The sequence below is a fragment of the Lynx canadensis genome, chromosome C1 (assembly GCF_007474595.2).
Source record: "Lynx canadensis isolate LIC74 chromosome C1, mLynCan4.pri.v2, whole genome shotgun sequence".
NCBI classification, from domain to species: domain Eukaryota; kingdom Metazoa; phylum Chordata; class Mammalia; order Carnivora; family Felidae; genus Lynx; species Lynx canadensis.
The window spans coordinates 103,139,302-103,211,390 of NC_044310.1; the positions used below are offsets into that span (position 1 = coordinate 103,139,302).

At 37.8% G+C, this 72,089-nt stretch overlaps 2 protein-coding genes and 1 pseudogene across 2 annotated transcripts; all 3 read left to right on the forward strand.

Annotated features, from left to right (window-relative positions):
* The first annotated feature begins 5,314 nt into the window (after window positions 1–5,314).
* LOC115519782 lies at window positions 5,315–15,519 on the forward strand (annotated as a pseudogene).
* Window positions 15,520–35,525: 20,006 nt separating this feature from the next.
* Window positions 35,526–36,455, forward strand: LOC115520866 (olfactory receptor 5V1-like). The gene has a single exon (XM_030325602.1). The coding sequence runs from the start codon at window positions 35,526–35,528 to the stop codon at window positions 36,453–36,455; it is 930 nt and encodes a 309-aa protein (XP_030181462.1).
* Window positions 36,456–63,604: 27,149 nt separating this feature from the next.
* Window positions 63,605–64,564, forward strand: LOC115519784 (olfactory receptor 5V1-like). The gene has a single exon (XM_030323665.1). It carries the CDS (start codon window positions 63,605–63,607, stop codon window positions 64,562–64,564), a length of 960 nt encoding a protein of 319 aa, XP_030179525.1.
* The last annotated feature ends 7,525 nt before the right edge of the window (window positions 64,565–72,089 follow it).

Consider the following 72,089-nt stretch of genomic DNA (forward strand, 5'->3'; position numbering starts at 1 on the left):
GAAGGGCTCTTTATTACCTTTGAGTGGGGGGTGAAATTCAAGCTCCCCACCTTGTCTTTAGTGATACTGTAGGGAATAGGGTTGCACCTTTATAGGTTGCAACCAGACAGTTTGCAATTCTATTCTTCCCACTTTGCCTTTGATAATAGGTGTGGGGTTGAGCTATAGTTTTTTTTTTTTTCTGTAATGTTTAGCTAAAGTAGAACAATTATTATTTAAACATGTTCTGCCTTCATATGCTGCACTTTTTCTGGTCCTTAGACTGGAGAGAGCAAGTTTTTGTTTTGTTTTGTTTTTGTCTGTACCCATTAGTATTTCTGGGTTGCCAGCACTTAGTCTCACATACATGTAAAACAAAATTAGAACCCAGAGAATTTACTGTCACACATTTCCTCAGGTCTCAAGATTCCTAGCCAGTTTGCCTTCTTCTCTCCACCTTTTAAAGTTTTTTTGTGTTTTCTAATATAAATGTTCAGGTATGTATATACAGTGGAATATTATTCAGCCATAAAAAAAGTCTTCCCATTTGCAACAACATGGATGGATATAGACAGTACAATGCTAAGTGAAATAAGCCAGTCAGAGAAAGACAAATACCATATGATTTCACTCATATGTGGAATTTAAGAAAGAAAACAGCCAACTACAACAACAAAAAAGAGACAAGCCAAAAACAGACTCTTAACTATACAGAACAATTAGATGGTTACCAGAGGGGGTGGGTGGGTGGGGGAATGGGTGAAATAAGTGAAGGGGATTAAGAGTATACTTATCCTGATGAGCACTGAGTAATATATGGAACTATATTGTACACCTGAAATGAATATAACACTGTATGCTAACTACACTGGAATTAAAGTAAAATAAAGTAAAATAAAATAGAATACATGCACAGAAAAATGTCCATGGCTTTCAGCTCTACTTAATGGAAGGCATAGGGGAAAATTATTTATGCTTCATCTTTTGAAGCAAAATCCCTGTATGTTTCATTCTGAAGGAGATATTCTTTCTTATGACTATAGAATTATTCATTAACATTTTTCAGCACCTTGAATATGTTATCCCACTGCCTTTCTGCCTTTATAGTTTCTGGTGAAAAGTCAGCTATTAATCTTACTCATGATCCCTTGTATGTGATACATTATTTTCTTTTGCCACTTTTAAGATTTTCTCTTTGTTGAAGGCATACAGATGGACAACAGACATATGGAAAGATGCTCAATATCACTAATGCAAATCAAAACCATAAGAGATATCACTTTACACCTGTCAGAATGACTAGTGTCAAAAATACAAGAAATAGCAAGTGTTGGCAAGAACGTGGAGGAAAAGGAACCCTCATACACTGTTGGTGGGAATGTAAATTGGTCCAGCCATTGTAGAAAACAGTATGGATGTTCCTCAAAAAATTAAACATAGAAATACCAGATGATTCAATAATTCCACTACTGAATATTTCCCCAAGGAGAACAAAAACAAAGATATATGCACCTCTATGTTTATTGCAGCATTATTTACAATAGCCAAGATATTACTCATTTATAGACAAATGGATAAGGAAGATGTTATATGTGTACACACACACACACACACACACACTGGAATATTATGCAGTCATAAAAAAGGATGGGATCTTGCCTTTTTGCAACAACATGGATGTACCCAGAGGGTATTATACTAAGTGAAATAAGTCAGACTGAGAAAAACAATACCATATGATTTCACTCATATGTGGAATCTAAAAAAGTGAATAAACAAACAAAAAGTAGAATCAGACCTATAAATACAGAGAACAAACTGATAATTGACAGAGGGGTAGGGGGTGGGGGATGGGCAAAATGAGTGAAGAAGAGTGGGAGATACAGGCTTTCAGTTATGAAATGATTAAGTCATGGGAATAAAAGGCAAAACATAAAGAATATAGTCAATAATATTGTAATAATATTGTCTCGTGACAGATTATAGCTATGCTTAATGGTGAGCATAGCATAATGTATAAACTTGTCAAATCACTATGCTGCATACCTGAAACTAATGTAACATTGTGTTTCAACTATACTCAAAACAATCTAAAGATTTTTCTCTTTGTCTTTGTTTTTCAACAGTTTTACAATGATGTATCTAGGTATGAATGTTTTTCAGTTTATTTTCATTAGAGTTTATTGAGCTTCTTATATGTGTATGTATTAGTTTCCCAATGCTGCTGTAGCAAATTACCACAAAGATAGTGGCTTAAAACAACTCTGGAAGTCATGGTCTGAGATGTGTTTCACTGGGCCAGCACCAAAGTGTTAACAGGGCTGCATTTTTTCTAGAGGCTGCATTTTTCCCTTTCTTTTTCTAGCTTTGAGACTGACTGTATTTCTTGGTACCTTTCGCCATCACTAGAATCAGCAACTGATTCTCACATCTTTGTCACACTGCATCCCTGTGGTCTTTCTACCTCTATCTTATAAGGATCCTTGTGATTACCTTAACTCCACACAGATAATTCAGGATAAGCTTCTCACCTCAAGATCCTTAACTACATCTTCAAAATCCTTTTTGCCACATAAGTTAATCTATTAATAGTTCTCAGTGATTATGGACACGTACATCTTTGGAGAGCCATCATTCTGTCTATCAGAGTATAGAATAAAATTGTTTATCAAATTTGGAAAATTTTAAGAAATTATTTCTTCTTTAAATATTTTTACTTTCTTTTCTATATTCTATCCTTTTGGTAATCTAATTCTGCAAATATGGGTATTTTTATAATGTTACACAGTTCTCTGAGCTCTGTTCATTTTTCTCTTTCTTGATTCTTATGGTTCCTCAGACTGCATTATCTCTATTGACCTATCTCCAAGTTTTTTCATTCTTTCTTCTCTCTGATTTTTTAATAAATCCTGTGAATTTTCATTTCAGTTATTGTATTTTTCAACTCTATAAATTCTATTTGGTGATTTTTGTAATTTGTGTCTGTTTATTAATATACTCTATTTGGTGAAACATAGTTTTCATACTTTAATTATTTAACCATAGTTGCCATTAGTTCTTTGAAACTATTTGTAATAGCCACTTTAAAGTGTCTGTTTATTTAATCTAACATCTGGGACCCCTCAGAGATCTTTTCAGTTGAATGCATTTTTTCCTATGTACGAGCCATACTTTCCTATTTCTTTGTATATCTTGTGTTTTATTGTAGTTGTTAAAAACTGGACATTTTAGGGTTGAAGATATTGTAGCAACTTTGGAATAAGATTCTCCATCCATCCCCCAATTTCACTGTATTGCTTTTCTTTTCCTGTTTGCTGTTCCTTGTTTCATGATTTTCCTGGATCAGTTCTGTATATGTTACATTTCTTGAAGGGCTCAGCTACTGAGTTCTCAGATTCCATTTTAAAAGTTTTTGTTTTTATTTGCAAGCCTAGGTTCCTAAGTCAGCTTAGTTTAGTGGTCAGCCAATGATTGGTCAGACTGTTTCCTTAAATGGTCCAGGAAGTCTTCTACCTTTTACCAAAAACTTGTGTGTGAAGGCATATCTTCGAATCTAAGGTCGTTTGCAAGTCAGCTGTAGCTTTCGCTTTTTGCTTGCAAAGGGCTACAAGGTCACCCAAATGTAAGTTACTAAGCCCTCTGTGGTTTTTCCTGTCCTTGCACATGTCCCTGTACATGCGTGTGCAGTCTTCTAGATCCTCAGGAATCTTAGAGCTTTTCAAAGTTCCCTGTGGTTATATAGTTTCTTTTCTCTAAATTTCCCATTTAAACTTTGGGTGAAATTTTTTGTTAAGGGCTGAATTGTGCCCCTTGCCAACCAATCCATTTGTTGACATCTTAACCACTTGAGAGTGTGACTTTATTTGGAGATAGGGTCTGTAAGGATGTAATTCGGTTAAAATCAGAGCATTAGGGTGGGGTCTAACCCAGTATGGATGGTATGCTTATAATAAAAGGAAATTGGACACAGAAATGCATGGAAGGAAGACAATGTGAAGACACAGAGAAAAGATGACCATCTCTAAGCCAAGGAGAGAGGTTTCAGATGAAACCAACCCTACCAACACCTTGATTTCAGACTTCTGGCCTCCAGAGTTATGAGTGAATACATTTTTCTTTCTTTAAGCCATCTAGTCTGTGGTACTTTGTTATGGTAGTCAGTCCTAGAAAGCTAATACACTCCTCTTTTCCCCAGCATAATTCATAGCTTCAACTGACTGCAATGTTAACATTTCCAGCTGATGGCTATTGTTTTCCATAACTCCTGTAAATAGAACTTTTTCCATGGAGTTGAGCTTCAAGTTAGATTAAATATTGATAATGCCCTATGAATGGGGCTTTTCCAGGGAGCTTCTGAAAATATTGTCAAAATATTGACAGTTCTCAGGGTATAGGACATTTCACAAAGCTCCAAATACATTAATTGCCTCCACTCCTCTTGACAGCACCACCCTGGGCAGTGGGTGGGTGGGAATAGTTCCAAGTTAAAATGTCACAGACCCCATTGTCCTTATGAAGTTCAGTAGTTTTCCTTGAATAAATGCTTTCTGGTTTAATTCATGCTTTTGGTTAATTTCCAAAGTCCTAACATGGTTGAGTTCTATTGTTTTGTCAGTATTTTTGTTGCTTTTGTAGGAGGAGGGTTCACTGAAGTCCTAATGCTGCCACTCTGAAAGTCTTGCCCTTCACCTTGTTTTTGAAAGGTATTTTTGCTGGATATAGGATTACAGGTTTACAGGTTCTTGTTCTTCTTTCAGAACTTTAAAGATGTTGCTCTATAGTCTGCTGGCTTCCACTGCTCTAATGAAAAGGCTGCTGTCATTTTTGTCCATTTTTCTGCATGCAATGTCTTTTTTTTACTAGTTGCTTTTAAAGTTTTCTCTTTACCACTGGTTTTAAGTAATTTGATTATGACTTTCTTAGTGTGGTTTTCTTTTGGTGCTTTCTGTTTGGGGTTTGTTGAGTTACTTGAAACTTTGGGCTATATATTTTATCAAATTTGGGAAATTTTGGCCAGAATTTTTCTACATGTTTTTGTCCCCTCCTCCTTCTGGGACTCCAGTTACAAGCATATTAAATTCTTGGTGTTGCCCCAAATCTCATTGATGTTTTGTTTACTTTTTTCAGTCTTTTTTCTCTCGTTTCATTTTGGATAGTTTCTGTTGCTATGCCTTCAAGTTCAGTGATTTTTTTTCTGTGTCTAATCTGCTGTCAATCCCATCCAGTGTTCAATGTTATGTATATATTGGTTTTGGTTGTCAAATGGTCCTTTTTAAAATATTTTCCTTTGTAGTTCTTAACTAGCTGGGCATTTCACGACATCTCTATTCATATCATGAGAGTGGCAGCCATCATCATTGTAGCCCACCTATTGGGCAGTCCCCAGGATCTTTTCAATGGTTCCAGCGTGTTCTCTGGCTACAGATCAGTGTCACATCTGTTGGGCAATGTTGACAATCCCATCAAAAGTGATATTTCCACTGTGCTTAATGTTTTTCTGCTTTTTTCTGTTTTTTTTTTTTTTTGTCAGTTCCTTGAGGGCTTTGACAGGTTGGGAGCAGAAGGTACCACTTCAATCCGGGCTTGTCTATTCTGAATGGGCAGTTTCACTGTAATCCTCAGACTTTTCCAATTACCAGTTGCCTTGGGCAATCTCATCACCAACCTTTTTTGGAGACAGACAGAGGGAGCCAATCTTTAGGGCCAGGGCAGTGGTGGCACCAGCCTCCCATCGGTGCACCTTAGGTAAACGACTTTGAATTCATTTGGGTTGAACTTAGGCAGCATGGAGGAGGCAGCTGGTGTTGGATAAACTTGGATTTTGGGACAACTGAAGGCAAAGTTGCACCATTGCCTGCCCCAAGCGGAAAGTTATAAATTTTAATTTTTTAATTTTATTAAATTTTAATTTTTAAATATATCAAATACATACATTTTTTCCTTGTCTCTCCTTATCATGTGCATGGTTTCCTCTGCCTTCTTGAAAATAACACTGCTTATAATAGCTGTTTTAATGTCCTTGTCTGATAAGTCTATTACTGTGTAATTTCTGAGTCTATTTTCAGTTATTGATTTTTTCCTTAAAAAAATTATTTTTATTTGAGAAAGGTGGTGGGGGGAGAGAGAGAGAGAATCCCAAGCAGGCTCCATGCTCAGCATGGAGGCTGATGTGGGGCTTAATCCTACAATCCTGGGATCATGACCTGAGCCAAAACCAAGAGTCCAATATGCAACTGACCGAGACACCCAGGCACCCCTAATTTTTTCTTCTTAATATAAGTTGAGTGTCCTGACCTTGTATGTCTGATACTTTTGATGCCTGATGTTGTAAATTTTACATAGGTGATTGAAGACTTTTTTAGTGCAGTTGACCTTTGAACAACATGGGTTCGAACTGTGCAGGCCCACTTATACACAGATTTTGTTTTGGATACAATACAGTACTGTAAATGTATTTTCTCTTTCTTACGATTTTTAATAAGTCTTTTTTCTAGTTACTTTACTATGAGAATATATAATACATATAACATGCAAAATACGTGATGTTATGTTATTATGAAGGCTTCCAGCCAACAGTAGTTAAGTTTTGGGGGAGTCAAATGTTATATGTGGATTTTCAAATATATGGGAGGTTAGCACCCAACCCCCACATTGTTGGAGGGTCAGCTGTATTACGTTAAGTGTTTTTGAAATTTGTGCTTAGACATAGTTGCTTAGAAATAATTTGATCCTTTTAATACTAGCTATTAATTTTTGTAAGCTGGGTTCAGAATACCTTCTTGTCTAGTGCTAGTTTTGTCTCTTTACTAAAGTGGTACCCATCTGATGACTCTGTGTGTGATAAAAGTTATTTATATTCTGAGTGGTGAGAACACAAACCAAAAATCCAAGTTTATCCTAGCCCTCTGTGAGCTCTGGATCTTATTCTACCTGATCGTCTCTAATGATCTTTCCTTTGGCTGTCATGTGCTAATGAACATTCTGCTAAAGAGTTTAGGGGAATCTTCTGTGGCTCTCTAGATTTCTCTATATGTGTGCATCTCTTTCCTCTTCAAGACTTTGCCACATAAATGCTAGGTACCTTGGTCTCCTTGAACTCTGAATTTTATCTCATTAATGCATGGAATCACCGAGCTCTACTTTTGTGCTCTTTCCTTGTGCTGTGGCGTGGAAACTTTCTGAATGAAGGGAACTAAGGCATTCACAGGGTTTGCCTCATTTGTTTCCCTTCTCTCAGTGTTCTCCATCCCATACTACCTGCTGTTCAATATCTGAAACCTTTTTTTCTTTAATTTTGCCCAGTTGATAAGACAGAAGGGCAAATCTGGTTATAGTATTGTGTCATGGCTGGAAGCAGAAGTACAAAAATCTGTTTCTTAAAATGCACAGTTGACACCTGGGCTGATATTAGGGAGTACAAGAGGGCTAGGAACTTATTTTGTTACTATTTAGATTAAATGAGAATTTAAAGACAAAGGGCACAAAAATAAAAAGGATTATAAGAAACTCCTATGAATAGTTACATGCCAACAAACTGGATAACACAGAAGAAATGTGTAAATTCCTGGGAACATATGATATACGAAGAATAAATCATGAAAAAATAAAAAAATCTGAATAGACCAATTACTACTAAGAAGATTAAATCACCAATAAAAAACCTCCCGAGAAACAAAAGTCTAGGAACAGACAGCTTCACTGGTGAATTCTACCAAACGTTCATAGAATAATTAATACCATCCTTCTTAAACCCTTCCAAAAAATAGAAAGGGGGGAATAGTTTCACATTCATTTTACAAGACCAGCATTACCTAATACCAAAACCAGAAAATGACACCTTAAGAAAAGGAAATTATAGGCCAATACCTTTATTTTTTTTTTTTCAACGTTTATTTATTTTTGGGACAGAGAAAGACAGAGCATGAACAGGGGAGGGGCAGAGAGAGAGGGAGACACAGAATCGGAAACAGGCTCCAGGCTCTGAGCCATCAGCCCAGAGCCCGACGCGGGGCTCGAACTCACGGACCGCGAGATCGTGACCTGGCTGAAGTCGGACGCTTAACCGACTGCGCCACCCAGGCGCCCCTAGGCCAATACCTTTAATAAGCATAGATGCAAAAATCTTCAACCAAATATTAGCAAACTGAATTCAACAACACATCAAAAGGATCATATACTGTAATCAAGTGGAATTTATTTCAGGGATGTAAGGATGGTTCAATATCCATAGGTCAATTGATGTGGTACAACACATTAACAAAATGAAGAACAAAAATCATATGATCATCCCAATAGATGCAAAAAAAAAAACCACTTGACAAAATTCAATATTCATTTATGGCAAAAATTCTCAACAAAGTGGGTATAGAGGGGATGTACCTTAGCATAATAAAGGCCATATATGACAAATTCACAGATAACATCATACTTAATGCTGTAAAGCATCAGGAACAAGACACGAATGCCTACTCCACTTCTATCCATCAAAACTTTGGAAGTCCTAGACAGTAATTAGGCAAAAAAGAGAAATAAAAGCCATCCAGATTGGTAAGGAAGATGCAAAGCGGTCACTATTTGCAAATGACATGATATTATGTGTAAGAAACCCTAACAATTCCACCAAAAACCTGTTGGAACTAATAAACAAATTCTGTAAAGTTACAAAATAAAAATCAGTATACAAAAATCTGTTGCATTTCTATACACTATTAATGAACTATCAGAAAGAGAAATTAAAAAAACTATCCTGTTTATAACTGCATCAAAAAGAATGAAAATACTTAGGGATCAATTTAACCAAGAAAGTGAAAGAACTGTACTCTGAAAATTATAAGACATTGATGAAAAAAATTAAAGAAGACACAAGTAAATGGAAAGATATTCCATGCTCATGAACTGGAAGAATGAATAATTTATAATGGCCATACTACCCACATCAATCTATAGATTCAATGCATCCCTATCAAAATTCCAATGGCATTTTCACAGAAATATATATATATACATGCACACAATGGAGCAATATTCAGACATAAAAAAGAAGGAAATATTGCCATTCGCAACAATGTGGATGGTTTTTGATGCTAAGTGAAGTCAGGCAAAGAAAAACAAGTACTATATGATCTCACTTATATGTGGAATCTAAAATAAGACAAAAACAAAACAATTCAGAGATACAGGGAACAGATTGTTGGTGGCAAGTGGGGTGGGTGGGTGAAATGAGTAAATGGAGTCAAAAGGTACAAACTTTCAATTATAAAATATATAAGTCCTGGGGATAATGTACAGCATGTTGACTATAGTTAATAATGTTGTATTGTATATTTCAAAGTTTCTAACAGCATAGAACTTAAAAGTTCACATCACAAGAAAAAAATTGTTAACTATATATGGTGACAGATGTGAAATAGACTTACTGTGGTGATTATTTTGCAATATATACAAATATCAAGTCATAACGTCATACACCTGAAACTAATATAATGTTATATGTCAATTATATCTCAACAAAAAATGAGAATTTAAGTATCAACTTTCAATCCAAATACAACATTCAGAAGTTAACACAGTAGGGAGTGTAGTTAAAACTCAAATTTGGGTCTGTGAACATACGTATATGATAAAGAGTAGGTTCTGAGCACCCCAACTGAGAAACCATAACAACTTACCACAAATTTAGCAGCTTAAAACAACACAAATTTATTATCTCACAGTTCTGTAGGTCACAAATCTGGGTACCACATGACTTGGCCGGTTCCTTGACTTAGTGTCTTAAAAGACTGATATCAAGATGTCAACAGGGCTGTGTTCTTTTCTCAAGATTCTGCAGGAGAATCCCTTTCTAGGCTTATTCTGATCATTGGCAGAATTCAATATGGTTTTAGAATGTAATCCCAGTTTCCTTTCCGGGTGTCCATCCAGAGGTCATTCTCATGCAGGCTGCCTCTACCCCCTAGTTTGTATTCCCTATTTTCATAGGTAGATTGGATCCCTCAAGCTTTGAGTCTCTCTGACTCTCCCCTCTGCCTCCCCTTTCCTGCTACATCTCGTTTCACTCTAGCTGGAGAAATTTGTCTGCTTTTAAGGGCTCAAGTGATTAGATTTGGCTGACCCAGATAATCCAGGATAATCTCCCTATATTATAGCCCATAGTCTTAAATTCATTTGCAAAGTCTATTTGGCCATGTAGCATAACATATTCACAGGATCCAAGGATTAGGTCATAGTCATCTGGGGTGGGGGGACGCATCATTTGGCTTACCATATCAGTGTATTGGCTAAAACCCTCATCCTATCCTTGACCTTTATACTCCAAGAAGACCTTTATACTCCAGAGAAATAAATAATTGTACCCCTGGGAGATCTCTGACATTCTCACCCTTGTTGTTATTCAGTTTCATCTTGGAGAAGACAGAAATAAGCAGATACCAAATATCATCACAAAATCTCAAAGCTGGAATCACTTATTCCAGCCCTCTAATTTTACAGATGAGAAAAATTAATGTTCAGAGACGGGAAGATGCTTTGACTAGTTAGTGGTAGAGCTGAATATTGATTCTGGAGCTACAGATCTTTGCCAATATGTGGTTTCATTAATTATATGACTATGCATTTACCTATCTTTTCTAAGCTTCAGTTTGTTCATCTGAAAAATGGGAATAATAATGATCTTTACTTCTCAAAGATGTTGTAAGAATTAAAGGAGGGGCGCCTGGGTGGCCGAGTTGGTTGAACGTCTGACTTCAGCTCAGGTCATGATCTCACATTTTGTGAGTTTGAGCTCCACGTGGGGCTCTGTGCTGACTGACAGCTCAGAGCCTGGAGCCTGCTTCTGATTCTGTGTCTCCCTCTCTCTCTGCCCCTCCCCTGCATGCACTCTGCCTCTCTGTCTCTCTCTCAAAAGTAAATAAACTTTAAAAAAAAAGAATTAAAGGGAATTAGTGTGTGTAAAGTACATAGTACAGTAACTGTACCTGGCACTTAGTAAATACAAGAAATGTGAGCTATCATTACTGTTGTTGTTGTTAATATTATTATTTTATGAATCAAGGCTGCATCAACATATAGGCACTTTCTCTTGACTGAATTGATTCGATAACTGAGTAATTTAGTTGAAGCAATTGTGAATGTGAGACTTTTTATGTTCTATCACTGCTTTTTCAATATGGTTCTTTCTTTCTGCTTGAGTGACTTAAAAATTTAGATAGGTGAGAAAAATCTATACTACCCAAACTGAACCTTTATTTTAAGGTGCTAAAGCAATATGATCACATCCATTCTCTATTTTAGTAAACTTGGTCATGAATGCACTCATAAAGCAAATGCTTTCTGAGTGTCAGTTATAGGCCAGGAGATATTATAGAGGTGAATAAAACCGTCATGATCCTTGTGGTGCCTGGCTTGCTCAGTGGGTAGAGCACAACTCTTGATCTTGGTGTTGTAGGTTCGAGCCACATGCATATGGAAATTACTTAAAAATAAAATCTTAAAAAAATGTATTTAAAACAGACATGATCCTTGCTTACTCAGGGCTTATTGACTGGGGAGAAACTGACATTCAGTGAGTAAATAAATATGTAAATGAAGGTCACTATAAATTCTTTGAAGGAAAATAATAGGATGATATAAGAAATTTTTAAAAACCTATACTAGATTGGAGGTCAGAAGGATTCTCTGAAGAGTGACATTTTAGCTGAGGCCCAAAGAAAGAGAAGGAATCAGCCATGTAGAGAGTGTTCATGTGGTCGGCCTTGGAGACAGAAATAAATAACACAGATTTGGAGGAGAGGAAGAGGGAGAAGGAGAGAAGGAGTGAAGGGGAAAGTTTGGCTGAAAAGTTAGATACAGGCAGGTGATAAGGGAAGGGATGGCCTCAAGATGAATCCCAGGTTTCTGACTGGAAGTTGGGGAATATTGTTAGAAGGAGTTTAGAGGCATTAGGTCTAATTTTATCAACCACTTGTCATGTTGCGTGTAGCTTCACATGATATTTGGCTTTTTAATTTCCAATTTCAGAAGAAATATTGTATAAAAAAGCGTGATAATCAAATCTACCTGCCTCCCTCAAAGGATTCTTGTGAATATCTGTTCAGAAATGTGGTTATAAAAAAAGAAAAAAATGAAAAGAGAAAAGAAAGCAGATACAATCATGAGTATTTGTTTTATGGGAGAGAAATAGGTGAATTTAATTACACATCAGTTGCTTAGAAGTGGAGCTGGTAGAGATGGTGAAATTAAAAGATTAGAGAAGGGAAGTCAATAACTAGAAAACAGCATTTTATTTTTGATGCAAACAGTGTGTCATTTGAGTCAATCTGGAGAAAGATAAGGGGAAATAACATTTTTAAAGGGGAACTTGAAATGGATGCATTGGCATAATGGAGAGACAGTATGTAGCTCACTGCTCTGTTATTTATTACTTATTTTAACCTCAACCAAAACTCTATAATCCAGACATTATCCCATCTTAAACATGAACAAACTGAGGCTTATAGTAGCTAAGTAAGTTGTTCCAGGTTAACAAGTGACAAAGCTGTGATTTAAACCCACGTCTGTCAAACTCCTAAACCCAACTACTGACACCCGAGGCTGACAAACTTGTTCATAAAGGGCCTGAAACAAGTTTAGGTTTTGTGAGCCATATGGTCTATTTCTCAACTACTCAATTTTGCCATTGTAGCACAAAAGCAGCCATAGATGATACATAAATGAGTGGATGTGGCTGTAAGCCAATAAAATTATACTTATAGAAGTAAGTTGGTGGGCTGGATTTGGCTGCTGACCACCGGCTCACGTTAAGGAAAAGAGATGGCTTAACAGTTTCTGTGGAAAATGGTGATGCCAGAGCACACAAAGCCTCATTTAAAGACAATCCACAAAGAAAATTATTTCAGATGCAAATTAATGAACTTCCAAGTTTCTTAGAATTCGCAATGGTTATGTCACAGCCTAGCAAACATTTGTTGTTCATGGTAAAGCAGAATGGGAAGACACTAATTAAAATTCTAAAATCATCCAGAAATATCTTACCCAACAGTTCCAAATTTGTCTTTCTCCCAACCTTTTACTGGAGCTACTTACTGACTAGGAAATTGAACAGTGTACAGTGACTTTTTCCTTTGTGTTCCCTTTATCAATTTTTTTGGGGGGGCAGTAAGAACTAGCCACAGGAAAAAAGGTAAAAAGAGCAGACAGAGGGAGGGTGGTCACAGATTTGAGTATATTGGATTAAATCACTTCTGAGGCTTCTAGATTAGTGGTCTGTCCTAATTAGCCCCCGACAATCCTAAGTTTCACACAGGAAGTGAGATGTTCAATGTATGTATTTTCTATTGGCACCGTAAAAAATGACCACAAACTTAGTGGTTTAAATGCTTGCTTATTATCTCACAGTTCTGTGGGTCAGAAGTCCAGGCACAGCCTGGCTCCCATGGGTCCTCTGTCTCACAGAAGTCCAGGCAAAGTACGAGGAGGACTCAAGCTGAAATCAAGGTGTCAGCTGAGCTGGGTTCTTATTTAGAGATTTCGGGGAAGATTCCCCTTCCATGTTTATTCAAGTTATTAGCAAAATTTAGTTTCTCATGATTTGAGGACCAATGTTACCTCTTCCTTAACATGTTCCCCACTTCATCTTCAAGCCACTGATGACACCTGGAATCCTATTTGTGATTTGAACTTCTGACTTCATTTTCTGCTATGCTTTTAAGGGTTTGTGTGGTTAGATTAGGCCCACCTGAAAAATCTCCATATATTAAAGTCATGTGACTAACAACCTTAATCATATCTACAAATCCTTTCTGCCACATAATATAATGTATCCATGTGAGTTACACTGGGAGGCAAAGGTCATGGAGACTATTTCACATGTAGTAAGTTAGAATTTGTTATTGCAGCTACTTTCCAGGAAAGAGGGAGGTTGGGAGGAAAAGTATTTGTGTTCTAATTTAACTCGTCAGCTGTTGTTTTTCAATGTCAGTGCTGAAGACTGAATTTCCTTCCTTCCTTCTTTCCTTCCTCCCTTCCTTCCTTCCCTCCTTTCTTCTTTCCTTCCTTCCTCCTTCCCTCCCTCCCTCCCTCCCTCCCTTTCTTTCTTCCTTCCTTCCTTTTAACAAAAGTTTTACAGGATACATATAAATTAAAGAGAGAGATAATGGACCTACAGACTGGTAAGGAGCCTAACAGGCTAATAGTTACTAGTGATTGGCATGACAAGTAAACACAGGGCAAAAGATCACAGCAGAGAGGGGGAATGCAAATATTTCAGTGTCAGAGTATTGAGCTACACTATCTAGAAGAGATGTAATCTCATCCACCAAACAAAGGATGAGTAAAAGTTATTAGCTTTGGGGCACCTGGGTGGCTCAGTCAGTTGAGTGTCCAACTCTTGATTTCAGCTCAGGTCATGATCTCATTGGTCATGGGATGGAGCCCTAAATAGGGCTCCACTGCAGCACAGAGCCTGCCTCTCTCTGCCTCTCACTCTTTCTCTCCCTCAATAAAAAAATAAACACTTTTTTCAAAAGTTAGTTAGCTCTTCCAATGTTTGTCATTGTATTTCATTGTCTTTTTGATTTCTTTCCTAATTGTCATTTCAATTGAGTAAGAACTGAAAGAAACAGAAAATCGAACTGTGGTCACTGTAATTATCATTCCAGGATATCCCAACCATCCTGAATTACAAGGGCTATTTGTCTTGATCTTCTTGATCATTCATCTGATGACTCTTCTGGGAAATGCTTTCACATTCACCGTGATCAAAATCAGTCATTTCCTCCAGATTCCACTGTATTCTTAGCAACTTGAGTTTCTTGGACATCTGCTACTTGTCCATCACCATTCTGGTCATGCTAGTGAACTTATTCCAAGAGAAGAAGACCATGTCGTATGAGTGCTGCCTTTCCCAGATGTTCCTGTGACCTGTGCTGGGGAAATCTTGTGGCTGCTATGACTTATGAACACCATGTAGCCATTTGCTACCTTCTGCACTATCTGTTTCTCATGATCTAACAGTCTGTGTGCATTGGTTGACTGGAGCTTGGCTGGGTGGGCTAGAGAATTCTGTGACATACTCAGTGCTGGCAGTCACATTCATTCTGTGTGGGTTCAACCAGATCAGCTGCTTTCTCTGTGATATCCCGCTGCTCCTGGAGCTCTTCTCAGACACTTCTCTTGATGAGTTTGTGCTCCATCATGTTGCCAGCACCACCACTGGCTTGAGCCCTTGCCTGTTTACTGCAATGTCTTACATACTTATCTCTGCCATCTTTAGGATTCCTTGAGGACAAAAACAAGGCCTTCTCTATCTGTGCATCCCACTTCACTGTGGTGGTAGTCTTCTTTGGGATAGCTGACTTCAACTATGACAGCCCAATGTAGGCTACAGCCCAATGTATGGACACCCTGGTCTCTGTGCTTTTCTGTGTTGTAACCCCCTTGTTGAACTACATCATCTACAGCCTATGAAACAAGGAGGTCAAGGGTGCCCTGAGGAAGCTGGCTGGAGAAGGTAGATTCTGTAGTAATAGTAGTAATATTCTGTAGTAATATCAGATTAATATTTTTCATCTGCAGAGTCCTTATTCTTTCTTTCTTTCTTTCTTTCTTTCTTTCTTTCTTTCATCTTTCTTTTTTTCCTGTTGATAACTTTTACTTGTATAACCTTTTAGTATTTTATTAAAATACCATGTTTATTAATTTTTAAACCATTTAAAAATTATATGTATTTAAGGTGTACAAGATGATAATTTGATAGACATATACATAGTGAAATAGTTACTATAGTCAAGCTAGTTAACACATCTCCACACATAGTTATCCATTTTTATGTGTGTATGATAAGACCACCTGAAATTCACTGTTAGCATATCTCTAGTATTCAATACCCACAATTCCTAACAAAAATCTAGTACTGAAATTCACTTGCACATGTCCCAAAAGAGATAAGAACCAATCTTCTCATTGTATGCTGGGAAAAGATGATTACCATAACTTTAATGAATACATGAGAGAATTAATTGTTTTCATTTCTAACAGTTTCTGTTTAAGCTGTTGCCCTTGAATTCTGTTTGTACTCTGAGGTATCTCAAAACAGCCACTCAGAGAGAGATTACATGGTTATTCCCAAATGGTCAGTCCACAAGCATTTATAAATGTCCATTCTAGAAAAATGAATTCATTGAGAGATCTAAGGAAGATTTTTGACTCTCATATTAAGCAATGAGTATACTCAAGGTAGGTCCTGCAATGGCAGGCCTCCATCATGATGGATGGTAATTGATAGCCTGTTTTACCAGAGAATATCCTTTCCAGTCTGGGAGAGAACCAGAGTAGGGAACAGGAAGCCCTGCCACAAAGTCAGAAATCCAAAGCTTTTGGTGAAAGACAGTGGTAAGTAGTTTATTTACTATCACAGTTGAGAAAAACTCTGCCCAGTGTCAGGATATACTTACTTCTTAAGAGCATACTATAAAATATTGTACATATTTTCATTACTACTTTTATGACCTTTATGTAATGACATATGTGTAATATTATTTTTACGTTGATTAATGTCTGCAATAGTAATAATGAAACCAGAATTGAAATGACCTGAGAAATTATCAACTTAACAGCCTGAGAAGTGCCTACATTCTTTAAGTAAGGTAACATGAGGGGAAAATTTGTTCATGGTAAATAATATATGATGCATAGTATTACTCTTACTCTAATTTTGACAAGCAAGACAGAAAGAAATAATTTTTAGGCAGAAAGCATATTTCCTATGTATCCATTATCATATGATATTAAGGATGCACAAAATATTTTTTTAAATAAAATATAATTAAATTTGTATAATTCATATTTGGAAACTTTTTTGTTCACTATGCTAGCAGTTCTCATATTTATATTACAATACAATGTGTGGAGGGTGTCTTGCAAGCAATTTATTAACTATCATAAATCCCTGAAGTTTATGAGTCATAGTGACTGGTCCTGCCCATACTCAAGAAAAGGGGATGATAGTAGACCCATACACCAAGAGTTGGGTTTTGGGGGATCATCTTAGAATTCTGCCTACCATAAATGGTGACCATCTTCCATATTTCCTTTTACTTATGCCTTCCTATAAATGAGTAACCTTTTCATTTGTATCCTGTGTATTGTTACTAACAATCATAGGACTTTTGGACAGAGCTGTGCAGATAGAAAGGATGCTGAGATTGTTTGTAAACTGACTTTTTAAAATGGTCAATATTGGGGCGCCTGGGTGGCGCAGTCAGTTAAGCGTCCGACTTCAGCCAGGTCACGATCTCGCGGTCCGTGAGTTCGAGCCCCGCGTCGGGCTCTGGGCTGATGGCTCAGAACCTGGAGCCTGTTTCCGATTCTGTGTCTCCCTCTCTCTCTGCCCCTCGCCCGTTCATGCTCTGTCTCCCTCTGTCCCAAAAATAAATAAACATTGAAAAAAAAATTTAAAATGGTCAATATTATATGACATAAACAAAAGGCTAGGATACACACCAAACTGTTCACAGTGGTGCCAGGCAGAATGTAGCATGAAGGTGAAGATATTTCACTTTCATTTGACATGACTTCGATTCCAGTAAAGTTTTTGGTAAGCATATGCTTTTTTTGAAATTTAAGATCCCACAAAATTTTTGGGGCGCCTGGGTGGCGCAGTCGGTTAAGCGTCCGACTTCAGCCAGGTCACGATCTCGCGGTCCGTGAGTTCGAGCCCCGCGTCGGGCTCTGGGCTGATGGCTCGGAGCCTGGAGCCTGTTTCCGATTCTGTGTCTCCCTCTCTCTCTGCCCCTCCCCCGTTCATGCTCTGTCTCTCTCTGTCCCAAAAATAAATAAAAAACGTTGAAAAAAAAATTAAAAAAAATAATAAAAAAAAATAAAATCCCACAAAATTTTTAATTTTAAAAATATTAGACCTCCTTGTACATTTCTTTGTAACTCCCCATGAATCTATACATATTTCAAAATAAAAAGTCTTTAAAATGTAAAAGGTAAATATTAAATAAAATTTGGACCTATGTATCTATCTATCCATCTATCTATGTATCTATCTCTAACATACAATTAGACCAGGAAGGCTTTCACTCATGTGGAATGTCACCATCCCAGAGTATGTTCATAAATGTTAAATGGGGATTTTCCCAAGGTACGTAAAAACTAAGGCTACATTGATATATTAAGAGTGATCCAGCACTCTCAACAATAGCCAAATTATGGAAAGAGCCTAAATGTCCATCAACTGATGAATGGATAAAGAAATTGTGGTTTATATACACAATGGAATACTACGTGGCAATAAGAAAAAATGAAATATGGCCTTTTGTAGCAACGTGGATGGAACTGGAGAGTGTGATGCTAAGTGAAATAAGCCATACAGAGAAAGACAGATACCATATGGTTTCACTCTTATGTGGATCCTGAGAAACTTAACAGGAACCCATGGGGGAGGGGAAGGAAAAAAAAAAAAAAAAAAAGGACGTTAGAGTGGGAGAGAGCCAAAGCATAAGAGACTGTTAAAAACTGAGAACAAACTGAGGGTTGATGGGGGGTGGGAGGGAGGGGAGGGTGGGTGATGGGTATTGAGTAGGGCACCTTTTGGGATGAGCACTGGGTGTTGAATGGAAACCAATTTGTCAATAAATTCCATATAAAAAAAAAAAAAAAAAAAGAGTGATCCAGTCATAGGAATATGAAAATTTCAAGGTCTTAATAATGCCATATTTTCAGGTATGCAACAACATTGGCAGAACTATGTAATACTGGGTCTGAAAGGAACTGTACAAGCAACTCAAATGATCTTCACTTGAGACTTGAATCAATTCTCTGCAAGAGACGTAGCAATCTAGACTGCTTGAATATCTCCCACGATGAGGTTTCATTATTCCCCATGTGTTATAAAATTCTTGCATATATAGTCTAAATACAGTTACTAAAACAAAAAGTTGCAAGGCTAAATAAAGTAAAGGTAGAATAGAGACCAGACCAATTAAGCACAAAGGGTGAGGAGATTTCAATTCAACATGAATTTGACAATTTGGCCAAGCGGATTACCAAGAAATACTTGAAACGAAGCAAGCAGAGAGATTTGTGAGCAAATATCACATCACTCGTATATTAGTATGGGGGAGTATTGCTCAGTGGTCAAAACAGACTACCAGGATAACCTTTTGAGCTTCTGTTTTCTCACTGAGAACAGAGCTAGTAATAGTACTTGCACTTCCAAGTTGTTTTGAGAATTCTTGGGGCAATCATGAAGAGTGCCTGGTTCATAGGACATGTTCAACTAGCACGTTGAACACAGTGGGAGGCATAGCGATGATATTAACAATATGTACAAGAGGATAATTTTCTTATCACAGTGCCCTACTTTGAGGTGGTCTTGATTAGATGATCTCAAATTTGGTAGGAAAGTTTCCAAAGCTGTACAGATGAGAATAGGGCCATCTTTTCATTATCACCATAGTTTGAGATGAAAGGGGTTTCCATCCAACTCACCTGATGTAAATACACATAACTGGCATACACATTAAAGTTTGAGAAGCATTTGCCTATTTAATGACTTCTGAATATTTCATCTGGTCTTACATGCCCGTATGATGGGGAAGGGTACAAACAGAAATCTGGGCAAATCAAAAATAGCTTATATTTCATAGCAATAAATTAACTTTGCCACAATCATCTCAAATATTCTGGACTTTCTTTTATAAAAATTATCCTGAGTACTCTTACTAATCTGTGTGTGTGTGTGTGTGTGTGTGTGTGGTGTGAATTTACTGGGCAATGTGAAAATTATATTTAAAAATTTTAATTATTGCTTTGCATTACTGGAAATATAAATAGATGTTTTCCTTATGTGCTCTAAGGGTTTTCACAATCACACTAATTACCATGGTTTATATTGTACTCATTTTGTTTCCTTGAAGGAAATAAACCCCTAAGGTTGGTCAGCAAAACATTTCATAAGTGCTAACTGTTCTTACCTAATGTGTGTCTCTACTCATTATTTAGTTTGGAAAATCCTAGTTGGATTCAGGCATGTTGCTTCCTTCCAAAGTTAACTCATTGAGTTTTGTTTTATTTTTTGATTAGATGGGTTGTACTGAACTTATTCTAACCTTTAAAGAAAAACATACCTCTTTTAAGCTAAATTCAGCAAGATTTTTTTCAAGTTGGCCATTTTTGTTTTTACAGCCAGTCTATAAAACCTCATCCTCAATCTCTTTTTCTTACAAAGTATATCCTCACTTAAAAGTGGAGAGAAAGGTCATTATCATAAAGCAGAGGGTTTGAGATTGAGATTCCCTATTCATATGCAATAGCATGTAAATTCCAAGAGGCAAGTGTCCAGAGTATCCCATAAACTGTAGTGTATAAGTGGTGCTTGTTAATGGTGGGTTTTGATGAGGAGGAGGATGATACACCACTGTTACCACATATAAACTGCATGAGCATGAGGAATATAGAAATGAAACAGATGTCACTCCTCACTCCATCCTCCTGGCCTAGACTAGCCAGTTGGACCAAGAAAAAAAAATTTATTATGGTTCTGATTCTACTGCGTGTGTGTGTGTGTGTGTGTATGTGCGTGTGTGTGTGTGTAATGCCCCATCAATATGTTCCTCAGGAATGGACTTCAAACCATATTTTAAAACATTTAAAATATGCAGTATATACAGCTTCAGGGACCATATTGTTTAAGTCCCTAAACATTAAAAATTCACCTTTACAATTTAGTTATACACAGATCATACCTCAATTTCTCTTTGTGGGGCCACTTCTCATGAAGGATTTCATTTCTTCCTATGAATAAATCTAATTATTTACCTATAAGAGAGTGTTTACCTCTACATTTTTAATATTGTGAACTAAGAGAATGCATGTCATTGATTTTTAATGAAGAGAAATCCATCTATGCAGTTGATAGAGAAAATAAAGAATAGTACACATGTATTACATAAAGGTTTTCTAAGAGGACACACAGATGGAAAGGCCAACCCTAATGTTGCTTTACTGTGAAGCAATGCCCACAGCTAACCTAGAGAGGGTGATGAGTATAGGTAAACCTCTGTCTTGGATACATCTTTCACCATACTCCCCGTGAACTGTGGGGATTAAGAGTGTCCCATCTAGACTTCTCTTCTCACTCCATCTATTCTCTTTCATTGATTTCATGTACACCTATGTATTCAACAGCCACTTTCAAAACAATGATTCCCAAATCCATGTGTAGACAGGTCTACCCTGTCTCCTGAGGACAAATCTTTCTTTCAAGTGCCTGTTGGGTATTTCCACGTGGAGATCCCACAGGTACCTAACACTCAACATTACTCACATCTTAATCCACTATCTCCTCTCCCCATACCTGCTGTACCTCATTCATTTCATGTTTTATTTAATAATCCCTGTCTGCCCAAACTGATTCAGTGCCTTCACCATGACCTCACCACCCATCATATTCAAAGTGCTCCAAACACAGCTCCTTCTCTGTGTACTATTGCTTCATGGATTTTCTCCAACCTTCCAAACCCCTATGCTTCTGTCACAGACCATTTCATTTTGATCTGGTTTTAGTTCTCAGACTACTCTCTTTGACTGAACAACGGTGTTTTAACTGAAGGCACATAGACTATGAAGGACTCTGGAGGTGGGTTTCACAATTGTATGACTCCATCGAAATGACATGGACATTTCTGTGCGTAGGTACATATTTATCTTCTAGATCTATAGATTTTTATGCTTTTCAAAGCTGAATATTTTCTAAAACCTAGGCCATTACCTTCCAGATGTTGCCTGCTTCCAGTCTGCCCTAACTAGAATGTGGTCTATGGGCCGTTGTTAATACTCTGCAATCATTCCTACCCATTCTCACACCAAAGCCTGGCTTCCAGATGGCCCAGACATCTAGACTCCATGCTGCTCCATAAGGGAAAAGATATTTTCTGAGACACTGTTGGAGGACTGCTCAGGTTTTTTTCCCTAAGGAGTTTGCTCAGAGGGTAGATCTGATACAGCCTCTACATGCCAGTCCTGTTCCCTAAAGGCAGGTGATTCCCCTACACATTCTCTGGGTTAACTAATGAGGTTGTGCTCGAAGTGAAAACCACTAGGTTGCTTAGAATTAATGGAGGAGTTTGTTAGCAACCAGACAAGGTTGACCTACCAGCTCCCCACAGCTAACAGGAATCTCCAGGGTTTGGGGATACAACTGCAGGTGAAGGGCTCTCAGCAGAGTTCAGAACCTTGCAACCTTCCTTCCTCTAGTAGCAACACAGTTCTCAGGAAGGTTCACTAGTGTTCTAGAGACCTCTGGGTCCTTTCTCCTATAAACATAAGGACAGCACAAGTACTCTGAGTTTGGTTGGCCTTGGCTGGACAGACCCATGTCTATTTTACTTGAAATTTCTGCCACCAACACGATCTGGGATACCAATCTGCCATCTTTTTGCTTATGGGACAGTGTACTCACACATGGCACCTCCCCCAACAACACACACACACACACACACACACACACAAGTGAGTATGACCTCCAAATTAATTATTGTGAGGAGAGTGAATTATGCTTGTATATGCCTGAAGGGGCAAGACTGTAGGCAGGAAAACAATTTGAAGGCAGTTACAATAGTCTAGGTAAAAGTGATAAGGTACTGAACTATAATTGTGGTAGAGAAAAAGTAAAAAAGATAAGAAAATGGAAAAAAAATATTTAGGAAGTTTTAGTGATTGGTTGGACCTGGCTGTGACCAATACTGAAATGAAAATTGCATGTAAAATACCTCCTGATTTTATCTTTTCCATATTTTATTTTTAAAAAGTGAATACTTCACGTATAGTAAAATGCACAAGTCTTAAGTGTGCAGGCTGATGAATTTATATATATATATGCACCCATGCAACCACTATCCAAATCAAAATATAGGCCGTTTTCCTCATTTTAGAAAATTCCTTCATACTCTTTTCTCATCAATGTCATCCAGAGGTAACTACTATGAATGTTCACTTTGTGGAGAGATTAGTTTTGCCTATTTTTCCACTTCCTTTAAATGGAAAATACAGCACAAATTCTTGTATGTCTGTCTTTTTTCATTAAAGAAAAGTGTTATAGATTCATCAGTGTTTATACGTGTGTCAGTATTTAAAATAACTGTGTAGTATTCCATTGTATAAATACACCACACTTTTATAACCATTCTCTTATTGATAGGCATACTATTTATTTCCAGTTTGTACTACTAGTAAAGAAATTGGTTTTGAACAAGTCATTTTATGATCATATATACCCACTTTTCTTGGGGGTATACCTAGGAGTAGATTTTCTGGGTCATAGAATAATGTATATTTGAAAAAACTTACAAATCATTTAAAAAAGTGGTTGTATAGCCTTCCACTTTCAACTCAGAGATTTAGAGATCCAAGAAAAGTATTGCTTTCAGCATCACCACAATAACAGTAAAGCTGGACATAATGAAAATGAATGACTTTTCATGAACCCATTAGGGAATTGAGGTTTCAAGGCAAACACTAAATGGAAAACTGGGGAGATATAGTCTCTTACAGAGGAAATAGGATACATGCATTTTTATTTAACCTGGAGCAGAAGCCATCAGATACCATATAAGCTGATAAGATTCAGCTTCTTTGTGAATTTATTTTTTAAATGTTTATTTATTTATTTTGGGAGAGAGAGAGAGTGCAAGGGAGCATGAGTGGGAGAGGGGCAGGGAGAGAGGGAGAGAGCAAATCCCAAGCAGGCTCCATGCTGTCAGCACAGAGCCTGATGCAGGGCTTGATCTCATGAACTGTGAATGAGATCATGACTTGGGCTGAAACCAAGAGCTGGACACTCAACTGACTGAACTACCCAGGGGCCCCAAGATTCAGCTTCTTTGTGAATTTAGTGAATGTTAAACACTAAATGTGGGCTAGTATGTGAGTGTGAAGTTCCTGGGGGCCATAGACAAGAGGTTTTCAACATCTTGCTTTTCCTCCATGAACTCCACTATATACTCACAGTGAAGGCCAGGAAGTGTTCTGAGAAAATTTCAAACCTAACAGGGATATCTGGGAGAAGACTGTAGGAGGAATAGCCGTTGCTGTCAAAACTTCTTCCAAACTCATTTACCACATTTTTCCTACAGAAGTAAAACTAATCTGTAGGGTAGAGGCAACAACAACAAAAAAACCTGTCACCTTAAGACACTGTGGAAAAACACTGCAGCTGGAGAAGGCACAGAGACAAAAAGCTTCCCCCTCAGGTAAGTGCAGGAGTATGTGTTAGGCCCTGCTGGGGACAGGCAGAATCACATGTGAAGGCCACATCCCCAAGATCCAGGTTCACAGTACCCAAAACTAAGACTTAACCAGAACATCAGAGAATACTTCTCTTCTGTTTCCCACAAGCCCACTAAAAAATAATAAATAAAACTAATAGTTGAATACAGCTGGATAATCTTCATGAAAGAGATTATCTCTGGGGTTGGTGTAAAAAAAGAACCCAAAACCAAGCAGGGGTAAAAATTGAGAAAAATAAAAACTCTGGTAAACTTGCCTAAGCCCTAAGCTCAAGATATCACTAGAGAAATTTGAAACCTGCAGTGCACTGAGGGTAACAATAGCAATAACAAACCAAATTAGCCTAGCTCCTCACTAGATTAATTCAAACTTCTACACTAAAGGCCTAGCAGAAGGGTGGACATGCTCATCTCCAAGCACCACTACCCCCCCCCCCCCACCCCACACAAATGTACTTCAGTCTCTACTATTCTGTACAACATTTCCAGTTTCCACAAAAAGTTATGAGGTATACAAAAGGGTAAGAAAAAACACAGCCTGAGAGGACAGAGCAAACATCAGAACCAGACTCAGATATGACAGAGATATTAAAACTATCAGACAAGGAATTTAAAACTACTATGATTAATCGGTTAAAGGATTCAATGGAAAAGGTAGACAACATGCAGGATCAGACAGGTAATTTCAGCAGAGAGATGGAAACAATAAGAAAAGATCAAATGGAAATGACAGAGAGGGAAAAAACAGTGACAGAGATAAAGGATGCCTTCTATGGGCTCATCAACTGAAAAAAACAATCAGTGAACTTGACAGTGTGATAAAGAAATGACTCGGGGAGCCTGGGTGGCTCAGTCAGTTAAGCGTCTGACTTCAGCCCAGGTCATGATCTCATGGTTCGTGAGTTTGAGCCCCATGTCAGGCTCTGTGCTGACAGCTCAGAGCCTGGAGTCTGCTTCAGATTCTGTGTCTCCCTCTCTGTCTGCCCCTCCCCAGCTCATGACTCTTGATTTGGGCGCATGTAATGATTTCAGTGTCATGGGATTGAGCCCTGTGTTGGGCTCCACACTGAGTGTGGAGCCTGCTTAAGACTCTTTCTCTCTCTCCCTCTGTCCCTCTCCCCAGTTGTGCTGTCTCTAAAATAAAAAAAATAAGTAAATAATAAAATCTTTTTTTTTATTTTTTTATTTAAAAAATTTTAATGTTTATTTATTTTTGAGAGAAAGAGAGAGCGTGAGCAGGGGAGGGGCAGAGAGAGAGGGAGACACAGGATCTGAAGCAGGCTCCAGGCCCTGAGCTGTCAGCACAGAGCCCCACGCGGGGCTCAAACTCATGGACCATGAGATCGTTACCTGAGCTGAAGTCGGATGCTCAACTGACTGAGCCACCCAGGCGCCCCAATAATAAAATCTTTAAAATAAGTAAAGTTATACTAACTCTTGAAATATGGAAGTATAAGTTACCCAACTTTATTTTTGTTCTTCAAGATTATCTTGACTATTCTAGATCCTTTGAATTTCCATATATATTTTAGAATCAGGTTGAAATCTTCTCAAAACGGATTACTGAAAATTTTATTTGGACTGTATTTAGTCTGTAGGATAACTTTTTCTGTAATTTGTCTCAGCAATATTTTGTACTTGGACAATGAAGAGATCCTATACACTTGTTGATAATTAAAGCTATTGCAAATGGTATTGTTTTAAATTACATGTCCAGTGTTTGTTGATTACAGAAATACAAATGACATTTGTATATTGACTTTTCTTCCTGAGACGCTTAAAATATTTCTTGGTTAATTCCTTTTGATTTTATACAGACAAAATTATGACATCTGTAAATAAAGGCAGGTGGACATCTTTATTTCAATTAGTTATGCCTTTTATTGTTCTTCTCTTATTGCATTGGTTAGAACCTCTAGTATAATTTTGAGTAGAAATGATAAAAGTGGACATCCTTGTTTTGTTTTATATATTATGTAGAATATGTCATTTTGTTTTATATATTATGTAGAATATGTCATAATTAAGTATGATATGTGTACAGTTTTTGCAGATAAACTTTAGCAGATTAAAGAAGTCCTCATTTATTCTGTTTGTTGGATTCTTTTATTATAAATGGGTGATGAATTTTGTGAAATATATTTTGCCAAATGTGAACATTGAGATGTTCACAGTTTTTCTCTTTTATTTTATTAATATGAGGATGGCAAAGTGGAAAACCAGTTATATTCCTGGGGTAAACCATAACTGTTCATAGTGTTGGATTTGGCTCTATAATATTTTGTTCAGAATTTGTGTGGCTATGTTCATGAAAGATATTAGCCTGTAATTTTCTTTTATTATAAGGAACTTATCACATTTTGGTGTCAGGATTACACTGTTATCATAAACCAATTTGGGGGTGCCTGGGTGGCTGAGTTAGTTAAGTGTCAGACTCTTGGTTTCAGCTCAGGTCATGATCTCAGGGTCGTTGAGATTGAGCCCCATGTTGGGCTCCATAATAAGTGTGGAGCCTGCTTCAGATTCATTCTTTTCCCCTTTCTGCCCCTCTCCCATGCATACATGCATGTTCTCTCTCTCTCAAAAACAAACAAACAAACAAACAAATAAAGAAATAAAGTTGGAAAGTATTCCTTCTTCTTCTATTCTCTGGAGCGTTTTTGTAATATTGTACTTTTTCTTCATAAAATGTTTGGTAGAATTCACCATGAAACCATCTGGGCCTGGAATCTTCTTTTTGGAGAGGTTTCAAATTATAGATTAAATGTCTTTTAATAGATATAATATTATTTAAATTTTATATTTCTTATGTCAATTACTTTGCATATTTTAAAGAGTTGTGTTTTTCAAGAAATTTGTCTATTTTAAGTTGTCAAATTTAATGTAATAAAGTCATTACCACTATTTTATTATTTAATAATGTTTGTAGGATCTGTAGTGGTATCCCCTTTTTCATTCCTGATTTTTGTAATTTGTATTTTCTCTTCTTTTTCTTTGATTAGTCTTCCTTGAGATGTATCATTTTATTAGCAAAGAACCAAATTTTGGCTTCATTGATTTCCAGTTAGAGTCTGTTTTCTATTTTATTAATTTCAGGTCTTTATCTTTTAAATATTTTGGGGGATTTAATTCTATATTCTATGTCTAACTAATGAGTTAATAATACTTCTATTCAATAGGGGTGAAAGCCTAGATCATTATTTTAAACACTTCTTATTTATCTATCTATCTATCTATTTATTTATTTATTTATTTATTTAATTTTTAAATTTATATCCAAGTTAGTTAGCATATAGTGCAACAATGATTTCAGGAGTAGATTCCTTAAGCCCCTTACCCATTTAGCCCATCCCCCCTCCCACAATCCCTCTAGCAATCCTCTGTTTATTCTCCATATTTAAAAGTCTTTTATGGCTTGTCCTCCTCCCTGTTTTTATATTATTTTTGCTTCTCTTCTCTTACATTCAACTGTTTTGTATCTTAAATTCCTCATATGAGTGAAGCCATATGATATTTGTCTTTCTCTGACTAATTTCATGTAACATAATACCCTCTAGTTCCATCCACCTAGTTACAAATGGCAAGATTTCATTCTTTTTGATTGCTGAGTAATACTCCATTGTATATATACACCACATCTTCTTTTTTTATTTTTTTGTTTTTTTTATTTTTTAATTTTTAAAAATTTACATCCAAACTAGTTAGCATATAGTTAAACACTTCTAATAAGGTATTAAAAACTATAAATTTCCCTCTAAGCATTGCATTAGCTGCTCCACCAATTTTTTGATTAGCTATATTTTCATTGTCATTACATTCAAAATATTTTCTACTTTTGTTACGACTTTTTTGATCCATAAGTTTCTAGAAATGTTTGCTCAATTTCAAAATATTTGGGGATTTTTCAGAATTCTTTTTGTTATTAATTTCCAATTCAATTCCATCATGGTCAGGAAACACTCCATATCATCAATCTTTTTAATTGTATTGAAACTTGCCCAGCATATGGTATACTTCAGTGAATGTTCCATGTGCATTCACTAGAATGTTTATTCTGAAATTATTGGATATAATGTTCTATAAATGTCAGTTGTGTCAAGGTGATTGTGTTGTTTAAATATCTATTTTACTGAATTTTTTGTCTACTTATTCTATAACTTTTAGCGAGAGAGGAATATTTAAGTCTTTAATTATGACTGTGAACTTGTCCAACTCTTTTGTCAATATTTTGAAATTATGTTACTAGATGCTTTTATACATTTACAGTTGTTATGTCTTCTTGATGAGTGGATCTTTTTATTATTATAAAATATTCCTTTTTACTTTAGGCAACCTATCTTAATGATATATTTGTTACCATCCTTTTACTTTGAACATATCCAAGATCTTATATGTAAAGTACTATATATATATATATATATATATATATATATATATATACAAGTATACTTTATCACACAGGGGATATAGTTGGTTTATTTTAAAATCCAGTCTGACAGGGGCGATTGGGTGGCTCAGTCAGTTGAGTGGCCGATGGCTCAGGTCATGATCTGATAGTTTGTGACTTCAAGTCCCACACTGGGCTTGCTGCTCTCAGTGCAGACCCTTCTGTAGATCCTCTGTCCCCCTCTCTCTGCCCCTCTCCTGCTTGTACTCTTTTAAAAATAAATTTTAAAAACATTTAAAAAATCCAGTCTGACAATCTGTTTTTTTTTATTGGAATGCTTAGTCCCTTTATTATTTTCTGGTAATACCAGTATGATTGAATTCAAAGTCTAGTATTTTACTACCTTTTTTCTATTTGTCCCTTCTAATCCTTTGTGCCTTCTTTTGAACTGAGTTTATATTTTTATTTTATTTCATCTCCTCTGTCAGTTTTTGGATATATTTTGTATTATTTTTTAGTGCTTACTGTATGTATTTTATTATACATTGTTTACTTAATACAGTCTATTTTGAATTAATACTTTATAACAATATATAATGCAAGAACATTACAAAATATTTTACCACTTTTTCACCCACCCTTAGTGTTGCTGTTGTTATATATTTCATTTCTACTTATGTTACAAGCTCTCTAATGCATGCTATTTTTTCTCTAAGTGGTAAGAGTCTTTTTAAATTATTTTTATTTTTACATTATTTATTTTTGAGACAGAGAGAGAGAAAAGAGAGGGAGAGGCAGAGGCAGAGCGTGAGCAGGGGAGGGGCAGAGAGAGAGGGAGACATAGAATCTGAAGTAGGCTCCAGGCTCTGAGCTGTCAGCACAGAGACCAAGGCAGGCCTCAAACTCACAGACCACAAGATCATGACCTGAGCTGGTCAGACACTTAATTGACTGAGCCACCCAGGAGGCCCTTTAACTTATTTTTTAAAATGTTACATTTGCCCACTTATATTTTTGGTTTGAGTACATTTTTTTATTATTCCATTACAGACATGAGCTTTTTTATTTCAATTCCTATTTTAGACGTGAAAATATTAAGCAAAGAGAATAAGTAGATTACCCAAAGTCTCATGCTTTAAGCATTACAGAGATGAGTTTTGTTCCAAAAAAATCTAACTCCAGAGCTCACAACTTAACCAGTGTAGTAGGCTATCTGTCATTAATGAATGCATTTGAAACAAGCTTCTGGGCTCTAGTTTGCAAAGGACTTTTCTATAGCCTTGAGTGGTGCCCTAGAAACCTGTTTGCATAATCATATTGCTAGAAATTTTACTAAAGTAAAACATTTTCACATTAAAAAAAAAAAAAAAAGAAAGCCCCCAGGGGTGCCTGGGTGGCTCAGTCAGTTGAGGTCTGGCTCTTGATTTTGGCTCAGGTCATGATCTCACAGTTTGTGGGTTCGAGCTCCGGATCTGTGCCGACAGCGCAAAGCCTGCCTAGTATTCTGTCTCTCCCTTTCTCTCTGTTCCTCTCCCACTCACTGTGTCTCTTTCTCTCCCTCTCAAAATAAATTAACATTTTAAATAAATAATAAAATAAAATAAAATAAAAAGAAAACCCCCAAAATGGTATGTTTTAGGATTTGGCAAATCTGGATCTTCCTTCTGAAGCCATGTGAAATAATCTGAACTTCATTTGATAGAGAATGTAGGCCAATAAAGGATCTTAAGATAGAGAGGGGCTAAATATATTTTAGGGCTTAGAGACATCCCTGCTTTCAATAGGATAGCATCCAAGGAAATGATTTCCAGTTTAATGTGGATTGAACAGAATTGTAGGGAGGCTGCCCTTTAGGATACAGAGCAAGATTGCTGATTAAGTAATCTGATAAATCCTTCTACCCCTTAATAGTTTGAAGAATCAGGTTTGGGAATACATTTAAAAGCCAATCAAGTAATATATATCAGTGGGTTCTAACAGGCTAGCTTTTGCTGTAATAGATAACCTATATGAGAGAAATAAAAATAAGCTAGGTTTTATCTTTATTTTGTAACTAATGAGGATTATTTATTATATAAAAAGCCAATGTAGAGTAAGATGTTAAAATTCCCAATGTGTAGGGGTGCCTGGGTGGCTCGGTCAGTTAAGCGTCCGACCTCGTCTCAGGTCGTGATCTCACTGCTTGTGGGTTTGAGCCCCACGTCAGGCTCTGTGCTGACAGCTCAGAGCCTGGAGCCTGGTTCAGATTCTGTCTCTGTCTCTCTGCCCCTCCCCGACTTGAGCGCGCGCACGCACGCGCGCTCTCTCTCTCAAATATAAATAAACATGAAAAAAAAAAAAAAAACAACCCTAAATTCCCAATGTGTAAAGTTTTCCACTCTAAAGAGTAAAATAGACTGTTAGGCACAATGGGCTGATATTCATAGGTTAAGAGAGAGATACATGGAAGAATAATTGAGTATAATTAGGCAAAATGGGAAAGAATTAGACTAGATTTTCTCTCAGGAAATATGAATTCCATAACCACCTAGAAGAATAGATTTATGTATTCATTCAACAAATATTCACTGAGCACAAGCTGTACGCCAGGTTCTCTCTCTTAGGTATTAGGGGTAGAGAATGACCAAAGCTGCCCCTGGCCTCATAGAGCTTATACTACAAACAGAAGCGAATAGATCAATACTTTCATGTCAAGTGTAGCGTAAGTGCCACAGAAAGAAGTAAATAAAGCAGGGTAAGGAGGTAAAAAGTGATGGGACTGTTATTTTAAATAGAAGAGTCAGAGAAAGCATCCCTGAGGAGGTAACAGTTCACGAAAAACCTCAATGAAAATAGAAACTGGGACATGCAGATATCTGGGGGAAAGTATTTCTGGCAGAGGTAATAGCCAGTATAAGCCCTTGAGATCGGAAGGTCTTTGGTGTGGTTAAAAACAGAAAGCAGTCCTGCGTAGCTCAGGCTAAGTGAGCAAAAGGGAAGAACCGTGGAAAGTAATGTCAGAAAGGCAGTCAGAGGTCAGGTCCCATATGGTTTATGATCTTTAGATTTCATTCTAAGTGAGATGGAAAAGCTTTGGAGTGTTTTGAGTTTAGGAATGGCATGATTTAGCTTACATTGTAAAAACACGCTCCAGCCGCTGCTGTGTGGAGACAGATTAAATGGGAACGGGGATGGGAAGAAAGTGAAGGTCTGCTGCTGTAGTTGAGGCAAATGAGAAAATGGTAGCTTGGATGGGGGTGTCAGTAGCGACTGCAGTGAAAAGTGATCATATTTGTAAAATTTGGAAGGCAGAGTCAAAGAAAGTATTTTATCTTGAAAAGTTTTTGTATGTATTAAAAATAATAGCTGTGATAACTACAGTTGATTGAACAACTGTCACATACAAGGCACACTACTCATATTATCTCAGCTACTTCTTCCAAAAACTCTGGTATAGACACTATTAACATGAGAATGCAGCCAGCAAACTGGGAAACAGAGTCAGCTAATTTAGCCACCATCTACAGCTGGTAAGAAGCACGATTTGAATCCACATCTATCTGGCTCAAGATATCTCACCTCCAAGAATGAAAAAGGTGCAGAAATATAGTTCAACGGCTGTGAAACTATCAGATGGATAAGTTAACAGAAAGCTAGTAATTGTATCAATTATTTTTTCAGAAAGCATGCAATGTTTGAGGATTAATCTTGGTTTAATAAAGTTTACTTCAATAAGGTAATAAGATACCTTTAATAAGGTAACATACCTAAGTATATATGATTACTTAAACATTTTCACATCTTTTAAGCCCTGAAAAGATAATAATCCAACTGACTAAAAAAAACAGTATATTTAAAAACACAGAGACTTAAACATTTACTCTGAAGAGATAATCAGATATGCTCATATATATTTTTCTATGAAAAAGCCCATTCCAGTATTTATAATAGTAAAGAAATGGAAGCATCTGAATGTTTAATCAAAGGAGAGATATTAAATTTATTTTGTTTGATGAAATGCAATGCATACCTGGGAAATTGGGCTTTCACTATTTTTGACTATTTTTAAAATAGTGGAAAAATAGACACAATAATCATCATTTTAGCCATTTGGAAGTGTACAATTCAGTGACACTAAATATATTCACAGTGTGTATAGCCATCACTTCTATCTACACCCCAAACTTTTTCATTGTCTTCAGTGTAAACCCTGAGCCCTTAACAATAACTCTCCCCAATTCCACCCTCCTTTCAGCCTCTGGTAATCTTTACCTTCTGTCTCTATGAATTTGCCTGTTCTAGGCACATGATATAACTGAAATCATACAATATTTGTCTGTGTCTGGCTTAGCATAATGTTAGCATAGTGTTTTCAAGATCCATTCATGTTGTAGTGTATATCAAGATTTTGTTTCTTTTTATGGCTGAATAGACCATTGTATACATATACCACATTTTTTGTTTATCCTGTCATCGGTTGATGGACACTTAGGTTGTTTTTGGCTATGGTGAATAATGATGCTATGAACACTGGTATACAAATATCTGTTCGAATCTCTGCTTTCAATTCTTTTAGATACATATTAAGGAGTAGAATTGTTGAGTCATATGGTAGTTCTATGTCTAACTTTTTGAGGAACTGGCAAACTGTTTCCCACAGTAGATGCACCATTTTACATTCCCATTAGCAATGCATGAGGGTTCCAATTTCTTCATACAATCACTAACATATATTATTTTCCATTTTCTTTTTTTTTTTTTTCAACGTTTTTTATTTATATTTGGGACAGAGAGAGACAGAGCATGAACGGGGGAGGGGCAGAGAGAGAGGGAGACACAGAATCGGAAACAGGCTCCAGGCTCTGAGCCATCAGCCCAGAGCCCGACGCGGGGCTCGAACTCACGGACCGCGAGATCGTGACCTGGCTGAAGTCGGACGCTTAACCGACTGCGCCACCCAGGCGCCCCTCCATTTTCTTCATTATAACCGTCCTGATAGGTGACCTCATGCTTTTGATTTGCATTTCCCTAAAACTAATGATATCAAACATCTTTTCATGTTCTTATTGGCCGTTTGTATTTTGTCTTTGGAGAAATGTCTATTCAAGTCCTTTGCTCATTTTTAAATTGAGTTCTTCTTTTGATTATGGTTAGATTATAGGAGTTCTTTATATATTTTTGATGTTAGTCCCTTATCAGGTATATGATTTGCAAATATTTTCTCTTATTTTATAGGTTGTCTTTTTTACTTTCTTGATAGTGTACTTTGATGACACTTTCTTAATGTTGATGAAGTACACTTTATGTATTTTTTTCTTTTGTTGCCCATACTTTTGGTGTCATATCCATAAAATAGTTGCCAAATCCCATGGCATAAGGATTTTCCCCAATTTTTCTCCTAAGGGTTTTACAGTTTTAGCTGCTAAGTTTAGGTCTTTGATCCATTTTGAGTTAATTTTGTGCACTTCATTCTTTTGCATGTGGATTTTCCTAGAGCTGTTTTCCTAGAGCTGTTTTCCTCATTGAATGGTCTCGGCACCTTTGTTGAAAATCATTAGCTATATATGTGAGAATTTCTTTCTGGACTCTCCATTCTATTTTGTTGGTTTGTATGTCAGTCCTTGTGCCAGTGCCATACTGTTTTAATTACTGTAGCATTGTAGTAAGTTTTGAAATAAGGAAATGTGGGCCCTCCAGATTTATTCTTTTTTTTTTTTCAAAATTGTTTTGGTTATTCAGGGCTCCTTGCAATAAATATGAATTTGAAAACTGATTTTTTTCTTTTTTTCTGTGAGAAAATGATACTGAAATTTTGATAGAGATTGCACTGAACCTGTACATCACTTTGGGTAGTATTAACATCTTAACAATGTTAAGTCTTTTTATCCATGAACATAGGTACCTTTTCAATTAGATATGTATTCTTTAATTTCTTTTACCAATGTTTCAAAGTTTTCATTGTATACACCTTTCATTTCCTCAGTAAGATTTATTGTAAGCACTTGATTCTCTTAGATATTATTGTAAATGGAATTGATTTAACTTCCTTTTTGGATTGTCCATTGCTAGTGTATGGGAACATAACTGATTTGTGTGTGTGTGACTTTGTTGAATTTGTTTATGAGCTATAATAGTGTTCTTGTGAACTCTGGTATTTTCTATATATAGGATTATGTCATCTGTGAATGTTAACTTCTTCCTTTCTAATTTGGGAAATTTTGCTCCTAATATTTTATTTTATTTTAATTCCAGTATAGTTAACATACAGTGTTCTCATAGTTTCAAGTTTCAAGTTGTATGGATTCAACAATTCCATACATCATCCAGTGCTCATCACAAGTGCTCCTAATATTTTAAAGGTATAAATAGAGATTAAGATTTACATAACTGCCAACAACAAAAACAAAAACAAACCCACAACACTACATTTGTGAACACCGAAAGGTAGCACTGGCTTTGATTCTGCAGGTGATTAAATTCTTGTTTGTATCTTTCTACATTTAAAAGTTTTTTTGCAATAAAACTTTATTTCTTAGAAAAAATTGAGATGCTTACCAACAAGGGCAATGTAGGAGGTAGATACTACTAAGACAATGAGACATGAGGCCACACTAATTCAGAGGTTAGTGGTTTATTGTTGGGTTTAACCAAGTCTACATTTATTTTGATCCACCAGTAGTCATGCAAATCCATGGGAGGTCCATGGGCCTGAGCTGGCTAAATCTGCTGTTTGAGAAGTTGTAATCTCTCTGAAGACACCCCTGCACCTCTCCCTTCACAATCCAGATCGTTCTATATCCAACATCATTTGACATGGGTCTGTAAGTTTATGTTTGGGGGTGTTTTGCATGCATTTTCATTATGGCTTCTTTTTTTCTCATTGTTTTGTAGCTATGACACCACTTGAAATGAACAATCAGACAGATGTCACTGAATTCATCTTCTTGGGATTTTCCAACCACCCCAAACTACAGGGCTTGTTTTTCCTGGTTTTCTTGCTCATTTACCTGACAACACTCCTGGGGAACATGCTCATTATAACAGCCACTAGAATCAGTCCTGCTCTCCACACTCCAATGTATTATTTCCTCAGCAACCTGAGTTTCTTGGACATCTGTTATACATCCACCACCATCCCCGTCATGCTGGTGAACTTCTTCCGGGAGAAGAAGACCATCTCATATGAGGGTTGCCTCTCCCAGATTTTCTTCCTCGTCACATGTGCTGGCACTGAGGGTGTCTTATTGGCCGCTATGGCTTATGATCGCTATGTAGCCATTTGCCACCCTCTTCAATATCCCGTCCTCATGCATGTGAAGGTCTGTATTTTTTTGGTGACTGGGTCCTGGCTGTGTGGGCTAGTGAATTCTGTGACACACACAGTGCTGGCAGCCACACTGACTCTCTGTGGGCCCAACCAAATCAGCCACTTTCTCTGTGACATTCCTCTGCTCCTGAAGCTCTCCTGTTCAGACACCTCTCTCAATGAGTCTGTGCTTCATGTGGCCAGTGCCACCATTGGCCTGAGCCCCTGTCTGTTTACTGGAGTGTCCTACATACTCATCATTTCTTCCATTCTTAGGATTCCCTCTGCTCAGGGCAGGAGCAAGGCCTTCTCTACCTGCGCATCCCACCTCACTGTGGTGGTGGTCTTTTATGGAACAGCCAACTTTAACTATGACAGAACCAACATAGGCTACAACCTGGACACGGATATCCTGGTCTCTGTGCTCTTCTGTGTCATAACCCCCATGTTGAACCCCATCATATACAGCCTGAGAAACAAGGAGGTCAAGGGTGCTCTGAGGAAGCTAGCTAGGTAATGTGGGTTCTCGAATGAGATCAGCAATTAAAGTTTTCATTTTGGGAAATTGCTTACACAATAGAAACATGGACCTTCTAGCTGCAGTTACAACAATGCTCTCTTTCTATATATGATCTTCTGATAATTGTAATGCCCATTCCACCCGGACAAACAGCTATACCTGTGCCAAGCATTTCACACACCATGATCTCAAATGTCCTGTGTTCTCTAAGCCACTGATATCTGAGAACATTTTCATAATCCACCACCCTCACCCTCACACACACACACACACACACACACAATACCCAGTACCAACATATTAAAAAAAAAGCTCATTCCCCATATTCTCCCAATTTAGCAGCACTAGACAACCACTAATCTGCTTTCTGTATCTATGGATATCCCTATTCTGGATGTTTCATATAAATAAAATCATAAAATAAATATGTGCTTTGTGTGTCTGGCTTCTTGGGATGTTTCCAAGTCTCATACATATTGTAGTATCTATTGTTACTTCATTTCTTTTTTTTTTTTTATATATGAAATTTATTGACAAATTGGTTTCCATACAACACCCAGTGCTCATCCCAAAAGGTGCCCTCCTCAATACCCATCACCCACCCTCCCCTCCCTCCCACCCCCCATCAACCCTCAGTTTGTTCTCAGTTTTTAAGAGTCTCTTATGCTTTGGCTCTCTCCCACTCTAACCTCTTTTTTTTTTTTTTCCTTCCCCTCCCCCATGGGTTCCTATTAAGTTTCTCAGGATCCACATAAGAGTGAAACCATGTGGTATCTGTCTTTCTCTGTATGCCTTATTTCACTTAGCATTACACTCTCCAGTTCCATCCACGTTGCTACAAAAGGCCATATTTCATTTTTTCTCATTGCCACATAGTACTCCATTGTGTATATATACCACAATTTCTTTATCCATTCATCAGTTGATGGACATTTAGGCTCTTTCCATAATTTGGCTATTGTTGAGAGTGCTGCTATGAACATTGGGGTACAAGTGCCCCTATGCATCAGTACTCCTGTATCCCTTGGATAAATTCCTAGCAGTGCTATTGCTGGGTCATAGGGTAGGTCTATTTTTAATTTTCTGAGGAACCTCCACACTGCTTTCCAGAGCGGCTGCACCAATTTGCATTCCCACCAACAGTGCAAGAGGGTTCCCGTTTCTCCACATCCTCTCCAGCATCTATAGTCTCCTGATTTGTTCATTTTGGCCACTCTGGCGTGAGGTGATACCTGAGTGTGGTTTTGATTTGTATTTCCCTGATAAGGAGCGACGCTGAACATCTTTTCATGTGCCTGTTGGCCATCTGGATGTCTTCTTTAGAGAAGTGTCTATTCATGTTTTCTGCCCATTTCTTCACTGGGTTATTTGTTTTTCGGGTGTGGAGTTTGGTGAGCTCTTTATAGATTTTAGATACTAGCCCTTTGTCCGATATGTCATTTGCAAATATCTTTTCCCATTCCGTTGGTTGCCTTTTAGTTTTGTTGGTTGTTTCCTTTGCTGTGCAGAAGCTTTTTATCTTCATAAGGTCCCAGTAATTCACTTTTGCTTTTAATTCCCTTGCCTTTGGGGATGTGTCGAGTAAGAGATTGCTACGGCTGAGGTCAGAGAGGTCTTTTCCTGCTTTCTCCTCTAAGGTTTTGATGGTTTCCTGTCTCACATTTAGGTCCTTTATCCATTTTGAGTTTATTTTTGTAAATGGTGTGAGAAAGTGGTCTAGTTTCAACCTTCTGCATGTTGCTGTCCAGTTCTCCCAGCACCATTTGTTAAAGAGGCTGTCTTTTTTCCATTGGATGTTCTTTCCTGCTTTGTCAAAGATGAGTTGGCCATACGTTTGTGGGTCTAGTTCTGGGGTTTCTATTCTATTCCATTGGTCTGTGTGTCTGTTTTTGTGCCAATACCATGCTGTCTTGATGATGACAGCTTTGTAGTAGAGGCTAAAGTCTGGGATTGTGATGCCTCCTGCTTTGGTCTTCTTCTTCAAAATTCCTTTGGCTATTCGGGGCCTTTTGTGGTTCCATATGAATTTTAGGATTGCTTGTTCTAATTTCGAGAAGAATGCTGGTGCAATTTTGATTGGGATTGCATTGAATGTGTAGATAGCTTTGGGTAGTATTGACATTTTGACAATATTTATTTTTCCAATCCATGAGCAGGGAATGTCTTTCCATTTCTTTAAATCTTCTTCAATTACCTTCATAAGCTTTCTATAGTTTTCAGCATACAGATCCTTTACATCTTTGGTTAGATTTATTCCTAGGTATTTTATGCTTCTTGGTGCAATTGTGAATGGGATCAGTTTCTTTATTTGTCTTTCTGTTGCTTCATTGTTAGTGTATAAGAATGCAACTGATTTCTGTACATTGATTTTGTATCCTGCAACTTTGCTGAATTCATGTATCAGTTCTAGCAGACTTTTGGTGGAGTCTATCGGATTTTCCATGTATAATATCATGTCATCTGCAAAAAGCGAAAGCTTGACTTCATCTTTGCCAATTTTTATGCCTTTGATTTCCTTTTGTTGTCTGATTGCTGATGCTAGAACTTCCAGCACTATGTTAAACAACAGCGGTGAGAGTGGGCATCCCTGTCGTGTTCCTGATCTCAGAGAAAAAGCTCTCAGTTTTTCCCCGTTGAGGATGATGTTAGCTGTGGGCTTTTCATAAATGGCTTTTATGATCTTTAAGTATGTTCCTTCTATCCCGACTTTCTCAAGGGTTTTTATTAAGAAAGGGTGCTGGATTTTGTCAAAGGCCTTTTCTGCATCGATTGACAGGATCATATGGTTCTTCTCTTTTTTTTTGTTAATGTGATGTATCACGTTGATTGATTTGCGAATGTTGAACCAGCCCTGCATCCCAGGAATGAATCCCACTTGATCATGGTGAATAATTCTTTTTATATGCTGTTGAATTCGATTTGCTAGTATCTTATTGAGAATTTTTGCATCCATATTCATCAGGGATATTGGCCTGTAGTTCTCTTTTTTTACTGGGTCTCTGTCTGGTTTAGGAATCAAAGTAATACTGGCTTCATAGAATGAGTCTGGAAGTTTTCCTTCCCTTTCTATTTCTTGGAATAGCTTGAGAAGGATAGGTATTATCTCTGCTTTAAATGTCTGGTAGAACTCCCCTGGGAAGCCATCTGGTCCTGGACTCTTATTTGTTGGGAGATTTTTGATAACCGATTCAATTTCTTCGCTGGTTATGGGTCTGTTCAAGCTTTCTATTTCCTCCTGATTGAGTTTTGGAAGAGTGTGGGTGTTCAGGAATGTGTCCATTTCTTCCAGGTTGTCCAATTTGTTGGTATATAATTTTTCATAGTATTCCCTGATAATTGTTTGTATCTCTGAGGGATTGGTTGTAATAATTCCATTTTCATTCATGATTTTATCTATTTGGGTCATCTCCCTTTTCTTTTTGAGAAGCCTGGCTAGAGGTTTGTCAATTTTGTTTATTTTTTCAAAAAACCAACTCTTGGTTTCGTTGATCTGCTCTACAGTTTTTTTAGATTCTATATTGTTTATTTCTGCTCTGATCTTTATTATTTCTCTTCTTCTGCTGGGTTTAGGCTGCCTTTGCTGTTCTGCTTCTAGTTCCTTTAGGTGTGCTGTTAGATTTTGTATTTGGGATTTTTCTTGTTTCTTGAGATAGGCCTGGATTGCAATGTATTTTCCTCTCAGGACTGCCTTCGCTGCGTCCCAAAGCGTTTGGATTGTTGTATTTTCATTTTCGTTTGTTTCCATATATTTTTTAATTTCTTCTCTAATTGCCTGGTTGACCCACTCATTCGTTAGTAGGGTGTTCTTTAACCTCCATGCTTTTGGAGGTTTTCCAGACTTTTTCCTGTGGTTGATTTCAAGCTTCATAGCATTGTGGTCTGAAAGTATGCATGGTATAATTTCAATTCTTGTAAACTTATGAAGGGCTGTTTTGTGACCCAGTATATGATCTATCTTGGAGAATGTTCCATGTGCACTTGAGAAGAAAGTATATTCTGTTGCTTTGGGATGCAGAGTTCTAAATATATCTGTCAAGTCCATCTGATCCAATGTCTCATTCAGGGCCCTTGTTTCTTTATTGACCGTGTGTCTAGATGATCTATCCATTTCTGTAAGTGGGGTGTTAAAGTCCCCAGCAATTACCACATTCTTATCAATAAGGTTGCTTCTGTTTATGAGTAATTGTTTTATATATTTGGGGGCTCCGGTATTCGGCGCATAGACATTTATAATTGTTAGCTCTTCCTGATGGATAGACCCTGTAACTATTATATAATGTCCTTCTTCATCTCTTGTTACAGCCTTTAATTTAAAGTCTAGTTTGTCTGATATAAGTATGGCTACTCCAGCTTTCTTTTGACTTCCAGTGACATGTTAAATAGTTCTCCATCCCCTCACTCTGAATCTAAAGGTGTCCTCAGGTCTAAAATGAGTCTCTTGTAGACAGCAAATAGATGGGTCTTGTTTTTTTATCCATTCTGATACCCTATGTCTTTTGGTTGGCACATTTAATCCATTTACATTCAGTGTTATTATAGAAAGATACGGGTTTAGAGTCATTGTGATGTCTGTATGTTTTATGCTTGTAGTGATGTCTCTGGTACTTTGTCTCACAGGGTCCCCCTTAGGATCTCTTGTAGGGCTGGTTTAGTGGTGACGAATTCCTTCAGTTTTTGTTTGTTTGGGAAGACCTTTATCTCTCCTTCTATTCTAAATGACAGACTTGCTGGATAAAGGATTCTCGGCTGCATATTTTTGCTGTCTAGCACCCTGAAAATCTCGTGCCAATTCTTTCTGGCCTGCCAAGTTTCAAAAGAGAGATCAGTCACGAGTCTTATAGGTCTCCCTTTATATGTGAGGGCACGTTTACCCCTTGCTGCTTTCAGAATTTTCTCTTTATCCTTGTATTTTGCCAGTTTCACTATGATATGTCGTGCAGAAGATCGATTCAAGTTACGTCTGAAGGGAGTTCTCTGTGCCTCTTGGATTTCAATGCCTTCTTCCTTCCCCAGTTCAGGGAAGTTCTCAGCTATGATTTCTTCAAGTACCCCTTCAGCACCTTTCCCTCTCTCTTCCTCCTCTGGGATACCAATTATGCGTATATTATTTCTTTTTAGTGTATCACTTAGTTCTCTAATTTTCCCTTCATACTCCTGGATTTTTTTATCTCTCTTTTTCTCAGCTTCCTCTTTTTCCATAACTTTATCTTCTAGTTCACCTATTCTCTCCTCTGCCTCTTCCATCCGAGCCGTGGTGGTTTGCATTTTGTTTTGCATTTCCTTTAAAGCGTTTTTCAGCTCCTCGTGACTGTTCCTTAGTCCCTTGATCTCTGTAGCAAGAGATTCTCTGCTGTCCTGTATGCTGTTTTCCAGCCCAGCGATTAATTTTATGACTATTATTCTAAATTCACTTTCTGTTATATTATTTAAATCCTTTTTGATCAGCTCATTAGCTGTTGTTATTTCCTGGAGATTCTTCTGAGGGGAATTCTTCCGCTTGGTCATTTTGGATAGTCCCTGGTGTGGTGAGGGCCTGCAGGGCACTTCCCCTGTGCTGTGGTGTATAACTGGAGTTGGTGGGTGGGGCCGCAGTCAGTCCTGATGTCTGCCCCCAGCCCACCGCTGGGGCCACAGTCAGACTGGTGTGTGCCTTCTCTTCCCCTCTCCTAGGGGCGGGATTCACTGTGGGGTGGCGTGGCCCGTCTGGGCTACTTGCACACTGCCAGGCTTGTGATGCTGGGGATCCGGCGTATTAGCTGGGGTGGGAAGGCAAGGTGCACGGCGGCAGTGGGGGGGGGGGGGCAGGCTTAGCTCGCTTCTCCTTAGGTGATCCACTTCAGGAGGGGCCCTGTGGCAGCCGGAGGGAGTCAGATCCGCTGCCGGAGGTTTGGCTCCGCAGAAGCACAGAGTTGGGTGTTTGCGCGGAGCGAGCAATTTCCCTGGCCGGAACCGGTTCCCTTTGGGATTTTGGCTGGGGGATGGGCGGGGGAGATGGCGCTGGCGAGCGCCTTTGTTCCCCGCCAAACTGAGCTCTGTCGTCCGGGGGCTCCGCAGCTCACCCTCCCTTTGTCCTCCAGCCTTCCCGCTTTCCGAGCAGAGCTGTTAACTTATGACCTCCCAGACGCTAAGTCGCGCTTGCTGTCGGAACACAGTCCGTCAGGCCCCTCCGCTTTTGCAAGCCGGACTCGGGGGCTCTGCTTGGCCGCCGAGCCGCCCCTCCGCCCCGGCTCCCTCCCGCCAGTCCGTGGAGCGCGCACCGCCTCGCCGCCCTTCCTACCCTCTTCCGTGGGCCTCTAGTCGGCACTTGGGTCCGGTGACTCCGTTCTGCTAATCCTCTGGCGGTTTTCTGGGTTATTTAGGCAGGTGTAGGTGGAATCTAAGTGATCAGCAGGACGCGCGGTGAGCCCAGCGTCCTCCTACGCCGCCATCTTCCCCTCAAAAAAAAACTACTTCATTTCTTCTTATTGCTAAATGATTTCTGTTTTATGGATATGCCACATTTTACTTATCCATTCATCATTTGACAGACATCTTGGTTGTTTCCACTGTTTGGCTGTTATGAATACTGCTGCTATGAACATACATTTTTATTTATAATGAGTTTACATCTAAGAGTGGAATTGTGGATCATATGGTAGCTTTATGTTTACCATTGTGAAGAACTGTCAAGTTGTTTTCAAAACAGTGGTGCCATTTTACATTGCTAAGGGCAGTGTATGAGGATTCTAATTTCTCTACTTCCTCACCAACATGTTATTATAGGTTCTTTTTAGTATACCCATCCTAGTATGTGGGAAATACTAAATCACTGTGATTTTGGTTTGCATTTCCCTGAGGACTAATGATTCTAAAGTCTTTAATAAGTACCACTTCTGTATTTCTCCTTCATATATGGAAAAACTCATGTCACTAGAGAAGTGTTTGAGCTTTAGACACTTAACTCTTGACATTGTCTAATGTTTTTATCCCAATTTTGGTGAAGTAAAATACTGCAAAATTTCCAAACTTACATCCTTCTTCCCACTGTGACCTACAGAGCTGTTTGATGGCTCTGCCTTTTTCTCCTTTAAAACACTGTATCAATAATGTAATCATCAGGTCATGAGCACTGGCAAGGCCAGAAATCTGGGGACATGAAGACATAAGGATGCTGGTGGGGGAAGAAGGAAGCACCGTGTCCAGGAGAGCAGCCCTAACTAGGAGAAGCTTAGTGCCAACAGAGTAGGTTTTATAGCTCTAATACACCATCCACTTGCACAGCATAAACTGTCATGGAGTCCAAGTGTAAGGGGAAAACTCCTCATGCTGCATAGAATCCAACCAAATAAGCCCACACCCACACTTACTTGCCTCTCTTCTTCCTGATGATAATGAGAAGAAGCCAATCTCATAGGCTTCTACCACCCTCAACTTCTTAATAGAAGCAATCTAGTACTGAACTTTACTCATCAATGTCCCTAAAGAGAAAGGACGCTGAACTCCTCATTGCATGCTGGGAAAAGATGATTGCCATGACTTTAATGAACCCAAGAGAGAATTAATTGTTCATCACCTCTGTGCCTTCTATTCAGTCTGCTGCCCTTGAGTTGTGGTTGCACTCTGAGGAATCCCAGAACAGCTGCTTAGAGATTACATGAGTATTCCCAAAAGATTGGTCCACAGGCACTTATAAATGTCCACTCTAGAAAAATGAATTCATTGAGAGATCAAAGAATTTTTGACTCTTGCATTAGGCATTGAGTATGCTCAAGGCATCTCCTGGAATGGCATGTCCTCACCACTAGGCATGGCAGTCAACAGTCTGTTTTACAAAAGAGCATCCTTTCCATTCCAGGATGGAACTAAAGTAAGGAGCAGGAAGTCCTGCTGACAAAGCCAGAAATCCAAGGCTTTCTGTGAGAGTCAGTGGTAAGTAGTTTATTTACCATCACAAATGAGAAAAACTGTGTCCTATGTCAGGATATATCTACCTATTAAGGGCATATTATGAAATATTATGCATATTTTCATTATCATTTTGAAGACATTATGTAATGACATTTTTAATATTTTTCCATGTGTATGTCAATTTCTATAATAGTGCTTATATCAAGAACCAGAGTATAATTACCTTAGCAATTATCTACTCCCAAACCTGAGGGGGTGCCTGAATTCCTTAACAAAATAATATGACTGAAAATTTAGTTTATAGTAAATAATATAGAATGCAGTGTGTCAGTACTCTATTTTTGACAAACAGGACATACAGGAATAATTTTCAGGGAGAAAAGATGGAGTCATTTTTTTATATGGTACATTATAATGTGATAATAGGCACACACAAAATATTTATTTAAATTAATATAATTAAATTTGCATAACACTTCTATTTGGAAACATATTATTCACTAGCTGGACATTCTTACCTTCATGTTGCAACTAACTGATGTTTGGGAGGTTGTACTGAAAGCAATTTATTAACTGTAATAGAGCCCTGAAGTTTGTGAATGATTTCTTTCCCCATAATCCCTGTGTTAGAAATCGCATAGATTCAGGGTTATTCCTAAATGATTTCATTCTCACTCATTTGCCTTTGAGAGGATTTATAGCCTGGGAAAGGAAGAGGCAGAATTGCCGCTGTCTGCATGGAAACAGCCAACGCCACCAAAAGGTGGAAACTTTTGGAACCACTGCTCTTACGGGAAAAGACAATGTTAAGATCAGCACAGGCCAAGAGGCCATGCTGCCACATTTATGTGCCCGTAGGCTGTTATTTTTCTCAAGTCAGGAGATGTTTGCACCAAAACTGCTGGACAGAAATGTCCTCCCAAGTTCAGCTGAAATGTCCCTTCTTAATTTCTTCTTTCTCTGTGGACCTGACTAAAGTGCTGGGTCTTGTATTTTTCCTGTTGCACAGACTTCAGCCTGGGTTGTTGGTGAGAGCAGACTTTACACCTCAAGGTTATGGCCCCATTCAGCTTTAGTAGGCAGGGGGATCAGCTGCCATTGGGAGTATCAGGCTTCATGATGGCAGGGTCAAGGACCTAATGTGCCCCTCCTGGAGAGGTCATTGGTGGAAGCCAGCCCCCTTCCATTCTGACAATCACATTCATAAAAAGAAACTCACATTTTAACAATGGCTTTATATTGTCCATGGGATAGTCTAGGGGAAGGGTGTGATTTCCTGTGAGACCCCTCTTCTCAAATCTAAGACTAAAGACACTGGTTAAGAGATGCTGATCTATATCACACTTGAGCCAGAACTGATGCTGAGAAATCCTAGCCTGATGGGCACCACATGCTCTTATGCTGGGGCCACCCATGGGAGGGACAATTGGTGGAATAGTCAGTAATTTGACTCTTTTTATAAGCAGAATTCCAAGAAAGTGGTTTGACTAATGTTAACTAACTTTTGTGGGGTTGTTTGTGTGTTTTTTTCTTTAATGCTGATTTGACTGAATTCTTCAGAAATTCAAAAGATAGAGATATCTCCCTCTATTTGGTGTTCTCTCTCATTCCATGGAAAATTCTCTGCAGGACAGTGAGTTGAAAAGATTATGGCCTTCAGAGTCAGATAGACCTGGGTTAAATTCCAGTCCTACTTAAGCAGCCATGCAACCTTAAGTATCAGTTTCCTCACCCGCAAATCTTAGTAAGTACTTTCTATATTGGATTGTTGTGAACATGTGTACAAATGCCCATGTACATCCTGGTACATCATAAGTACTCATAAACAGAAGCTACTATTATATTTGGGGCTGTTGATTGTTTGTTAAGCTTTCATTTGGCCACCATGTATGCAATTTAACAAAAGACTGGAAGGACACACACCAAACTGTTAACAGTGGTGCTGAGGACAGTGTTATATGATGGTAAAGATACTTCATTTACTTTTTATGTATTTTTGACTTATGTGAAATTTTTTTAGAGAACATGTACTACTTTTGAAATTAAAAATCCCATATATTTTTCATTTAAAAATGTAATGACAGTCGTCTGTACATTTCTTTGCAATTTCCTGTGTATCTATAATGGTTTCAAAATAAAAATTTTGAAATCTTTAAATAAGATAAATAACATAAAATAAGGAAATATACATAGTAGATTAATATTAAACCATGCATTGATATATTGGGACTGATGCAGCCACATGAAATATGAAATTTCCATGGTCTTACACATGCTTTATTTTCAGATGTATAATGACATTGGTAAAACAGTAAAATCTCAGGGCTGAAAGGAACTGTAGAAATAATTTCAGTGATCTTCACTTAAGACCTGAATCAGTCCTCTCCACAAGAGATCTAGCAATATAGACTTGGCTTGAGCATCTCCAGTGATGAGATCTCATTACTCTCTATTTTATAAAATTCTTGGGGTGGCTCAGTCGGTTAAGTGTTGCACTCTTTATCTCAGCTCAGGTCTTGATCTCAGGATTGTGAGTTCAGGCTCAGTGTTGGGCTCTGTGTCTACTTTGAAAAAAAAAATGCTTGTCTATCTAGTCTAAGTTCAGTTTGTAAAACAAGAAGTTGCAAGATTAAAAAATAAAGAATGCATGTAAGACCTTGATATTTATATTTACATGTCTCACTTAAGGAGAAAGATGAGGAGATTTCAGTTCAGGATGCCAAGTGGATTACCAAGAAATGCTTGGAATGAATCAAGTAAGCAGAGTTGTGAGCAGGCAATTGAATCATACATTAGTGTGGGGAAAGTGGCTTATTCAGTGGATAACTGAACGGAAACTTTGGGATAACATTTTGAAGCCTCAGTTTCCTCATCTGCAAAACAGAGTTACTAATAGTATTTATGCCTTAAAGTTGCTTTGAGAATTCATGGGGGCGATCTACATAGAGTGCCTGGCACATAGCATGGGCTCGGCAAGTATTAAGAGGCATGGTAATGGAATTTATAATATGTACAAAAGGATAGAAAAACACAATACCCCACTTCAAAGTGCCCCTGACTGGCTAATTACAAATTTGGTAGAAAGGTTTCCAGAACTGAACTGGTGACAACAGGTTCATGTTTCTATCATCACCATAGGCCGTTTGAGATGGGAGAGGTCTCACAGGTGAACTAGTCTGGATCTTTGCTTTGGAAATACGGCACAAAAGTCTAAATCATGCTCTAACAGAAACAAATATGTAGGTTTACTCTTCCTATTTGGAAAGAGATGTGTGGTCTGGTACAACATGTGAGAGGGACAAAACTTGGGGTAATTCAGGAGAAAAGAAGCAACTCTGGGCATCTAACCTCCATGTCTTTGCTTCTCTGGTTTCTCTACCTCAAATGCCCATCTCTTTAGGGTCCACGGCCATGCAATGACCTTTTTTTTTTTTTTTTTTGTCTTTGAAATTTAGAATTTATTTGAGCATCAATTTTATACTTTGGGCATATAGAATCAACAAATTGGATAGGTTTTTTTTTTTTTTCAGTATTAAAGATATATAGTTGCCAGAGAATTGTTTTTTTGGCTTTTTAAGTTTTTATTTTAATTCCAGTTAGTTAACACAGTGTATTATTAGTCTCAGTCTTTAAAGAAACTTTTTGTTATCTCTGCTCCCATAGATGTTCTTTATGGCCCTTCTTCATCTATTAAACATTTATTGAGGGCACACTATATGCTAGGTCCCAGCCTGGTTTCTAGCACAGAATTGAAAAGCTTGGACCATGACCTCAGGGAGCTAATGTTCGAAATGGAATGAGGGGATTGGATCAAGTAACGAGTGCCCTGTTCCTAGACCTGTTCAAGCACAGGTTGTGTGGCCATAGAAAAGTTTCTTTTTTTCTTTTAATAACCATTTTAAAAGTAAACAAAATGTTACAAAGCTTTCTGCCTTATACTACAATTTATCTTCCCATTAGATTGTAAGTTTGAGGAGGGCAAGAACCTTATTCCCTTTGGATTTCTTCATAATACCTAGCCTAGGGCTATATTAGACCTTAAGCAGGAACTAAATTGATTTGAATTGAAAACTACCAAGATAAGAGTGTTGGAAAATATTAAAAGGAAATGAGAATTTCACAGCTTGAAGAATTTTATAGCTGGAGGGCTCTTGCGTACCAAAAAAGGTAGTAATTTGTCTTACCTTTCGACTTTACATTAGGAGAAGCATAGGTGAGGTATAAAGGCTGAAAGAAGTGTTAATGCTAGAAAGAATTTTTGAGACAAGATTTAGACCTTTTCTTGGTACATTTAAGAAAGGACTCTTAACCTACTAGTTATGGGCCAGGCAGCTCTGATTGCTAGGTGGGAATAGCCTGGATGGACTGGGGGGGCGGGGGGGGGGGGGGGGTTTGGGCATCACCTAAGAGCTTGTTGAAAATGCAGGTGATTTACATGCACATTAAAGTTGGAGAAGCCCTGTCCTATACAGTGACCTCTGATTATTTCATCTGTTCCCAGGCACCCATATTATAGAGAATTGTACAATAGGAATCTGGACCAGGTGAAAATAGGTCATATATTCCATAGCAATGAAGTAACTTTGCCACAAGCATGTGAAATCATTTGGATTTTCTTTTAGATAAAGTTTCCCATGTGCTGATATTGTGCGTGTGTGTATTTTAAGTAGATCAGCAATTTACATGAAAATTAGATTTAAAAATTTTCATCATTGCTTTGTGTTATTGAAATAAAATATGAATAGATGTTTCCTTTATGTGCTGTAAAGGTTTTCACAATCACACCAGTTACTCTGATTTAATTTTTCCTCATTTTGTTTCCTTTGAAGAAATAAATTCCTTAAGGTTAGTCAACAAAACATTTCATTTATCGCCAAGGCAAAAAAAATTTCCTCTTTTAAGACCTCTAGGCTTATTTTCCACCATTTATATTTAGATTTTTAAAATTATGTTTAACTTCAGTACCAACTTTCTATTGAAATTTAAAAACTTTGATTTCCTCAAAGCCCGGAGACTTGGGATTTTTAGTGAAAATTGGGTTTGCTATTAATCATGTGCCTTGAATTATTAGAATAAAAGATAAGGATGCATGTGCTTTGAAGACTATAAAACACTTTACAAATGTAAGATGTCATTATCAGGTAACAAAGTATCATTTTTAATAACAATTATGATTTAAAAATAATAACAATTATGAATATATGAATTAAACTTTCTGTGCCTCAGTTTCTTGATCTACAAAATGGGCACAATAAGTGGTCTTATTGGTTGTTGTGAGAAACAAATGAGTTAATACATGTAAGAAACTTAGATGTTATTCATGTAAGAGGTTAGCACATAATAGGTATTTAATAAGTAATAAGATTAGTATCTAATGTGTGTCTGTATTCATTACTCAGTTTGGAAAATCCTGGTTCAAGTATGTAAAAATGTTGCATCTTTTCAAAGTAACTTGTGTTTTGTTTCTTTTTTTTTTAAGTTTTATTTTTGAGAGAGAGAGAGAGAGTGCAAGTGGGGGAGAGGCAGAGAGAGAGGGAGACACAGAATCTGAAGCAGGCTCCAGGCTCTGAGCTATCAGCACAAAGCCCAATGCAGGGGATAGAACCCATGGACAGTGAGATCATGACCTGAACCTAAGCTGGACAGTCAACCGACTGAGCCACCCATGCGCCCAAGTTTTATTTTTTGAATCCATTTGGATGGATTATACCAAATTTAATCTTTAAAAACCCCATCTTTTAAAAACAACATTATGCAAGATTTTTAAAGTTTATTTATTTATTTTGAGAGAGAGAGGCAGAGAGGGGCAGAGAGAGAGTACCAAGCAGGCTCTGCACTGTCAATGCAAAGCCTGATGGGGGTGGGGGGGAGACTGGGGGGAGGGGGCGCTTGAACTCATAAACTGTGAGAATATTGACCTGAATCAAAACCAAGAGTCAGATGCTTAACTGAGTCATCCAGGCGCCCCAGGCAAGATTTTTTTTTTTAAGCCAGACATTTTTGTTTACAGAAGCAGGGTAAGAAAACTTAGTCTCAAATGATTTTTCCTATGAAATCTTCCCCACATGCTTGTGGAAAATGAAATCATAATTATACAGCCAAGGGTTTGAGATGGAAGTTACCTATTCATATGTAACTATTCGTATGTAGGTAGATTCTGAGGGGCAAGTGTCTGTTGTATCAGAGTGTAGTGCATAAATGGTGCCTACTAATGATGGATTTTGATGATGATAATGATATTGATGATGATGATAATGGTGATAATTCAACATTGTTCTATACTGACAGAATGCGCACATCAGAGATTAAAAAAAAAAAAAAAAGAATGGATTGGACACTGCTTCACACCCCACCCCATTCCCCTGGCCTGCAAGAAATTACTCAGACCAAAGGAAATGTTTTATTGTGTTCTGTTTGCACTGCGTATATATAGTATATCCCATGAACATGTTCCTTGGGGACTGACTTCAAGTAATTAGAAGTCAAATTTTAAGGCCTTTATAAGAAAGCAGTATATATAACTTTAGAAACCATATTATTTAAAATTCCCACACATTGAAAATTCAGTTTTTCAATTTGGATTTCCACAAATCATACATTAGTTTCTTAGAGTAAACCCTTTTGGAACCATCTTCCATGAGGAATTTTATGTCTTTCTACAAAAACATTTAGACATCAATTTTTTTTATGCATCAACACTTATGCTTTTTTTTCTTTCCAAGTTTTGTTTAAAAAAATTTTTTTTAACGTTTATTCATTTTTGAGAGACAGAGAGAGACATAGCATGAGCAGGGGAGGGGCAGAGAGGGAGGGAGACACAGAATCTGAAGCAGGCTGCTGGCTCTGGGCTGTTAGCACAGAGCCTGATGGGGGGCTCAAACCTACAAACTGCGAGATCATGACCTGAGCCAAAGTCAGAGACTTAACTGAGACACCCAGACACCCCTCCAAGTTTTTATTTAAATTCTACCTTGCTAATATACAGTGTAATATTTGTTTTAGATATAGAATTTAGTGATTCAGCACAAACACACAATACCCAGTGTTCATCACAAGTGCCTTCCTTAATAACCATCACTTATTTAACCCATCCCCCGCCCACCTCCCCTCCCATAACCATTGTTTGTTCTCTATAGTTAAGAGCCTGTGTCTTGGTTTTCTTCTCCCACCTCCTCCCATGTTGTTTTATTTCTTAAATTTCACATCTGAGTGAAATCATATGGTATTTGTCTTTCTCTGGCTGACTTATTTTACTTAGCATAATACACCCTAGTGCCATCCACGTTGTTGCAAATGGCAAGTTTTCATTCTTTTTGATGGCTGAGTAATTTTCCACTATATATATAATATTCATGTATATATTCCATCATATAATATTCATATATATAATATTCCATCATATATAATATTAATATATATTCCATCATGTATAAAATCCATATATATAATATTCCATCACATTATAATTTTAATATATATTCCATCATATATAATATTCATATATATTATATAATACATATACTATATATATATATATATATGAAGTAGTGTCCAGTCCATATATATAGCACCTTTTTTTTATCCATTCATCAGTTGATGGACATCTGGGCTCTTTCCATAATTTGGCTTTGTTGATAATGTTGCTATTATGTGTATACCTTTGAATCAGTATTTTTGTTTCCTTTGGGTAAATACCTAGTAGTGCAATTGCTGGGTCATCCTGGTAGTACACTGCATTTTTAACTTTTTGAGCAACCTCCATACTGTTTTACAGAGTGGCTGCACCAGTTTGCATTTCCACCAACAGTGTAAGAGGGTTCCCCTTTCTCTGCATCCTCGCCAGTACCTGTTGTTTCCTGTGTTGTTAGTTTTAACCATTCTTCCTGGTGTGAGGTGATATCTCATTATAGTTTTGGTTTGTATTTCCCTGATGATGAGTGATATTAAGCATCTTTTAATGTATACATTAATCTTTAAAAGAGATTGTCATATCTACCTTTTTGATATCAGGTGTTCATAAATATACATGTTATTGATTTTTTAAAAAATATTTATTTATTTATTTATTTAGAGAACCTGCATGAGTGAGTGTGAGCAGGGGAGGGACAGAGAGAGAGGGAGAGAGAGAGAATCCCAAGCAGGTTCCACACTGTTAGCACAGAGCCAGATGAAGGGCTTGATCTCATCATGACCTGAGCCAAAATCAAGATCTAGATGCTTAAAAGAATGAGCTGCCTAGGCGCCCCATGTTGTTGATTTTTTTTAATGACTTCAAGTTCATCTATGTAGTTGATAGAAAAACAGAGAATAAAATATACATAATAACATAATAAGAACTTTCTAAGAATACTCATAGATGCCCAACTCAATTCCAATATTGAATTTCTGTAAATCATTGCTAATAAAACTTAGGGAGAAACAATGCCTATAACTAACCTAGATGGAGTGGTGAGTATTTTTGAATCTTTCGTGGATATTTTATAATCTTCTATATTTCTTATAAGTATCAAGCATCACAAGAATCCTGCTTTACTCTTCTTTCCTTAGTCAACTCTCTTTGGTTGATTTCATGTACCTCCGTGCCTTCAGCAGCCATCTTCAAGGCAATGACTCCCAAACCCATATCTGCAGTTCTAGCTTGTTTACTGAGGACAAATCCTTTTTCAACTGCCTGTTGGGCATTTCTGCATGGATATCCCCCAAGTACCTGACCTTGACGTTACTCAAATCTAATCTACTATCCCTCCCCATGCCTGATACACCTCTTTTTTCCCCGTTTTATTTAATAATGCCTGCCTGCCCAAACGGATTCAGTGTCCTCACCATCCATAACGCTCAAAGTGCTTCAAACACAGCTCCTTCTCTATGAACTGTTTCAGGCATTTTCCCCAAGCTCTAAAACTCTGTATCTTTACAATGTGTTACATATTGTAACATATTAACATGTAATAAAAAAATAACAATATGTTACTTTGCTCTGGTTGTAGTTCTCAGACTACATTCCTGGAGTAAACAAAATTGTTTTCATTTTTATTTTTAATTTTTTAATATGTATTTATTTTTGAGAGAGAGAGAGAGAGCACACGAGAGAGAGCACGAGCGCACGAGTGGGGTAGGGGCAGAGAGAGGAAACCCAGAATCTAAAGCAGGCTCCAGGCTCTGAGCTGTTAGCACAGAGCCGAACTCTGGGCTGGAACCCACGAACTGTGAGATCATGACCTGAGCTGAAGTTGGATGCTTAACCGACTGAGTCATCCAGACACCCCCCAAAATTGTTTTAATCTAAGGCATATAGCCTCTTAGGGACCCTGGGGATGAGTTTCACAATTTTCAATTGCATAAAGGTTCTGTGCATGTGTGTATTTGCATTCTCTGGATCTACAGATTTTTTTATCAGTTTCTCAAAGCTGATGCTTCTCTAAAATCCAGGCTATTACCTTCCAGATGTCCCTTGCTTCCAGTCTGCCCTAACCTTGAAAGTGGTTTATGGGACATTATTGATACTCTACCATCATTCTTTCCCATTCTCACACCAAAGCCTGGCTTCCAAGCAGACATCTGAGCTCTCTGCTGGTCCATAGCAGGAGAGAGGCCCCTGATGTCGGAGAACTCAGTTACTTTTGTCCCCAAGGACACTGACCAGAAAGACAGGCCTGACACACCTTCACACAGCCTAGCCTGTGCCCCAGGGGCAGCTGATGGCCTGCTGTCTCCTCTGGACAACTAATGAGGTTGTGCTTGAAATAAAAATCACCACACTACGCGGTGCCTGGCTGGCTCAGTCAGTAGAGCATGTGATTCTGGATCTTGGGGTTGTGAGTTGGGGGTAGAGTTTAGTTTAGAAACATCACCAGGCAACATAGAATTAATCGGCTAGAACTTGGCAGCACCCAGCTGGGTTTACCCCCTCCACTCCTTGCAACATAGTAGGAATGACTAGAGATAGGAGATACAGCCATAGGTGAGAGGGCTCCTAGCAGAACTCAGAATCCAACAGCTTTCCTGGTAGCCGTGCAGCTCTCAAAGTTCACTCCTTTCCCAGAGATCTCTGGGTCCCTTCTTCTGTAGCACTGGAACAACCCAAATACTCTGAGCTTGTTTTCCTTTGGCTGGGAAGACCAAATGCTTGAGATTTCTGCCACCTGTTTTGCCTGGGATACCAACCTGCTATCTCATTATCCAAGGGGCAGTGTCCTCAGACATGGTTCCCTCCCCAGTTAAAAATGTATGCTCACACCAATTGCATTCATCCCTCAAAGGAAATGTTGCAAAGAAAGTGGTTTGATATGATTTGCAAAAGCTGATGTGTACTGAACTCTTATTTTGGCAGAGAAGGTGAGAGGTGCAGGAGTGCCTGAGTGGTTGTTAGTTGGGCATCCAACTCTTGACTTTGGCTCAGGTCCTGATCTCGTGGTTTGAGCCCTGAATCAGGCTCTGCATCATCAGAATGCAGAGCCTGCTTGGTATTCTCTCTCTTATCTCTCTTCTCCTCCCCTGCTCTTGTGCTCACCTGCTCTCTCAATCAAAGTAAATAAATAAAACGTTAAAAAAAAGAAGTAGAGACATGCAAAAATGGGGAAAAAATACTTAAGTCTTAGTGACTTAATATTTAGGATGCCTCCTGCTTTTATCTCTTTCACCTTATTTTTTAATTAATTAATTAATTATTTAGAGAGAATGAGTTGGGGAGGGGCAGAGAGAGAGAGAGGGAGAGAGAAAATCCTAAGCAGGCTCTGTGCTGACAGCATGAAGCTCGATCCCACCAACCACGAGATCATGACCTGAGCTGAAATCAAGAGTTGGACACCAGACTAACTGAACCACCCAGGTGCCCCTTTTTTTTCATTTTATTTTTAAAATTGAATTATAATTCACATTCAGTAAAATGCACAGATCTTAAGTGTATAGGTTGATAAATTTTTACATAAATATGTATATACACACACACACACACACATATATATATATATATATACTATTAAATGAATTATATAGAACATTTCCATCAGCCTCAGAAAATTTTTGCATGCTTCATTCCAGATAATAGTGCCCTCAACCCACAGAAGTAACTACTGTTCTCATTTGATTACCATAGTTTGGTTTTTCCTATTTTTGAACTTCATTTAAAGAAAACACACAATATGTATTCTTTTGTGCCTGGCTTCTTTCATTCAACAAAATGTTTATTTAGATTCATCAATGTTATAATATGGATCAGTAATTTGTATGTTTTTTTTTTTTTTTGGATAATCGTGTAGCATTGCACTGTCTGATAAACCACCATTTGTTATCCATTTTCCTGTTTATAGGCATACTGTTTGAGCTATTCTGAAAAAATCTTTTTTGAACCTCCTCATACAAGTCTTTTGGTGAACCATGCATCCATTTTCTTGAGACTATGCCTAGGAGTGGAATTATTGGGTCACAGAGAAACCACATGTTTAACTTTATTAGAAACTGCCAAATAGTTTAAAAAAGTGGTTATGTAGACTTTGAATTTCAACTTAGAGACTTAATGAGCTGGGAAGCATGTTGTTCCCATCATTATTCCAACAACAAAAAGCAGGAAAAAATGCAAATTAATTACTTTTCTTGAACCCATAAGGAAATTGAGGTTTCAAGGCAACCAATGAAACAAAACTGGAGAGACAGACAACCACACGAGCCGTGGTTTTTTTAACCTAAGGCAGAAACCACTAAATACCTTGTAAACCTATAAGAAGACTCAGTTAAAACTATATAATAAATTGTTCAAGGCTAAGTATAGGCTAGCATAAGAGTGTGAAGTCCCTGAGGGCCGTAGACATAAGGTTTGCATCCTCTTGCTTTCCCTGCATGAACTCAACCAGATGCCCACAGGAAACATTCTTTGACAGCTTCCCTAACGATGCTATTTGAGGCCAAGCTGGGGTGGAGGGCAAATAACAGGGAAAAGGAGTAGCAGCAACTGTCAAAACTCTTCCAAGATCCATTTCCTGTGTTTTTACTACAGAACAAAAGCTGCCATCTGCAAGGGCAAGAGCTATGAAAATTGTCACCTTAGGGGACTGTGGAATCCCATTACACCACAGGAAGGGAAAAAGGCAAAAAAAAAATCCTACTCCTTGGGGTTGGGGAGCAGGAATATACTCTAGGCCCAGCTGTACAGCTGGAGGAGGGGCAGGAGCACTCGTGAAGGCCACACTTCCAAGACCCAGGTTCATGGTATCTAAGATGAAGGGTTAACCAGAACATCAGAGAATACCTCTTCGTTGTCCCCCACTGGCCCACTATCAAGCACTGAGTAAAAATAACAGTGGAATACAGCTGGGAGATCTTGAAGAAACAGATTATCTCTAGAGAGCAGGGAAAATGGAAAACACAAAGGTAAAAGGGAGCAGAAATGTGGGCACGTTTCACTAGTACACACTAGTCCGCACCCTAACCACAAAATATCAGAGTAATTTGGAGCATGTAGTCACTCAGGATGACCATGGGAAAAATGGACTCAAGTCCAATTGCTCACTAGATTAACCCTCACACTAAAGAGTTAGTATAAAGAACGTCATGTTCATCTCCAAGCAAATAAATTTATACTTCAGTATTTACTACCCTATACATGTCCAGCTTTCAACAAAAAGTTATAATGTATACAAAAGATAAGGAAAAATACATTCTGAAGAGGCAATATAAACACCAGAACCAGATCCAGATTTGAGAGAGATTAAAACTATCAAACGAGGAATTTAAAATAAAAATAATCAATAGGTTAGACATTTTATTAGAAAAAGTAAACAATAGGGGCACCTGGGTGGCTCATTTGGTTAAGCATCTGACTCTTGATTTCAGCTCAGGTCATGGTCTCATGATTTAGAAGATTGAGCCCTGTGTCAGGCTCCAATGATGACAGCACAGATCCTGCTTGGGATTCTCTCTCTCCCTTTCTCTGCCCCTCCCCTGTTCTCTTGCACACGCTCTCTCTTTCTCTCTCAAAATAAATAAATAAACATTTAAAAAAGTAAACAATATACAAGATCAGACAGTTAATTTCAGCAAAGTGATGGAAACTGTAAGAAAAGGTCAAATAAAAATGTGGGAAATAAAAAACACTATAATAAAGATGAAAAATGCCTTTAACAATTTTGTCAGTAGACTTGACACAGCTGAAGAAGGAATTGGTGAACTTAAAGATAGGTCAATAGAAATTACCCAAATAAAACCACAAGAACCAAAAAAAAAAAAGTTAAAAAAAGAATGGAGCATCCAAGAGCTATGACATAATATCAAACTATTTAACATACACATTATTAGAATCCTAGAAGGAAGAGATAGAATAAACAGAGCAAATATATATATTTGAAGAAATAACAGCTGATAATTTTCCAAAACTTATGATACATTGAGAAGTTCAGAGAACCCTAAGGAGGATTAACACAAAAACAAAACAAAACAAAACAAACCACCTTCAAAACCCTAGCATATTATATTCAAACTGCTATAAAGATGGGAAAAATTTTTTGGAAGGCAGCTAGAAGGGAAAGACCCAACTTGACAGAGGCCCATGAATAAGAATTACAGCAGACTTCTCATCAGAAAGTATGCAAGCAAGAAGACAGTAGTGTGGCATTTTTAAAGTGCTTTTAAAAAAACCTGTCAGCTGAAAAGTTATCCTTTAAATATTAAAAGAAATAAACATATTTTTTAGACAAGCGAAAACAGAAGAGGTGCTTTGCCAGTGGACATACTCTAATAGAAATGTTAATGAAAGCACTTCGGAAAAAGGATTGTGATACAAGTCAGAAACCTGGATCCTCATCAAAACAATGGTAAATATTAGAAATGCGTTAAATGAAGGTAAATGTATTGGGTTGAATCTTCTCTCCCCAAAGTTCATGTCTACTGAGAACCTCAGAATGTGACCTTATTTGGTAATAGAGTCTTCGAAAATGTAATTATTTAAATTAATATAAGGTAATAGTAGATTAGGGTGGACCTAAATCCCAAGACTGGTGTCCTTACAAGAAAAGGGAAGGGCACACAGAGATACACATAGGGAAGAAAGCCATGTGATGAGAAGCAAAGATTGAAGTGATGCAGTCACAAGCCAAGGAACACCAAGGATTTCCAGAAGACACCAGAAACTATGAAGGGGCAAAAAAGAATTCTCTGTTAGAGCCTTCAGAGAGAGTATGACTCTGCTAACACCTTGATTTCAGAACTCTAAGTCTCCAGAGCTGTGAGTGAATATTTTTGTTTGTTTGTTTCAAATCACCAGGTTTGGGGTAATTTGTTATGACAGTCATAGAAAACTAAGAGAGTGCAATAAAATTCACTTTTATTTTTAATTCTCACAATTGGCAGTTTAAACCAAAAACTGCAACAATGTAGTGCATGTCCATAGCATATGTAAAATTAAAATATGTGACAATGATAGCAAAAGGAAGCAAGGGAGAAATTGGAAACATAAAGTCTTAAAACTACACTGAAGTGGTATATTATATGAGGTAGACTCATATTATTTACAATGCATCTTGTAATTCCTAGGGCAACAACCAGAAAATTTTACTAAAAGATAAAACAATAAATAAATAAAGAAGACAAAAAAAGAATCATAAAAGATGCTCACTTAAGCATACAGACAGAGACAGAAAAGGAGAGAACAAAAAACAGTAAGTAAAACAAGTAGAAAACAGCTAGTAAAATGGTAGCTTTTAATACATACATATCAATAATCACTTTAAATGTGAATGATCTAAACAGCAGTTAGAAGGGATTGTCAGATTGGATTATTTTTTTTTTCAGATTGGATTATTTAAAAAACACTATCCAACTATATATTGTATAAAATAAACCCACTTTATTGTTTTTTAAATGGAGATGATTTCAAAGTTTATTTTGAGAGAGAGAGAGAGAGAGAGAGAGCATGGGAAAGACAGAGAGACAAGGAGACAGAGGATCCCAAGCAGGCTCTGCATTGTCAGCACAGAGCCCAATGTGGGGCTCAAACTCACGAACCATGAGATCATGACCTGAACTGAAACCAAGAGTTGGATGCTTAACTGACTGAGCCACCCAGATGCCCCAAGAAACCCACTTCAAATATAAAGAGATAAAAGTGTTAAAAGTAAAAGGAGACAAAAAAACATACTATGTAAACACTAATCAAAATACTGCATTGATTTTTTAAAGTAGTCTCTATGCCTAATTAGGCCCTCAAACTCACAACCCCAAGATCAAGAGCCCCACCTAACCCCACCATCTATATATATATGGCGGCTATGGCAATTTCAGACAAAACAGACTTCAGAAGAAGGAAGATTATCAAGTGTAAAAAGGAATATTGCATAATGATAAAGAATTCAAATCTCTAGGAAGACATAACAATCTTTAATGGGTACATGCCTAAAAAAGAGCTTCAAACGACATAAAGCAAAAACTGATAGATCTGAAGGGATAAATAGATCAGTGCACAATTATAGTTGGGAGACTTCAGCTCTCCTTTCTCATTAACTGAGAGAACAAGCAGGCAGAAAATTAGTAAGGATATAGATGACCTGATCAACTATCAACTAACTTAATTTAATTACATTTATAAAAGAACCCACATGACAAGACCAGAATATATACTCTACTCAAGTGCATATAGAACATTTGCTAAGATAGATCATATTCTTAACTCTAAAAAATTTAAATTTAAAATAATAAGTGTCATGTAAAGCATATTGTTTGCCTATAGTGGAATAATGTTAACAGTAAGATATCTGGAACAATCCCTAAATGTTTATATATTAATCAAATATATTCATCAAATTTCAAATAACTCATGGGACAAAGGAGAAAGTCTTAAAGTAAATGAAAAAATATTTTGTACTGACCAAAAATTAAAATACAATATATCCAGTTTTGTGGGATACAACTAAAATATTGTTGAGGGAAACTTATACCATTTAATATTTATATTAGAAAAGCTTACATCTAAAATCTTAACCTAAGTTTCCACCTTAAGAAAGTAGAAAAAAGAGCATGTTAAACCCAAAGCAAACAAAAATTACAATAACAAAATTAGAGAATAAATCAATGAAATTAAAAAGAAAATCAATGGAACTAAAAACTGTTTCTTTGAGAAAAACAAATTGATAAACCACTAGTGAGACTGGCCAAGTAAAAAAGATAGAAGGCATAAATTTCAATTTCAAGAATAAAAGAGGAGACATCAATACCGACCCCCTAATAAAAGGATAATTATAGAATATTATGAATGACTCTATGTTCATAAACTCAATGAGATGAAATGCATCACTCTCTTGAAAGATACCAAGAAGTGCCAAAACTCACGTAAGAAGAAATAAATAACTTAATGTTATGTATGCTAAAGAAATTAAATGTGTAATTTTAAACCTTTCAGAAAATGAAATCCAGGTCCAAAACAGGTTTATGTTTTGAATTTGACCAGGAATTTAAGGAAGGAATAATACCAATTTTATACATTCTCTCCTAGAAAATTAAAACGGAGAGAAACTTCCAAATAAATTTTTTTTAAATTTTTTTTTAACATTTATTTATTTTTGAGACAGAGAGAGAGAGAGAGAGAGCATGAACGGGGGAGGGGCAGAGAAAGAGGGAGACACAGAATCGGAAGCAGGCTCCAGGATCTGAGCCATCAGCCCAGAGCCTGACGCGGGGCTCGAACTCACAGACCGCCAGATCGTGACCTGAGCTGAAGTCGGAGGCTCAACCGACTGAGCCACCCAGGCGCCCCAAAACTTCCAAATAAATTTTATAAGACCAGTATTACCCTGATAATTGATAACAAAACTAGACAGACATTAGAAGAAAACTATAGACAAAAAAAAGAAAAAAAAAAGAGAGAAAACTATAAACTAATATCATCCCTAATGAACATTGATGCAAAAATCCACAAAAAAATATTAACAAATTGAATCTAGCAATATGTATATATATGTAAAGGATAATACATCAAAATCAACTGAAGTTGATCCAGGAATGCAAGGCTAGTTCAATATTAAAAAAGTCAATCAATATAATTGATCATAATAACAGACTAAATAAGAAAATACATTATAATCTTGGGGGCCCTGTCAGTTAAGTATCTGACACTTGATTTTGGCTCAGGTCATGATCTTTGGTTTATGAGTCTGAGCCTCGCATCAGGCTCTGTGCTGATGGGGCAGAGCCTGCTTGGGATTCTCTCTCTCTCCCTGTCTCTGCCCCTCCCCTGCTCGCGCTCTCTCTCTCTCTCTCTCTCTCAAAATAAATAAATAAACTTAAAAAAAAGAAAATACTGGGGCGCCTGGGTGGCTTGGTCGGTTAAGCGTCCGACTTCGGCTCAGGTCATGATCTCACGGTCCGTGAGTTCGAGCCCCGCGTCGGGCTCTGTGCTGACAGCTCAGAGCCTGGAGCCTGTTTCAGGTTCTGTGTCTTCCTCTCTCTCTGCTCCTCCCCTGTTCATGCTCTGTCTCTCTCTGTCTCAAAAATAAATAAACGTTAACAAAAAAGAAAGAAAATACATTATAATCTCAATAAAGGCAGAAAAATCATTTGACAAAATTCAATTTCTATTCATGATAGAAACTGTCAGTAAAGCACATATAGAGGGACTTTCCCAGCCTGATAAAGGGCACATGATTTGTAATATCTCATATTACTTTTTCCAAGAGCCACAAGTTGAGTACTATTAATATCAGAATACAATGAGGAAACTAAGGAACTGAGATCAGCTAATTTAACTACTGTCTCCATCTAGTAAACAACTGATGTAGGATGACAATCCACATCTATCTGTCTTAAGAGCCCACTCTTTCTGCTATAACATCTCACTTCCCAGTTTGAAAAAGAAATGGAAATTGCAATTTGCAGCAATGGCCTGGAGATTAGAATGGACAATGTAATAGAAAATTGGTACTTGCGGGGCGCCTGGGTGGCGCAGTCGGTTAAGCGTCCGACTTCAGCCAGGTCACGATCTCACGGTCCGTGAGTTCGAGCCCCGCGTCGGGCTCTGGGCTGATGGCTCAGAGCCTGGAGCCTGTTTCCGATTCTGTGTCTCCCTCTCTCTCTGCCCCTCCCCCGTTCATGCTCTGTCTCTCTCTGTCCCAAAAATAAAATAAAAAAAACGTTGAAAATTGGTACTTGCATTAATTCTCTTTTCAGAAAATACATAAAATTTGGCTGAGGATAAACTTTGGATTACTAAAGTCTACCTTTATGAGGAAAATTATGTTAGTATATGTGACCAGTTAAAATGTCATATCTTATAAATCCTAAAATATAAATGTTCTTATTGAGAAAAATGAGATCAATTTATAGAAAACAAACCAATAAAATTTTATTCTGGAGAAATTAAAGTTGTTCACAAATATTTATGTATGAAAATTTTCATTCTAGTGTTTAAAATAGCAAAAGGAATGGAAGCAATCTAATGTCTACTGAAAAGGAGAGATTAAATTTATTTTGTATGGTAGAATAAAATGCATTTGTGGGAATTTGTGCTCCCGATATTTTTTTTTTAATTTTTTTCAACGTTTTTTATTTATTTTTGGGACAGAGAGAGACAGAGCATGAACGGGGGAGGGGCAGAGAGAGAGGGAGACACAGAATCGGAAGTAGGCTCCAGGCTCCCAGCCATCAGCCCAGAGCCCGACGCGCGGCTCGAACTCACGGACCGCGAGATCGTGACCTGGCTGAAGTCGGACGCTTAACCGACTGCGCCACCCAGGCGCCCCTGTGCTCCTGATATTTTAAGCCTATAAATAGAGATCAAGATTCATATATAGAAAAAGAGACTAGAATGGAATACACTAAATAGTAACATTGATGCTGTGAATGGTTCTATTCTTTATTTCTTTCTGCATTTTCTTAATTTTTCACAATTATATTACTTAAAAAAATAAAATATAAAAAAAAGAATTTAATGCAGCAAAGCATACAATGTTAGGAGGAAAGTTTTGCAGAGCCAGAGAGAGATGAGCTTACTCTAACACAGGGATTATCAGTTTATTGAAGGTTTTGACCAAATCTCCATTTATTTTCATGCACCAGAAGCCACACACGAATCTGTAGGAGATCCCTGGGCCTGAGATGGCTGGATTTGTTGAATGAAAAGTCGTGGTCTCCCAACAGGTCTTCCCTATACACCTCCCTCCACAGTCTAGACCATTCTATCTCCAACATTATTTGACATGGCCTTGCAAGTTAGCAAGCCAATTTGGGGTGCTCTTTGTACATTCTCATAAGGCTTTTATTTTTCTCATTGTTTTGTAGCTATGACACCACTTGAAATGAACAATCAGACAGATGTCACTGAATTCATCTTCTTGGGATTTTCCAACCACCCCAAACTACAGGGCTTGTTTTTCCTGGTTTTCTTGCTCATTTACCTGACAACACTCCTGGGGAACATGCTCATTATAACAGCCACTAGAATCAGTCCTGCTCTCCACACTCCAATGTATTATTTCCTCAGCAACCTGAGTTTCTTGGACATCTGTTATACATCCACCACCATCCCCGTCATGCTGGTGAACTTCTTCCGGGAGAAGAAGACCATCTCATATGAGGGCTGCCTCTCCCAGATTTTCTTCCTCGTCACATGTGCTGGCACTGAATGTGTCTTATTGGCCGCTATGGCTTATGATCGCTATGTAGCCATTTGCCACCCTCTTCAATATCCCGTCCTCATGCGTGTGAAGGTCTGTATTTTTTTGGTGACTGGGTCCTGGCTGTGTGGGCTAGTGAATTCTGTGACACACACAGTGCTGGCAGCCACACTGACTCTCTGTGGACCCAACCAAATCAGCCACTTTCTCTGTGACATTCCTCTGCTCCTGAAGCTCTCCTGTTCAGACACCTCTCTCAATGAGTCTGTGCTTCATGTGGCCAGTGCCACCATTGGCCTGAGCCCCTGTCTGTTTACTGGAGTGTCCTACATACTCATCATTTCTTCCATTCTTAGGATTCCCTCTGCTCAGGGCAGGAGCAAGGCCTTCTCTACCTGCGCATCCCACCTCACTGTGGTGGTGGTCTTTTATGGAACAGCCAACTTTAACTATGACAGACCCAGAGAAGGTTACTCCCTAGACATGGATATTCTGGTTTCTGTGCTCTTCTGTGTTATGACTCCCATGTTGAACCCCATCATATACAGCCTGAGAAACAAGGAGGTCAAGTGTGCTCTGAGGAAGCTGGCTGGAGGGTATATGATCCCTGGCAATATTAGTGTCTAGATCAATGGTCTTCAACCAGCATGAAAAATTTCCAAGATATTTTTAACATGAATAGTTTTAGAGTCTATATCCAGATCCTCAATTCCTATATACCAGTTCCCAAAATTGATCTTCTCAGGAACTTCTTTCTTTCCTCTTTTTCCAGAGGTACTCTGTTTTCCACTTTGCAAAGTCATAATGTGTCAGATATTTTGTATTTGTTCTCAGCACCGTCTCGATCCTTCTAAGTTCTCCCCACATCATAGGAGCTGAAATCCTTGGAAACCCTACCAGCATGTTTCCATTTTAAATTCTACCAATGTAGGTGCCTGGGTGGCTCAGTCAGTTAGGTGTCTGACCTTGGCTCAGGTCATGATCTCACAGTTGTGGGTTCAAGCACTGTGTCAGGCTTTGGACTGACAGCTCAGAGCCTGGAGCCTGCTTCAGATTCTGTGCCCTCCTCCCACTTCTCTCTTTCTCTCTCTGCCCCTTCCCCACTTGTGTTCTCCCTCTTTTTCAAAAATAAATAAACATTTTTTAAAAATTAAATTCTGCCAATGTAAGGGTCATACACAAGAGATTAGGAAAGGAATATAGAAGAAATTGTCTTCTCTGGATCTGGTGCCAGTGGCAGATGAGCACTGTGGTGGCAGAAACAGACTTCTGGGTGGCATTAGCTGATGTTTACAGTCTCCTGCTGTTCTTGAGACATAAGGTCACACAAGTATGAAATGAGTATTTCTCTATAGGGAGGGTAAGAGGCTTCCATAAAGAGGGTAATATAACCTGCCTTCCCCTTTTCCCATTCTTCCAGCTTTTCCAACACATTGATCACTTATTTCCTGTGTTAAGTTCCTCTAGGTTGGAATATCTAGATTGGTTTTTATTTCTTCCACGAACACTAACTGCTGCAGCATTTTATATCAGGAATTGTTCTAGGAAACTGACCCTCAAAGATAGAAATCTGGATTGAATATCTGGTTGGATGGAGTTTAAATAATTTGATGGCATCATAGCCAATGGAAAATGGAGAATCTGATCATTCATGGCATTCAATGACAAAAAGCTGCTTAAAATTATCAATAGACATTGTCTGAAATAAAATGTCTGTTAGAAACCAGGCTTTGAAATACCAAATTACTGCTACAATTGACCTTTGTGGTGGGAATGAAGACTACGAGATAGTTTACTGACTGCTATTACTGATTGCAACGGAACATTTATAGGAAGAAAATGACAGGCTCAGGCATTTCAATTCCTCACTCGAGTCAAGGTCAAACAATCAGAAAATCTTATATCTCTCTAAACTGATAAAGTATAATTCAAAGCAAAAATCTGATTTTATGGTTTGCACAATTACAAAGTAGATTGTAAATACATAATTTCTCCAAGTCTCTTATGTACCAGTTGGGACATTGACTTGGGAATGAGTGAGACTCATTATTAAAATGGGAAAATACAGTGGATTTGGATAAATCTTAGAACCTTGAATCCCTAAATCTCCTTTAACCTTCCCTCCCATCAGAAGTAGCCCCTCCTCCCCTATCTGAGGAGACTAACCATCCCTTAGGTGAAACCCTATAATTACCTCACCTGAGACAATTGTCTTACAATTCATTTCCTCTAGACTCTTAATTGAGGTCCAATCCCAGAATACCTCAGTCTAATGGCACAAGGTATAACCAAGGAGATTATAATGTTCACACCAAAATAAAATTTCAAGATTTTACCAGTTTTTTATTGGTAAAATCCTTGAGAATATGTATGACAATGGAGACTTAGTGTGCTAGACCAAAGAGGACAGAATATATTGCTGGATAATTCTGAATATATTCATAGGGATTCATTTACCAGAAATTTTGGGTTCAATGTGTTATCTTGAGCAGATGAGAGGGGCTCCAACTGTTTCTTTGGTTGGTTAACTGAAACCTACACTCAGTAATGGACTGCATTCAATAAAATTCAGATGCCACGATATTCCTGACATAATTCAAAAGATGGAATCCAAAGCTTCAGGGAAATAAAAATGTTGGAATGGATTTATTTTACATGACACTCTTACCCTAGATCCACAAAGTATGCAAGGAGGGACCAAAGTACATTCTCTTTACCAAAATCTCCTGCAAAATGCACTGATAAAGAGAGTACCAACATCCTTGTAAAGCTTGTAGTGGCTCTCCTCTGCAGCTTGGGAATGACACTAAGAGAGCGCATCATTAAAATGGACTTCCTTATTTCAGTGGGAATGGTGGGATTCTGAAGCAGTAGCAGTCATGTGGTTTTGCAGAAGTTGGAATATTTTAATCTGTAGGGATCTTTGGCAGCGGCTAAATGATCACATTATCTCTAGATCTGAAATGAATGGGCATCTTACTAAAATGAAAAACCCCAAGTCCAGTAGCTAGAATCATTACTTGAATAATCACGATGGAGAGCTACCCTCACCCATTCTCAGACTTTCTGAACCAACAGATCTAATGAGTTTTGTAGAGTCTGTGGCATATGGGCTGCCATACAAAGCCCCTGAGGCACCAATAGGAGAATCACAATGCCAGTCACCTAGAATCTGGAGCAAACCCATGTTCTCTTCAGAAGATAATTCTTATCCCTTTGAGAAAAAGCTCCTGGCTGCTAATGGGTTCCCAAAGAGACTGAATACCTGGCCATGGACTACAAAGCTTTTAACAATGTGATCTAAGGTATTTATATGAACTGTGTTCTCTGATCTACCAAGCTATGAACATGGGTAAGTGAGATAGCACCTCATCATCAAAGTGACATTGTATATACAATGTCAAGTTCCAAATAGTCCTGAAGGCCCAAATTAGTGACATGAGCAAGTGGTTCAGACTTCCACACACCTTACTTTATTGTACTGGCACCTTCCTCAACACAAATGAATGGCCTCACAGGAAGTTCTCCAAGGTCAGTTTACTGAAGACGAGAAAATTAAAAACTGCTTTGCAGATAGTTCCACAAGAGACTCTGGTACCAGACATGGCAAACTGATCCTGCACGATAGCCCCACTCAGGAGTGGCCCTGAAGGACACTGAGGAAAAGTAATCCTCCCAGTGGGTAGAATTTTGAGTCATAAATCTGGCTCTTGAAATGCCCAGAGTCTAAGAGACCCCCAAAAACGAACCACCAGAATCCAGAGTCAAAGCTAAGCAGCAAGGGTCATTTATTGCAGGTTCGAACCTGGACCTCTGCGCCCTCGTTGCCGGTGACGCCGAGAGGTCCTGAGAGAGGTTTTTACACCCCTTTTATAGACAGGTACAAACAAGTCATGGGAAAATCAGGAATACACGGATGTGCCAAGCAATAATGATTGATCAGAAATACACGGATGTGCCAAGTAACAATGGTTGATCAAGAATATACGGTTGTGCCAGGCAACTATGATTGATCAGAAATACACGGGCGCGCCAAGCAATTGTACAGAAGCGGAACAAGCTGGTTAAGCTTGGTTAGGTTTCAGTTTCCCGTAACTTAAGCTTTTAAGTTTTAATTTTCTCAGGCCTTTCACTCTCTCTTTTGTCTGGAAAGAGAGATGACCAGATATACAAAGTGATACCAATTCACAGTGGCCAATGATTTGAATTGATGGTCAGGAACTTAAAGCTGGAATATTGCTAACAAGAGCATCTGAGGAAGGGTGCCTTGCTGATCCAGTCAGTAGAGGATGTGACTCTTAATCTCATGGTTGTGAGTTCAAGCCCCATGTTGGGCATGGAGCCAACTTAAAAAAAAAAAAAGAGGATCTTAGGAAGAGGTATATAAATAAACCCCTCAGAATGGGGCAAATTATGAAGACATATGCATTTTATGGTAAAAATCATTAAAAGACACTTATTATAGAGAACTTTTCTGTCACTAATCATATGGAGAGGTGACATGCTCAGTAGAGGTCAGGTAGCCTTTCCCAACCCACCCAAGTGCTTGCTCAGTAGACTCACGTACAAAGTAGTCATGTTGGCAACGGTGGATATAATGCATGAATTCAACACTATTGGCTTTCCCTTCATCAAGTCTTATCTGACTACCACCAATGCAGAGTGTTAAATTTACCAACAGTAGAAGCCAAATCAGAGCCCTTGATATGGCACTATTTCCAATAGTGGCACTATTCCCAGTAGTGGATGACTCCATCATGGAAGGCAGAGACCTTCTTTCCTCATCCTGTTTCAAGTTTTTACTTAAATTCTATTTAGTTAACATATAGTGTAATACTGGTTTCAGGAGTAGAATTTAGTGATTCATCACTTACATATAATACCCAGTGCTCATCACAAGTGCCCTCTTTAATACCCATCACCCATTTAGCCCATCCCCCACCAACCTCCCCTCCAGCAACTCTCAGGTTATTCTCTATAGTTAAAAGTCTATCTTATGGTTTGCCTCTCTCTCTTTTATTTCCCTATGATCATCTGTTTTTGTTTCTTAAATTCCACACATGAGTGAGATCATACGGTATTTGTCTTACTCTGACTGACTTATTTTGCTTAGCATAATAGACCCTGGCTCTATCCATGTCATTGCAAATGACAAGATTTCTTTTTTTCTTTTTTCTTTTCTTTTCTTTTTTTTTTTTTTTTGATGCTGAGTAATATTCCATTGTATATATACCACTTCTTTATCCATTCACCAGTTGGACATTTGGGCTCTTTCCATAATTTGGCTATTGTTGATGCTTCTATAAACACCAGGGTGCATGTATCCCTTTGAATAAGTTCTTTTATATCATTTGGGTAAATACTTAATAGTGCAATTTCTGGGACTTAGGGTAATTCTATTTTTAAATTTTTGAGGAACCTCCATACTGTTTTCCAGAGTGGATGCACCAGTTTGCATTCCCACCAACAGTGTAAAAGGGTTCCCCTTTCTCCTCATCCTTGCCAACATCTGTTGTTTCCTGTATTAATGTTAGCCATTCTGACAGGTGTGAGGTGGTATCTCATCGTGGTTTTGATTTGTATTTCCCTGATGATAAGTGATATTGAGCATCTGTTCATGTGTATGTTAGCCATCTAGATGTCTTCTTTGGAAAAAATGTCTATTTGTGTCATCTGCCCATTTCTTAACTGGATTATTTGTTTTTTGGGTGTTGAGTTTGATTAAGTTCTTTATGTTTTTGGACATTAACCCTTTATCAGATATGCCATTTGCAAATATCTTCTCCCATTCCATAGGTTTCCTTTTAGTTTTGTTTGTTGTTTCCTTCACTGTGCAGAAGGTTTTTATCTTGATGAACTCCCAACAGTTCATTTTTGCTTTTGGGAGACATGTCTAGTAAAAAGTTGCTGCAGCTGAGGTCAAAAAGGTTGCTGCCTGTGTTCTCTTGGATTTTGATGGTTTCCTGTCTCACATTTAAGTCTTTCATCCATTTTGAACTTATTTTTGTGTATGGTGTAAGAAAGTGGTCCAGTTCATTCTTCAGCATGTTGCTGTCCAGTTTTCTCAACACCATTTGTCATAATATTGGAAGTCATAGCCTCAGCAACCAAACAACAAAAAGAAATAAAAGGCATCCAAATCAGCAAGGAAGAAGTCAAACCTTCACTATTCACAGAGGATATAATATTCTATGTAGAAAACTCACAAGACTCCACCAAAAAATTGCCAGAACTGGTACACAAATTCAGTAAAGTCTCAGGATACAAAATCAATGTACAGAAATCTGTTGTGTTTGTATACACCAATAATGAAGCAGCAAAAAGAGAAATCAAGGAATCAATCCCATTTACAATTGCCCCAAAAACTGTAAGATACACCAAAGAGGTAAAAGATCTGTACTCTGAAAACTATAGAACACTTATGAGAGAAACTGAAGAGGACACAAAGAAATGGGAAAACATTCCATGCTCATGGATTGGAAGAACAAATATTAAAATGTCTACACTACCCTGAACAATCTACACATCGAATGCAATCCCTATCAAAATACCACCAAAATCAAAAGTTTTCACAGAGCTAGAAAAACAACTTTTAAATTTGTATGGAACCACAAAGGACCCCAAATAGCCAAAGGAATCTTAGAAAGAGAGCAGAGATATTTATACAGGAAAAAAAAAAGAGCCACATTCATTCAAGGATTCATTTTATTATCACAAATAACATGTTTAGTGACCCAGGAACTCATTTCACAGCAAAACAAGTGCAGTTAAGGTCTCTTACTATGTATCATATCACCTACAGGCAAATAGCCCTGTGGAATGTAAGAATAGCCAGTTGAACGCTCAGCTAAGGTGCCAGCCTGGAAATAAGACTGCAAAGTTTGGATGTTTTATACAAGATGTAATATATATATATATAGTTTAATGAAATTTATTGTCAAATTGGTTTCCATACAACACCCAGTGCTCATCCCAAAAGATGCCCTCTTCAATACCCATCACCTACCCTCCCGTCCCTCCCACCCCTCATCAACCCTCAGTTTATTCTCAGTCTTCAAGAGTCTCTTATGCTTTGGCTCTCTCCCACTCTAACCTCTTTTTCTCCCCCCATGGGTTTCTGTTAAGTTTCTCAGGATCCACATAAGAGTGAAAACGTATGGTATCTATCTTTCTCTGTATGGCTTATTTCACTTAGCATCACAGTCTCCAGTTCCATCCACATTGCTACAAAAGGCCATATTTCATTCTTTCTCATTGTCACGTAGTTCTCCATTGTGTATATAAACCACAATTTCTTTGTAATATATATTTTGAACCAGTGAACAACATATGGTACAGTTTTTTCCATAGTCAGAAATCATGAGTCTGTAGCCAAGTGGTGAAAATGGGAATTTTTTCCTTTCACTATTTATCTAAAATCCATTCATAAGATGTTTGTTTCTGGGCTTTTCTGGTATAATTGTCCAAGTTATCAAAGGAAGAATGCTGTTAGGGAACATAGCGATGATTCCATTGATCTATAAGTTGAGATTTCCACTGCCATTTTGGGCTCTAGAAGTAATTGAACCAACAATCAAAGTAGGAAGCTGCTATATTGCTTAAGGTAAATATTCCCTATTGTAATAAAAAGACAGATTCCATTTTATTTTTCATGTATGACTGCTGGAAGTTTCCAGGTCCCATTCTTTCACTTTCCCCTTTTCCCCTCATTTCCCCAAGAGTCTTGGCACCAGTGATAAGTTTAAATCATGCAAACCCAACCTGGCCTCACCTCCTAGACACATTAAAAGCCAAAGCCAAAGCTTTGCTCTTCCTTCACTCAAGAATGAACTTCTCTGGCAATCCTTTTGGTGTTTACCATGTGAGTAATAAACTTTATTTCATATCTTTCATCTATATAAATTCCTAGAGGAAGAGATGCTGCCGAGCATTCAGCAGAGGATGTTATGTGTCCATATAAGACTTTTATTATCTCAGAGAAATAGTTTTAATGAATAATGGTGGAGTTACTTATTAAGCCTGAAACCAAGAGGACTCCCTAAAGGTGGCTTTTAGGAATACTATGACCAATAGTATTAGTTAATGGAAGACTACAGGAAGCCCAAAAAGAGAGAAACATAAGGGCTCATAATTCTTAGAATTAGAGGTTTCC

Bases quoted from the DNA above. Each gene is read 5' to 3' on its own strand.
- LOC115520866 (XM_030325602.1), top strand. From the start codon at position 35,526: ATGACACCACTTGAAATGAACAATCAGACAGATGTCACTGAATTCATC.
- LOC115519784 (XM_030323665.1), top strand. From the start codon at position 63,605: ATGACACCACTTGAAATGAACAATCAGACAGATGTCACTGAATTCATC.